Source organism: Salvelinus fontinalis, unplaced genomic scaffold (genome assembly GCF_029448725.1).
Source record: "Salvelinus fontinalis isolate EN_2023a unplaced genomic scaffold, ASM2944872v1 scaffold_0056, whole genome shotgun sequence".
NCBI classification, from domain to species: Eukaryota; Metazoa; Chordata; class Actinopteri; order Salmoniformes; family Salmonidae; genus Salvelinus; species Salvelinus fontinalis.
Window position 1 is genome coordinate 106 of NW_026600265.1, and position 71,436 is coordinate 71,541.

The 71,436-nt window shown below is 43.4% G+C and overlaps 1 protein-coding gene and 9 non-coding genes across 10 annotated transcripts; 9 read left to right on the forward strand and 1 right to left on the reverse strand.

The window, feature by feature from the left end:
• The first annotated feature begins 1,408 nt into the window (after window positions 1–1,408).
• LOC129842614 (U1 spliceosomal RNA) lies at window positions 1,409–1,572 on the forward strand. The gene has a single exon (XR_008757649.1). It is a non-coding gene; the product is annotated as a U1 spliceosomal RNA (small nuclear RNA).
• Window positions 1,573–3,930: 2,358 nt separating this feature from the next.
• On the forward strand, window positions 3,931–4,094 carry LOC129842621 (U1 spliceosomal RNA). The gene has a single exon (XR_008757655.1). It is a non-coding gene; the product is annotated as a U1 spliceosomal RNA (small nuclear RNA).
• A 2,358-nt stretch (window positions 4,095–6,452) lies between these two features.
• On the forward strand, window positions 6,453–6,616 carry LOC129842622 (U1 spliceosomal RNA). The gene has a single exon (XR_008757656.1). It is a non-coding gene; the product is annotated as a U1 spliceosomal RNA (small nuclear RNA).
• Window positions 6,617–8,974: 2,358 nt separating this feature from the next.
• On the forward strand, window positions 8,975–9,138 carry LOC129842623 (U1 spliceosomal RNA). The gene has a single exon (XR_008757657.1). It is a non-coding gene; the product is annotated as a U1 spliceosomal RNA (small nuclear RNA).
• Window positions 9,139–11,496: 2,358 nt separating this feature from the next.
• Window positions 11,497–11,660, forward strand: LOC129842624 (U1 spliceosomal RNA). The gene has a single exon (XR_008757658.1). It is a non-coding gene; the product is annotated as a U1 spliceosomal RNA (small nuclear RNA).
• A 2,358-nt stretch (window positions 11,661–14,018) lies between these two features.
• On the forward strand, window positions 14,019–14,182 carry LOC129842616 (U1 spliceosomal RNA). The gene has a single exon (XR_008757650.1). It is a non-coding gene; the product is annotated as a U1 spliceosomal RNA (small nuclear RNA).
• A 2,358-nt stretch (window positions 14,183–16,540) lies between these two features.
• On the forward strand, window positions 16,541–16,704 carry LOC129842617 (U1 spliceosomal RNA). The gene has a single exon (XR_008757651.1). It is a non-coding gene; the product is annotated as a U1 spliceosomal RNA (small nuclear RNA).
• Window positions 16,705–19,058: 2,354 nt separating this feature from the next.
• On the forward strand, window positions 19,059–19,222 carry LOC129842618 (U1 spliceosomal RNA). Its single transcript, XR_008757652.1, has one exon. It is a non-coding gene; the product is annotated as a U1 spliceosomal RNA (small nuclear RNA).
• Window positions 19,223–21,580: 2,358 nt separating this feature from the next.
• On the forward strand, window positions 21,581–21,744 carry LOC129842619 (U1 spliceosomal RNA). The gene has a single exon (XR_008757653.1). It is a non-coding gene; the product is annotated as a U1 spliceosomal RNA (small nuclear RNA).
• Window positions 21,745–30,818: 9,074 nt separating this feature from the next.
• Window positions 30,819–56,353, reverse strand: LOC129842600 (uncharacterized). Its single transcript, XM_055911229.1, has 20 exons — window positions 56,200–56,353; window positions 51,676–51,846; window positions 49,166–49,344; window positions 45,971–48,905; window positions 45,714–45,887; window positions 45,461–45,634; window positions 45,195–45,219; window positions 44,891–44,940; window positions 44,550–44,723; window positions 43,865–43,911; window positions 43,179–43,728; window positions 41,307–41,590; window positions 40,655–40,692; window positions 40,028–40,092; window positions 39,681–39,895; window positions 39,233–39,492; window positions 38,275–38,409; window positions 38,015–38,147; window positions 37,884–37,913; window positions 30,819–33,262 (listed from the first exon to the last, which is right to left on the reverse strand). Exons 2-20 carry the CDS (start codon window positions 51,792–51,794, stop codon window positions 32,928–32,930), a joined length of 5,922 nt encoding a protein of 1,973 aa, XP_055767204.1. The 5' UTR covers window positions 51,795–51,846; window positions 56,200–56,353; the 3' UTR covers window positions 30,819–32,927.
• Between the last annotated feature and the right edge of the window lie 15,083 nt (window positions 56,354–71,436).

Sequence of the window (71,436 nt, forward strand, 5' to 3'; positions counted from 1 at the left end):
TCCTTCTTGTGGATAGGGGTCACTCTAGCATTGTCCATATACCACAAACCACCAGAGGTGCATTATTGCTATTAGAAACTGGTTACCAACTAAATTAGAACAGTAAAAACATGTGTTTTTGTCAATCTGCATTCAGGGCTCAAACCACCCAGTTTATAATTCCTAATAGATCACCTGTCTGAAAAGTACGACAAACTATGAGTTGTAGTAGCCTATTCAATTGGCCCAGCGTTGTCCAGGTTTGGCCGGTGTAGGCCGTGAATGTAAATAAATAATTTGTTGCCTAGTTAAATAAAGGTTAAATAAAGATAATTAAATAAAAGCTCAGCTATTGAGGCCAAAACAACCACTCAGTCAAGCTATTTGTGACTGTGATTTCAGTAGGTGCATGTCGTATGCATCAATACGTAACACTTACTGTTAAGAAAAACGTTTCTCCCACGTCCTATTACCACAGATAGAACAATGTGTTCATTATTAACGTCTCTGTTACTGTAGCTACTAGAGGTGTGTGGAGTAGTCAGACGAAACGAGGATCGTAACTGATATGGGCAATTTTCTGGAAACGATTATGATCCAAATCTTTTTTGTAATAATCTGTGATCGGAATAAACCTTCTTTTTTTCCGGGTGCCAGCAAGAATCTCTCAGTCATGTGCGTGATCTAAGTAAATCACCTGGCTAGTTTCCGTGTCTGTAAAGAGAAGGGCGGGCTGTAGATTGATTCTGCTGCTCTGATTGGTTAGAGTGAAGCTATAGTTCTTCCTCCGCTGGCTTCATCATTTCATCCTCTCTCTTTTCCTGGCATTTTTCTGGTCTGATCATATGATTATCATTTAGATTTCTGCTGCCTGCTACTATGATAAATTACGAATACGAGTATGTCCATGTCAGCACACCCCTAGTAGCTACTAGTGTGTCTTGTTGTTGATGAAGTAGTAGGCGACTTTCTCCTCCATGTCTGGGGTTCGTCCGCCACCCTGTGGTCGATGGTGGAATCACATGTTACGGAGATCAGAAAACAAGCGTGATGAAACTATTCCTACAACGTCTGGAACGCTACAAAACACCAGAAATAGTTGGTGTCATTCGGTTGGCTGTGTGTGCACGAACGTGATTTCAGCATTTTGGTACATCACTTACTTGTGTGTAATCAGACGGACAGTTAGACCAAAATTTCAACGGATATAGAATATCTACCATGTTGCATGATGGGAAAACAGTCGGACCGTGATATAATATAGTAAAACAAAGTGCATCGCTTTTCCACCGCTTTGTCCTCAACTGTATTCATAAATGTCATTAAACCCTGGTCGATATGATGTGGTATTATCAGTAGTAGAAATGGTAACCGCGAGTCAAACACCTTTGCCGTGGAATCGGTCGCCCTCTACCAACGTGTACAACTCATACTTACCTGGCAAGGGAGACACCGTGATCAAGAAGGCGGTTCACCCAGGGCGAGGCTCAGCCATTGCACTCCGGCTGTGCTGACCCCTGCGAATTTCTCAAATGTGGAAATCTCGATTGCATAATTTATGGTAGTGGGGGACTGCGTTCGCGCTCTCCCCTGATCTTCATGTTAAAAATAATGTATGAACACAGTAAAGCTGCCATGTGCTGACATTATAACCATGATTTTTATTAAGTTTTGTGATAAGGTTAATCAATATTTCAATTTTCTTACTTATCAGATGAAAGGTTTTAGAATATAGGATCTATTTAAAAGCTAACTAAGGCCTCAGAGATACATTGTGTCTTCTGAAAACCCCAATGTGTGTGATCTGTTATTGTAGCACTGCTGATTATGCCTGTCATGTCCTGATTATGTCAAGGAAAAGGTCATCTGGATTGAGGTCTTTTATTTGCTAGAGAATTAAGTCATTTATTGGACAGTTTGTAATTTAAACCCACAATAAACAGGCTGCATCACATCCGGCCGTGATTGGTAATCCCATAGGGCTGCGCACAATTGGCCCAGCGTCGTCAGGGTTGGTCAGGGTAGGCCGTCATTGTAAATAAGAATTTGTTCTTAACTGATTTGCAATATTTATTGACAACAATAGATTACTGCTCATTGTAACATATTGATCAAAATTAGGAGGGAGGAAATTGATTGAATGACTTGGATAATCACATTAGCTTTGACAGACATTTCCCTGGTCAACCATTACCATGACAACATACATTTCCCTGGTTAACCATTACCATGCCGCAGACATTTCCCTGGTCAACCATTACTATGCCGCAGACATTTCCCTGGTCAACCATTACCATACCGCAGACATTTCCCTGGTCAACCATTGCTATGCTGCAGACATTTCCCTGGTCAACCATTACCATGCCAACAGACATTTCCCTGGTCCATTTATTTCCTGATGAAGTCAGTCAAAACAGAGATGTCAGTGGAGTGGGTCTTTCTAAAACCAGACTGTAGTTCTGATAACAGTATTCTTGTCAGTATATTCATCCATCTATTCATAAATTACTTTTTCCAGCACCTTAGACAGGTCTGTTTTGCTGTCCTTCTTGTGGATAGGGGTCACTCTAGCATTGTCCATATACCACAAACCACCAGAGGTGCATTATTGCTATTAGAAACTGGTTACCAACTAAATTAGAACAGTAAAAACATGTGTTTTTGTCAATCTGCATTCAGGGCTCAAACCACCCAGTTTATAATTCCTAATAGATCACCTGTCTGAAAAGTACGACAAACTATGAGTTGTAGTAGCCTATTCAATTGGCCCAGCGTTGTCCAGGTTTGGCCGGTGTAGGCCGTGAATGTAAATAAATAATTTGTTGCCTAGTTAAATAAAGGTTAAATAAAGATAATTAAATAAAAGCTCAGCTATTGAGGCCAAAACAACCACTCAGTCAAGCTATTTGTGACTGTGATTTCAGTAGGTGCATGTCGTATGCATCAATACGTAACACTTACTGTTAAGAAAAACGTTTCTCCCACGTCCTATTACCACAGATAGAACAATGTGTTCATTATTAACGTCTCTGTTACTGTAGCTACTAGAGGTGTGTGGAGTAGTCAGACGAAACGAGGATCGTAACTGATATGGGCAATTTTCTGGAAACGATTATGATCCAAATCTTTTTTGTAATAATCTGTGATCGGAATAAACCTTCTTTTTTTCCGGGTGCCAGCAAGAATCTCTCAGTCATGTGCGTGATCTAAGTAAATCACCTGGCTAGTTTCCGTGTCTGTAAAGAGAAGGGCGGGCTGTAGATTGATTCTGCTGCTCTGATTGGTTAGAGTGAAGCTATAGTTCTTCCTCCGCTGGCTTCATCATTTCATCCTCTCTCTTTTCCTGGCATTTTTCTGGTCTGATCATATGATTATCATTTAGATTTCTGCTGCCTGCTACTATGATAAATTACGAATACGAGTATGTCCATGTCAGCACACCCCTAGTAGCTACTAGTGTGTCTTGTTGTTGATGAAGTAGTAGGCGACTTTCTCCTCCATGTCTGGGGTTCGTCCGCCACCCTGTGGTCGATGGTGGAATCACATGTTACGGAGATCAGAAAACAAGCGTGATGAAACTATTCCTACAACGTCTGGAACGCTACAAAACACCAGAAATAGTTGGTGTCATTCGGTTGGCTGTGTGTGCACGAACGTGATTTCAGCATTTTGGTACATCACTTACTTGTGTGTAATCAGACGGACAGTTAGACCAAAATTTCAACGGATATAGAATATCTACCATGTTGCATGATGGGAAAACAGTCGGACCGTGATATAATATAGTAAAACAAAGTGCATCGCTTTTCCACCGCTTTGTCCTCAACTGTATTCATAAATGTCATTAAACCCTGGTCGATATGATGTGGTATTATCAGTAGTAGAAATGGTAACCGCGAGTCAAACACCTTTGCCGTGGAATCGGTCGCCCTCTACCAACGTGTACAACTCATACTTACCTGGCAAGGGAGACACCGTGATCAAGAAGGCGGTTCACCCAGGGCGAGGCTCAGCCATTGCACTCCGGCTGTGCTGACCCCTGCGAATTTCTCAAATGTGGAAATCTCGATTGCATAATTTATGGTAGTGGGGGACTGCGTTCGCGCTCTCCCCTGATCTTCATGTTAAAAATAATGTATGAACACAGTAAAGCTGCCATGTGCTGACATTATAACCATGATTTTTATTAAGTTTTGTGATAAGGTTAATCAATATTTCAATTTTCTTACTTATCAGATGAAAGGTTTTAGAATATAGGATCTATTTAAAAGCTAACTAAGGCCTCAGAGATACATTGTGTCTTCTGAAAACCCCAATGTGTGTGATCTGTTATTGTAGCACTGCTGATTATGCCTGTCATGTCCTGATTATGTCAAGGAAAAGGTCATCTGGATTGAGGTCTTTTATTTGCTAGAGAATTAAGTCATTTATTGGACAGTTTGTAATTTAAACCCACAATAAACAGGCTGCATCACATCCGGCCGTGATTGGTAATCCCATAGGGCTGCGCACAATTGGCCCAGCGTCGTCAGGGTTGGTCAGGGTAGGCCGTCATTGTAAATAAGAATTTGTTCTTAACTGATTTGCAATATTTATTGACAACAATAGATTACTGCTCATTGTAACATATTGATCAAAATTAGGAGGGAGGAAATTGATTGAATGACTTGGATAATCACATTAGCTTTGACAGACATTTCCCTGGTCAACCATTACCATGACAACATACATTTCCCTGGTTAACCATTACCATGCCGCAGACATTTCCCTGGTCAACCATTACTATGCCGCAGACATTTCCCTGGTCAACCATTACCATACCGCAGACATTTCCCTGGTCAACCATTGCTATGCTGCAGACATTTCCCTGGTCAACCATTACCATGCCAACAGACATTTCCCTGGTCCATTTATTTCCTGATGAAGTCAGTCAAAACAGAGATGTCAGTGGAGTGGGTCTTTCTAAAACCAGACTGTAGTTCTGATAACAGTATTCTTGTCAGTATATTCATCCATCTATTCATAAATTACTTTTTCCAGCACCTTAGACAGGTCTGTTTTGCTGTCCTTCTTGTGGATAGGGGTCACTCTAGCATTGTCCATATACCACAAACCACCAGAGGTGCATTATTGCTATTAGAAACTGGTTACCAACTAAATTAGAACAGTAAAAACATGTGTTTTTGTCAATCTGCATTCAGGGCTCAAACCACCCAGTTTATAATTCCTAATAGATCACCTGTCTGAAAAGTACGACAAACTATGAGTTGTAGTAGCCTATTCAATTGGCCCAGCGTTGTCCAGGTTTGGCCGGTGTAGGCCGTGAATGTAAATAAATAATTTGTTGCCTAGTTAAATAAAGGTTAAATAAAGATAATTAAATAAAAGCTCAGCTATTGAGGCCAAAACAACCACTCAGTCAAGCTATTTGTGACTGTGATTTCAGTAGGTGCATGTCGTATGCATCAATACGTAACACTTACTGTTAAGAAAAACGTTTCTCCCACGTCCTATTACCACAGATAGAACAATGTGTTCATTATTAACGTCTCTGTTACTGTAGCTACTAGAGGTGTGTGGAGTAGTCAGACGAAACGAGGATCGTAACTGATATGGGCAATTTTCTGGAAACGATTATGATCCAAATCTTTTTTGTAATAATCTGTGATCGGAATAAACCTTCTTTTTTTCCGGGTGCCAGCAAGAATCTCTCAGTCATGTGCGTGATCTAAGTAAATCACCTGGCTAGTTTCCGTGTCTGTAAAGAGAAGGGCGGGCTGTAGATTGATTCTGCTGCTCTGATTGGTTAGAGTGAAGCTATAGTTCTTCCTCCGCTGGCTTCATCATTTCATCCTCTCTCTTTTCCTGGCATTTTTCTGGTCTGATCATATGATTATCATTTAGATTTCTGCTGCCTGCTACTATGATAAATTACGAATACGAGTATGTCCATGTCAGCACACCCCTAGTAGCTACTAGTGTGTCTTGTTGTTGATGAAGTAGTAGGCGACTTTCTCCTCCATGTCTGGGGTTCGTCCGCCACCCTGTGGTCGATGGTGGAATCACATGTTACGGAGATCAGAAAACAAGCGTGATGAAACTATTCCTACAACGTCTGGAACGCTACAAAACACCAGAAATAGTTGGTGTCATTCGGTTGGCTGTGTGTGCACGAACGTGATTTCAGCATTTTGGTACATCACTTACTTGTGTGTAATCAGACGGACAGTTAGACCAAAATTTCAACGGATATAGAATATCTACCATGTTGCATGATGGGAAAACAGTCGGACCGTGATATAATATAGTAAAACAAAGTGCATCGCTTTTCCACCGCTTTGTCCTCAACTGTATTCATAAATGTCATTAAACCCTGGTCGATATGATGTGGTATTATCAGTAGTAGAAATGGTAACCGCGAGTCAAACACCTTTGCCGTGGAATCGGTCGCCCTCTACCAACGTGTACAACTCATACTTACCTGGCAAGGGAGACACCGTGATCAAGAAGGCGGTTCACCCAGGGCGAGGCTCAGCCATTGCACTCCGGCTGTGCTGACCCCTGCGAATTTCTCAAATGTGGAAATCTCGATTGCATAATTTATGGTAGTGGGGGACTGCGTTCGCGCTCTCCCCTGATCTTCATGTTAAAAATAATGTATGAACACAGTAAAGCTGCCATGTGCTGACATTATAACCATGATTTTTATTAAGTTTTGTGATAAGGTTAATCAATATTTCAATTTTCTTACTTATCAGATGAAAGGTTTTAGAATATAGGATCTATTTAAAAGCTAACTAAGGCCTCAGAGATACATTGTGTCTTCTGAAAACCCCAATGTGTGTGATCTGTTATTGTAGCACTGCTGATTATGCCTGTCATGTCCTGATTATGTCAAGGAAAAGGTCATCTGGATTGAGGTCTTTTATTTGCTAGAGAATTAAGTCATTTATTGGACAGTTTGTAATTTAAACCCACAATAAACAGGCTGCATCACATCCGGCCGTGATTGGTAATCCCATAGGGCTGCGCACAATTGGCCCAGCGTCGTCAGGGTTGGTCAGGGTAGGCCGTCATTGTAAATAAGAATTTGTTCTTAACTGATTTGCAATATTTATTGACAACAATAGATTACTGCTCATTGTAACATATTGATCAAAATTAGGAGGGAGGAAATTGATTGAATGACTTGGATAATCACATTAGCTTTGACAGACATTTCCCTGGTCAACCATTACCATGACAACATACATTTCCCTGGTTAACCATTACCATGCCGCAGACATTTCCCTGGTCAACCATTACTATGCCGCAGACATTTCCCTGGTCAACCATTACCATACCGCAGACATTTCCCTGGTCAACCATTGCTATGCTGCAGACATTTCCCTGGTCAACCATTACCATGCCAACAGACATTTCCCTGGTCCATTTATTTCCTGATGAAGTCAGTCAAAACAGAGATGTCAGTGGAGTGGGTCTTTCTAAAACCAGACTGTAGTTCTGATAACAGTATTCTTGTCAGTATATTCATCCATCTATTCATAAATTACTTTTTCCAGCACCTTAGACAGGTCTGTTTTGCTGTCCTTCTTGTGGATAGGGGTCACTCTAGCATTGTCCATATACCACAAACCACCAGAGGTGCATTATTGCTATTAGAAACTGGTTACCAACTAAATTAGAACAGTAAAAACATGTGTTTTTGTCAATCTGCATTCAGGGCTCAAACCACCCAGTTTATAATTCCTAATAGATCACCTGTCTGAAAAGTACGACAAACTATGAGTTGTAGTAGCCTATTCAATTGGCCCAGCGTTGTCCAGGTTTGGCCGGTGTAGGCCGTGAATGTAAATAAATAATTTGTTGCCTAGTTAAATAAAGGTTAAATAAAGATAATTAAATAAAAGCTCAGCTATTGAGGCCAAAACAACCACTCAGTCAAGCTATTTGTGACTGTGATTTCAGTAGGTGCATGTCGTATGCATCAATACGTAACACTTACTGTTAAGAAAAACGTTTCTCCCACGTCCTATTACCACAGATAGAACAATGTGTTCATTATTAACGTCTCTGTTACTGTAGCTACTAGAGGTGTGTGGAGTAGTCAGACGAAACGAGGATCGTAACTGATATGGGCAATTTTCTGGAAACGATTATGATCCAAATCTTTTTTGTAATAATCTGTGATCGGAATAAACCTTCTTTTTTTCCGGGTGCCAGCAAGAATCTCTCAGTCATGTGCGTGATCTAAGTAAATCACCTGGCTAGTTTCCGTGTCTGTAAAGAGAAGGGCGGGCTGTAGATTGATTCTGCTGCTCTGATTGGTTAGAGTGAAGCTATAGTTCTTCCTCCGCTGGCTTCATCATTTCATCCTCTCTCTTTTCCTGGCATTTTTCTGGTCTGATCATATGATTATCATTTAGATTTCTGCTGCCTGCTACTATGATAAATTACGAATACGAGTATGTCCATGTCAGCACACCCCTAGTAGCTACTAGTGTGTCTTGTTGTTGATGAAGTAGTAGGCGACTTTCTCCTCCATGTCTGGGGTTCGTCCGCCACCCTGTGGTCGATGGTGGAATCACATGTTACGGAGATCAGAAAACAAGCGTGATGAAACTATTCCTACAACGTCTGGAACGCTACAAAACACCAGAAATAGTTGGTGTCATTCGGTTGGCTGTGTGTGCACGAACGTGATTTCAGCATTTTGGTACATCACTTACTTGTGTGTAATCAGACGGACAGTTAGACCAAAATTTCAACGGATATAGAATATCTACCATGTTGCATGATGGGAAAACAGTCGGACCGTGATATAATATAGTAAAACAAAGTGCATCGCTTTTCCACCGCTTTGTCCTCAACTGTATTCATAAATGTCATTAAACCCTGGTCGATATGATGTGGTATTATCAGTAGTAGAAATGGTAACCGCGAGTCAAACACCTTTGCCGTGGAATCGGTCGCCCTCTACCAACGTGTACAACTCATACTTACCTGGCAAGGGAGACACCGTGATCAAGAAGGCGGTTCACCCAGGGCGAGGCTCAGCCATTGCACTCCGGCTGTGCTGACCCCTGCGAATTTCTCAAATGTGGAAATCTCGATTGCATAATTTATGGTAGTGGGGGACTGCGTTCGCGCTCTCCCCTGATCTTCATGTTAAAAATAATGTATGAACACAGTAAAGCTGCCATGTGCTGACATTATAACCATGATTTTTATTAAGTTTTGTGATAAGGTTAATCAATATTTCAATTTTCTTACTTATCAGATGAAAGGTTTTAGAATATAGGATCTATTTAAAAGCTAACTAAGGCCTCAGAGATACATTGTGTCTTCTGAAAACCCCAATGTGTGTGATCTGTTATTGTAGCACTGCTGATTATGCCTGTCATGTCCTGATTATGTCAAGGAAAAGGTCATCTGGATTGAGGTCTTTTATTTGCTAGAGAATTAAGTCATTTATTGGACAGTTTGTAATTTAAACCCACAATAAACAGGCTGCATCACATCCGGCCGTGATTGGTAATCCCATAGGGCTGCGCACAATTGGCCCAGCGTCGTCAGGGTTGGTCAGGGTAGGCCGTCATTGTAAATAAGAATTTGTTCTTAACTGATTTGCAATATTTATTGACAACAATAGATTACTGCTCATTGTAACATATTGATCAAAATTAGGAGGGAGGAAATTGATTGAATGACTTGGATAATCACATTAGCTTTGACAGACATTTCCCTGGTCAACCATTACCATGACAACATACATTTCCCTGGTTAACCATTACCATGCCGCAGACATTTCCCTGGTCAACCATTACTATGCCGCAGACATTTCCCTGGTCAACCATTACCATACCGCAGACATTTCCCTGGTCAACCATTGCTATGCTGCAGACATTTCCCTGGTCAACCATTACCATGCCAACAGACATTTCCCTGGTCCATTTATTTCCTGATGAAGTCAGTCAAAACAGAGATGTCAGTGGAGTGGGTCTTTCTAAAACCAGACTGTAGTTCTGATAACAGTATTCTTGTCAGTATATTCATCCATCTATTCATAAATTACTTTTTCCAGCACCTTAGACAGGTCTGTTTTGCTGTCCTTCTTGTGGATAGGGGTCACTCTAGCATTGTCCATATACCACAAACCACCAGAGGTGCATTATTGCTATTAGAAACTGGTTACCAACTAAATTAGAACAGTAAAAACATGTGTTTTTGTCAATCTGCATTCAGGGCTCAAACCACCCAGTTTATAATTCCTAATAGATCACCTGTCTGAAAAGTACGACAAACTATGAGTTGTAGTAGCCTATTCAATTGGCCCAGCGTTGTCCAGGTTTGGCCGGTGTAGGCCGTGAATGTAAATAAATAATTTGTTGCCTAGTTAAATAAAGGTTAAATAAAGATAATTAAATAAAAGCTCAGCTATTGAGGCCAAAACAACCACTCAGTCAAGCTATTTGTGACTGTGATTTCAGTAGGTGCATGTCGTATGCATCAATACGTAACACTTACTGTTAAGAAAAACGTTTCTCCCACGTCCTATTACCACAGATAGAACAATGTGTTCATTATTAACGTCTCTGTTACTGTAGCTACTAGAGGTGTGTGGAGTAGTCAGACGAAACGAGGATCGTAACTGATATGGGCAATTTTCTGGAAACGATTATGATCCAAATCTTTTTTGTAATAATCTGTGATCGGAATAAACCTTCTTTTTTTCCGGGTGCCAGCAAGAATCTCTCAGTCATGTGCGTGATCTAAGTAAATCACCTGGCTAGTTTCCGTGTCTGTAAAGAGAAGGGCGGGCTGTAGATTGATTCTGCTGCTCTGATTGGTTAGAGTGAAGCTATAGTTCTTCCTCCGCTGGCTTCATCATTTCATCCTCTCTCTTTTCCTGGCATTTTTCTGGTCTGATCATATGATTATCATTTAGATTTCTGCTGCCTGCTACTATGATAAATTACGAATACGAGTATGTCCATGTCAGCACACCCCTAGTAGCTACTAGTGTGTCTTGTTGTTGATGAAGTAGTAGGCGACTTTCTCCTCCATGTCTGGGGTTCGTCCGCCACCCTGTGGTCGATGGTGGAATCACATGTTACGGAGATCAGAAAACAAGCGTGATGAAACTATTCCTACAACGTCTGGAACGCTACAAAACACCAGAAATAGTTGGTGTCATTCGGTTGGCTGTGTGTGCACGAACGTGATTTCAGCATTTTGGTACATCACTTACTTGTGTGTAATCAGACGGACAGTTAGACCAAAATTTCAACGGATATAGAATATCTACCATGTTGCATGATGGGAAAACAGTCGGACCGTGATATAATATAGTAAAACAAAGTGCATCGCTTTTCCACCGCTTTGTCCTCAACTGTATTCATAAATGTCATTAAACCCTGGTCGATATGATGTGGTATTATCAGTAGTAGAAATGGTAACCGCGAGTCAAACACCTTTGCCGTGGAATCGGTCGCCCTCTACCAACGTGTACAACTCATACTTACCTGGCAAGGGAGACACCGTGATCAAGAAGGCGGTTCACCCAGGGCGAGGCTCAGCCATTGCACTCCGGCTGTGCTGACCCCTGCGAATTTCTCAAATGTGGAAATCTCGATTGCATAATTTATGGTAGTGGGGGACTGCGTTCGCGCTCTCCCCTGATCTTCATGTTAAAAATAATGTATGAACACAGTAAAGCTGCCATGTGCTGACATTATAACCATGATTTTTATTAAGTTTTGTGATAAGGTTAATCAATATTTCAATTTTCTTACTTATCAGATGAAAGGTTTTAGAATATAGGATCTATTTAAAAGCTAACTAAGGCCTCAGAGATACATTGTGTCTTCTGAAAACCCCAATGTGTGTGATCTGTTATTGTAGCACTGCTGATTATGCCTGTCATGTCCTGATTATGTCAAGGAAAAGGTCATCTGGATTGAGGTCTTTTATTTGCTAGAGAATTAAGTCATTTATTGGACAGTTTGTAATTTAAACCCACAATAAACAGGCTGCATCACATCCGGCCGTGATTGGTAATCCCATAGGGCTGCGCACAATTGGCCCAGCGTCGTCAGGGTTGGTCAGGGTAGGCCGTCATTGTAAATAAGAATTTGTTCTTAACTGATTTGCAATATTTATTGACAACAATAGATTACTGCTCATTGTAACATATTGATCAAAATTAGGAGGGAGGAAATTGATTGAATGACTTGGATAATCACATTAGCTTTGACAGACATTTCCCTGGTCAACCATTACCATGACAACATACATTTCCCTGGTTAACCATTACCATGCCGCAGACATTTCCCTGGTCAACCATTACTATGCCGCAGACATTTCCCTGGTCAACCATTACCATACCGCAGACATTTCCCTGGTCAACCATTGCTATGCTGCAGACATTTCCCTGGTCAACCATTACCATGCCAACAGACATTTCCCTGGTCCATTTATTTCCTGATGAAGTCAGTCAAAACAGAGATGTCAGTGGAGTGGGTCTTTCTAAAACCAGACTGTAGTTCTGATAACAGTATTCTTGTCAGTATATTCATCCATCTATTCATAAATTACTTTTTCCAGCACCTTAGACAGGTCTGTTTTGCTGTCCTTCTTGTGGATAGGGGTCACTCTAGCATTGTCCATATACCACAAACCACCAGAGGTGCATTATTGCTATTAGAAACTGGTTACCAACTAAATTAGAACAGTAAAAACATGTGTTTTTGTCAATCTGCATTCAGGGCTCAAACCACCCAGTTTATAATTCCTAATAGATCACCTGTCTGAAAAGTACGACAAACTATGAGTTGTAGTAGCCTATTCAATTGGCCCAGCGTTGTCCAGGTTTGGCCGGTGTAGGCCGTGAATGTAAATAAATAATTTGTTGCCTAGTTAAATAAAGGTTAAATAAAGATAATTAAATAAAAGCTCAGCTATTGAGGCCAAAACAACCACTCAGTCAAGCTATTTGTGACTGTGATTTCAGTAGGTGCATGTCGTATGCATCAATACGTAACACTTACTGTTAAGAAAAACGTTTCTCCCACGTCCTATTACCACAGATAGAACAATGTGTTCATTATTAACGTCTCTGTTACTGTAGCTACTAGAGGTGTGTGGAGTAGTCAGACGAAACGAGGATCGTAACTGATATGGGCAATTTTCTGGAAACGATTATGATCCAAATCTTTTTTGTAATAATCTGTGATCGGAATAAACCTTCTTTTTTTCCGGGTGCCAGCAAGAATCTCTCAGTCATGTGCGTGATCTAAGTAAATCACCTGGCTAGTTTCCGTGTCTGTAAAGAGAAGGGCGGGCTGTAGATTGATTCTGCTGCTCTGATTGGTTAGAGTGAAGCTATAGTTCTTCCTCCGCTGGCTTCATCATTTCATCCTCTCTCTTTTCCTGGCATTTTTCTGGTCTGATCATATGATTATCATTTAGATTTCTGCTGCCTGCTACTATGATAAATTACGAATACGAGTATGTCCATGTCAGCACACCCCTAGTAGCTACTAGTGTGTCTTGTTGTTGATGAAGTAGTAGGCGACTTTCTCCTCCATGTCTGGGGTTCGTCCGCCACCCTGTGGTCGATGGTGGAATCACATGTTACGGAGATCAGAAAACAAGCGTGATGAAACTATTCCTACAACGTCTGGAACGCTACAAAACACCAGAAATAGTTGGTGTCATTCGGTTGGCTGTGTGTGCACGAACGTGATTTCAGCATTTTGGTACATCACTTACTTGTGTGTAATCAGACGGACAGTTAGACCAAAATTTCAACGGATATAGAATATCTACCATGTTGCATGATGGGAAAACAGTCGGACCGTGATATAATATAGTAAAACAAAGTGCATCGCTTTTCCACCGCTTTGTCCTCAACTGTATTCATAAATGTCATTAAACCCTGGTCGATATGATGTGGTATTATCAGTAGTAGAAATGGTAACCGCGAGTCAAACACCTTTGCCGTGGAATCGGTCGCCCTCTACCAACGTGTACAACTCATACTTACCTGGCAAGGGAGACACCGTGATCAAGAAGGCGGTTCACCCAGGGCGAGGCTCAGCCATTGCACTCCGGCTGTGCTGACCCCTGCGAATTTCTCAAATGTGGAAATCTCGATTGCATAATTTATGGTAGTGGGGGACTGCGTTCGCGCTCTCCCCTGATCTTCATGTTAAAAATAATGTATGAACACAGTAAAGCTGCCATGTGCTGACATTATAACCATGATTTTTATTAAGTTTTGTGATAAGGTTAATCAATATTTCAATTTTCTTACTTATCAGATGAAAGGTTTTAGAATATAGGATCTATTTAAAAGCTAACTAAGGCCTCAGAGATACATTGTGTCTTCTGAAAACCCCAATGTGTGTGATCTGTTATTGTAGCACTGCTGATTATGCCTGTCATGTCCTGATTATGTCAAGGAAAAGGTCATCTGGATTGAGGTCTTTTATTTGCTAGAGAATTAAGTCATTTATTGGACAGTTTGTAATTTAAACCCACAATAAACAGGCTGCATCACATCCGGCCGTGATTGGTAATCCCATAGGGCTGCGCACAATTGGCCCAGCGTCGTCAGGGTTGGTCAGGGTAGGCCGTCATTGTAAATAAGAATTTGTTCTTAACTGATTTGCAATATTTATTGACAACAATAGATTACTGCTCATTGTAACATATTGATCAAAATTAGGAGGGAGGAAATTGATTGAATGACTTGGATAATCACATTAGCTTTGACAGACATTTCCCTGGTCAACCATTACCATGACAACATACATTTCCCTGGTTAACCATTACCATGCCGCAGACATTTCCCTGGTCAACCATTACTATGCCGCAGACATTTCCCTGGTCAACCATTACCATACCGCAGACATTTCCCTGGTCAACCATTGCTATGCTGCAGACATTTCCCTGGTCAACCATTACCATGCCAACAGACATTTCCCTGGTCCATTTATTTCCTGATGAAGTCAGTCAAAACAGAGATGTCAGTGGAGTGGGTCTTTCTAAAACCAGACTGTAGTTCTGATAACAGTATTCTTGTCAGTATATTCATCCATCTATTCATAAATTACTTTTTCCAGCACCTTAGACAGGTCTGTTTTGCTGTCCTTCTTGTGGATAGGGGTCACTCTAGCATTGTCCATATACCACAAACCACCAGAGGTGCATTATTGCTATTAGAAACTGGTTACCAACTAAATTAGAACAGTAAAAACATGTGTTTTTGTCAATCTGCATTCAGGGCTCAAACCACCCAGTTTATAATTCCTAATAGATCACCTGTCTGAAAAGTACGACAAACTATGAGTTGTAGTAGCCTATTCAATTGGCCCAGCGTTGTCCAGGTTTGGCCGGTGTAGGCCGTGAATGTAAATAAATAATTTGTTGCCTAGTTAAATAAAGGTTAAATAAAGATAATTAAATAAAAGCTCAGCTATTGAGGCCAAAACAACCACTCAGTCAAGCTATTTGTGACTGTGATTTCAGTAGGTGCATGTCGTATGCATCAATACGTAACACTTACTGTTAAGAAAAACGTTTCTCCCACGTCCTATTACCACAGATAGAACAATGTGTTCATTATTAACGTCTCTGTTACTGTAGCTACTAGAGGTGTGTGGAGTAGTCAGACGAAACGAGGATCGTAACTGATATGGGCAATTTTCTGGAAACGATTATGATCCAAATCTTTTTTGTAATAATCTGTGATCGGAATAAACCTTCTTTTTTTCCGGGTGCCAGCAAGAATCTCTCAGTCATGTGCGTGATCTAAGTAAATCACCTGGCTAGTTTCCGTGTCTGTAAAGAGAAGGGCGGGCTGTAGATTGATTCTGCTGCTCTGATTGGTTAGAGTGAAGCTATAGTTCTTCCTCCGCTGGCTTCATCATTTCATCCTCTCTCTTTTCCTGGCATTTTTCTGGTCTGATCATATGATTATCATTTAGATTTCTGCTGCCTGCTACTATGATAAATTACGAATACGAGTATGTCCATGTCAGCACACCCCTAGTAGCTACTAGTGTGTCTTGTTGTTGATGAAGTAGTAGGCGACTTTCTCCTCCATGTCTGGGGTTCGTCCGCCACCCTGTGGTCGATGGTGGAATCACATGTTACGGAGATCAGAAAACAAGCGTGATGAAACTATTCCTACAACGTCTGGAACGCTACAAAACACCAGAAATAGTTGGTGTCATTCGGTTGGCTGTGTGTGCACGAACGTGATTTCAGCATTTTGGTACATCACTTACTTGTGTGTAATCAGACGGACAGTTAGACCAAAATTTCAACGGATATAGAATATCTACCATGTTGCATGATGGGAAAACAGTCGGACCGTGATATAATATAGTAAAACAAAGTGCATCGCTTTTCCACCGCTTTGTCCTCAACTGTATTCATAAATGTCATTAAACCCTGGTCGATATGATGTGGTATTATCAGTAGTAGAAATGGTAACCGCGAGTCAAACACCTTTGCCGTGGAATCGGTCGCCCTCTACCAACGTGTACAACTCATACTTACCTGGCAAGGGAGACACCGTGATCAAGAAGGCGGTTCACCCAGGGCGAGGCTCAGCCATTGCACTCCGGCTGTGCTGACCCCTGCGAATTTCTCAAATGTGGAAATCTCGATTGCATAATTTATGGTAGTGGGGGACTGCGTTCGCGCTCTCCCCTGATCTTCATGTTAAAAATAATGTATGAACACAGTAAAGCTGCCATGTGCTGACATTATAACCATGATTTTTATTAAGTTTTGTGATAAGGTTAATCAATATTTCAATTTTCTTACTTATCAGATGAAAGGTTTTAGAATATAGGATCTATTTAAAAGCTAAGGCCTCAGAGATACATTGTGTCTTCTGAAAACCCCAATGTGTGTGATCTGTTATTGTAGCACTGCTGATTATGCCTGTCATGTCCTGATTATGTCAAGGAAAAGGTCATCTGGATTGAGGTCTTTTATTTGCTAGAGAATTAAGTCATTTATTGGACAGTTTGTAATTTAAACCCACAATAAACAGGCTGCATCACATCCGGCCGTGATTGGTAATCCCATAGGGCTGCGCACAATTGGCCCAGCGTCGTCAGGGTTGGTCAGGGTAGGCCGTCATTGTAAATAAGAATTTGTTCTTAACTGATTTGCAATATTTATTGACAACAATAGATTACTGCTCATTGTAACATATTGATCAAAATTAGGAGGGAGGAAATTGATTGAATGACTTGGATAATCACATTAGCTTTGACAGACATTTCCCTGGTCAACCATTACCATGACAACATACATTTCCCTGGTTAACCATTACCATGCCGCAGACATTTCCCTGGTCAACCATTACTATGCCGCAGACATTTCCCTGGTCAACCATTACCATACCGCAGACATTTCCCTGGTCAACCATTGCTATGCTGCAGACATTTCCCTGGTCAACCATTACCATGCCAACAGACATTTCCCTGGTCCATTTATTTCCTGATGAAGTCAGTCAAAACAGAGATGTCAGTGGAGTGGGTCTTTCTAAAACCAGACTGTAGTTCTGATAACAGTATTCTTGTCAGTATATTCATCCATCTATTCATAAATTACTTTTTCCAGCACCTTAGACAGGTCTGTTTTGCTGTCCTTCTTGTGGATAGGGGTCACTCTAGCATTGTCCATATACCACAAACCACCAGAGGTGCATTATTGCTATTAGAAACTGGTTACCAACTAAATTAGAACAGTAAAAACATGTGTTTTTGTCAATCTGCATTCAGGGCTCAAACCACCCAGTTTATAATTCCTAATAGATCACCTGTCTGAAAAGTACGACAAACTATGAGTTGTAGTAGCCTATTCAATTGGCCCAGCGTTGTCCAGGTTTGGCCGGTGTAGGCCGTGAATGTAAATAAATAATTTGTTGCCTAGTTAAATAAAGGTTAAATAAAGATAATTAAATAAAAGCTCAGCTATTGAGGCCAAAACAACCACTCAGTCAAGCTATTTGTGACTGTGATTTCAGTAGGTGCATGTCGTATGCATCAATACGTAACACTTACTGTTAAGAAAAACGTTTCTCCCACGTCCTATTACCACAGATAGAACAATGTGTTCATTATTAACGTCTCTGTTACTGTAGCTACTAGAGGTGTGTGGAGTAGTCAGACGAAACGAGGATCGTAACTGATATGGGCAATTTTCTGGAAACGATTATGATCCAAATCTTTTTTGTAATAATCTGTGATCGGAATAAACCTTCTTTTTTTCCGGGTGCCAGCAAGAATCTCTCAGTCATGTGCGTGATCTAAGTAAATCACCTGGCTAGTTTCCGTGTCTGTAAAGAGAAGGGCGGGCTGTAGATTGATTCTGCTGCTCTGATTGGTTAGAGTGAAGCTATAGTTCTTCCTCCGCTGGATTCATCATTTCATCCTCTCTCTTTTCCTGGCATTTTTCTGGTCTGATCATATGATTATCATTTAGATTTCTGCTGCCTGCTACTATGATAAATTACGAATACGAGTATGTCCATGTCAGCACACCCCTAGTAGCTACTAGTGTGTCTTGTTGTTGATGAAGTAGTAGGCGACTTTCTCCTCCATGTCTGGGGTTCGTCCGCCACCCTGTGGTCGATGGTGGAATCACATGTTACGGAGATCAGAAAACAAGCGTGATGAAACTATTCCTACAACGTCTGGAACGCTACAAAACACCAGAAATAGTTGGTGTCATTCGGTTGGCTGTGTGTGCACGAACGTGATTTCAGCATTTTGGTACATCACTTACTTGTGTGTAATCAGACGGACAGTTAGACCAAAATTTCAACGGATATAGAATATCTACCATGTTGCATGATGGGAAAACAGTCGGACCGTGATATAATATAGTAAAACAAAGTGCATCGCTTTTCCACCGCTTTGTCCTCAACTGTATTCATAAATGTCATTAAACCCTGGTCGATATGATGTGGTATTATCAGTAGTAGAAATGGTAACCGCGAGTCAAACACCTTTGCCGTGGAATCGGTCGCCCTCTACCAACGTGTACAACTCATACTTACCTGGCAAGGGAGACACCGTGATCAAGAAGGCGGTTCACCCAGGGCGAGGCTCAGCCATTGCACTCCGGCTGTGCTGACCCCTGCGAATTTCTCAAATGTGGAAATCTCGATTGCATAATTTATGGTAGTGGGGGACTGCGTTCGCGCTCTCCCCTGATCTTCATGTTAAAAATAATGTATGAACACAGTAAAGCTGCCATGTGCTGACATTATAACCATGATTTTTATTAAGTTTTGTGATAAGGTTAATCAATATTTCAATTTTCTTACTTATCAGATGAAAGGTTTTAGAATATAGGATCTATTTAAAAGCTAACTAAGGCCTCAGAGATACATTGTGTCTTCTGAAAACCCCAATGTGTGTGATCTGTTATTGTAGCACTGCTGATTATGCCTGTCATGTCCTGATTATGTCAAGGAAAAGGTCATCTGGATTGAGGTCTTTTATTTGCTAGAGAATTAAGTCATTTATTGGACAGTTTGTAATTTAAACCCACAATAAACAGGCTGCATCACATCCGGCCGTGATTGGTAATCCCATAGGGCTGCGCACAATTGGCCCAGCGTCGTCAGGGTTGGTCAGGGTAGGCCGTCATTGTAAATAAGAATTTGTTCTTAACTGATTTGCAATATTTATTGACAACAATAGATTACTGCTCATTGTAACATATTGATCAAAATTAGGAGGGAGGAAATTGATTGAATGACTTGGATAATCACATTAGCTTTGACAGACATTTCCCTGGTCAACCATTACCATGACAACATACATTTCCCTGGTTAACCATTACCATGCCGCAGACATTTCCCTGGTCAACCATTACTATGCCGCAGACATTTCCCTGGTCAACCATTACCATACCGCAGACATTTCCCTGGTCAACCATTGCTATGCTGCAGACATTTCCCTGGTCAACCATTACCATGCCAACAGACATTTCCCTGGTCCATTTATTTCCTGATGAAGTCAGTCAAAACAGAGATGTCAGTGGAGTGGGTCTTTCTAAAACCAGACTGTAGTTCTGATAACAGTATTCTTGTCAGTATATTCATCCATCTATTCATAAATTACTTTTTCCAGCACCTTAGACAGGTCTGTTTTGCTGTCCTTCTTGTGGATAGGGGTCACTCTAGCATTGTCCATATACCACAAACCACCAGAGGTGCATTATTGCTATTAGAAACTGGTTACCAACTAAATTAGAACAGTAAAAACATGTGTTTTTGTCAATCTGCATTCAGGGCTCAAACCACCCAGTTTATAATTCCTAATAGATCACCTGTCTGAAAAGTACGACAAACTATGAGTTGTAGTAGCCTATTCAATTGGCCCAGCGTTGTCCAGGTTTGGCCGGTGTAGGCCGTGAATGTAAATAAATAATTTGTTGCCTAGTTAAATAAAGGTTAAATAAAGATAATTAAATAAAAGCTCAGCTATTGAGGCCAAAACAACCACTCAGTCAAGCTATTTGTGACTGTGATTTCAGTAGGTGCATGTCGTATGCATCAATACGTAACACTTACTGTTAAGAAAAACGTTTCTCCCACGTCCTATTACCACAGATAGAACAATGTGTTCATTATTAACGTCTCTGTTACTGTAGCTACTAGAGGTGTGTGGAGTAGTCAGACGAAACGAGGATCGTAACTGATATGGGCAATTTTCTGGAAACGATTATGATCCAAATCTTTTTTGTAATAATCTGTGATCGGAATAAACCTTCTTTTTTTCCGGGTGCCAGCAAGAATCTCTCAGTCATGTGCGTGATCTAAGTAAATCACCTGGCTAGTTTCCGTGTCTGTAAAGAGAAGGGCGGGCTGTAGATTGATTCTGCTGCTCTGATTGGTTAGAGTGAAGCTATAGTTCTTCCTCCGCTGGCTTCATCATTTCATCCTCTCTCTTTTCCTGGCATTTTTCTGGTCTGATCATATGATTATCATTTAGATTTCTGCTGCCTGCTACTATGATAAATTACGAATACGAGTATGTCCATGTCAGCACACCCCTAGTAGCTACTAGTGTGTCTTGTTGTTGATGAAGTAGTAGGCGACTTTCTCCTCCATGTCTGGGGTTCGTCCGCCACCCTGTGGTCGATGGTGGAATCACATGTTACGGAGATCAGAAAACAAGCGTGATGAAACTATTCCTACAACGTCTGGAACGCTACAAAACACCAGAAATAGTTGGTGTCATTCGGTTGGCTGTGTGTGCACGAACGTGATTTCAGCATTTTGGTACATCACTTACTTGTGTGTAATCAGACGGACAGTTAGACCAAAATTTCAACGGATATAGAATATCTACCATGTTGCATGATGGGAAAACAGTCGGACCGTGATATAATATAGTAAAACAAAGTGCATCGCTTTTCCACCGCTTTGTCCTCAACTGTATTCATAAATGTCATTAAACCCTGGTCGATATGATGTGGTATTATCAGTAGTAGAAATGGTAACCGCGAGTCAAACACCTTTGCCGTGGAATCGGTCGCCCTCTACCAACGTGTACAACTCATACTTACCTGGCAAGGGAGACACCGTGATCAAGAAGGCGGTTCACCCAGGGCGAGGCTCAGCCATTGCACTCCGGCTGTGCTGACCCCTGCGAATTTCTCAAATGTGGAAATCTCGATTGCATAATTTATGGTAGTGGGGGACTGCGTTCGCGCTCTCCCCTGATCTTCATGTTAAAAATAATGCATGAAAAGAGTGAAGCTCTCATGTTATGACATTTTAACTCTTGAGTTCTGATGAGTTTCGTATTGAGAAGGAGATTTATCAACATTTCCATTTTCTTATCAGATGAATGGTTTTAGAATATAGGATCTAACTAAGGCCTCAGAGATACTTTTTGTCTTCTGAAAACCCCAATGTGTGTGATCTGTTATTGTACCACTGGTGATTATGCCTGTCATGTCCTGATTATGTCAAGGAAAAGGTGTGAATGGATCATTTTGCGCCCTCAGACGTCATCTGGATTGAGGTCTTTTATTTGCTAGATAATTAAGTCATTTATAGGACAGTTTGTCATTTAAAACCACAATTAACAGGCTGCATCACATCCGGCCGTGATTGGTAATCCCATAGGGCGGCGCACAATTGTCCCAGCGTCGTCCGGGGTAGGCCGTCATTGTAAATAAGAATTTGTTCTTAACTGATTTGCCTAGTTAAATATATACAGGTAAATAACAAAAAATAAAACAACAACAATAGATTACTGCTCATAGTAACATAATGATCAAAATTAGGAGGGAGGAAATTGTTTGAATGACTTGGATAATCACATTAGCTTTGAACGTGTCCCTGAAGTTGAAATGTCCAGAATACAGATTTAGAACATTAACTTGGTCTGCTTTGATTTCACATCGTCTGAAATGGAACCGGTCTATATCACCGAGGCTCATCAACTTTGTATATTTGTATATAGATCTTCATGTTAAAAATAATGTGTGATTTAGCTTTAACCGTGTGGTGGTCTGAGTGTGTTCTCTGAGTTGTATTTACTTTCGTGTCTAAAAGGACAGTTGTCAGCATTTCCCTTCTCTTCGTCATCAGATGAGCGGTTTTAGAATGTAGGATTTATTTTTAAGGCCTGAAAGCTACATTTTGTCTTCTGAAAACCCCAATGTTTCAGATCTGTTATTGTAGCACTGGTGATTATGCCTGTCAATGCAACCACACGTTGATAAAGCATTTACAATCATGGAGCATGACACAAAAATATGTTTGAAAACCTATTTCTATTGTAGTCCTCTTAAATGTTTTTCTAAACATAGTAGGCCTCGGCTCCACACAACACAAATCAAAGGACAGGAGGACATCGTCATAGCTTAGAGCCTTACATACTGACATGGAAAATAAACCATTCTATTGCTCCATCATTATGTAACAGTATAGCTTCCGTCCCTCTCCTCGCCCCTACCTGGGATCGAACCAGGGACCCTCTGCACACACCGACAACAGCCCGCTCGCCCGACACACTGTGGCCCAGACCACCTCCTCCGCACACAACTCTCTCTCTCCGCTCACAGTGGCGGCAGGCGTCTACAGTACAGGTCCGACAGGACATGGCGTTGGAGTGGCGTGCCCCTGCCTTGTGCACCACTGTGAAGTCGTATGGCTGAAGCTCCTCCAACCAGCGAGCCACCTGCCCCTCTGGCTCTCTGAAAGACATGAGGAGGAGCCGGGTGACACAGTAGCTGCGCTCATGTTTGTTGAATGTTTTTCTGAAGTACGCCACCACTCTCACCCCCTCTGGCCCCATCTGGGCCACCACTCTCTCCCCTTCTGACCCCATCTGGGCCACCACTCTCTCCCCCTCTGACCCCATCTGGGCCACCACTCTCTCCCCATCTGGGCCACCACTCTCTCCCCCTCTGGCCCCATCTGGGCCACCACTCTCTCCCCCTCTGGCCAAATCTGGACCAGCACCCCACCCATGCCCACGTTGCTCGCATCTGTGTCCAGGATTAAGGGCAAGGTGAGGTCAGGGGGGAGGGGGTTGAGCATGGGGGCCTCAATCAGTGCACGTTTGAGGGTGTTGAAGGCCACCTCGCACTCCACTGTCCAAGTGAAGTCCTCCTCACACTCCACTGTCCAAGTGAAGGCCTCCTCACACTCCACTGTCCAAGTGAAGTCCTCCTCACACTCCACTGTCCAAGTGAAGGCCTCCTCACACTCCACTGTCCAAGTGAAGTCCTCCTCACACTCCACTGTCCAAGTGAAGTCCTCCTCACACTCCACTGTCCAAGTGAAGGCCTCCTCACATTCCACTGTCCAAGTGAAGGCCTCCTCACACTCCACTGTCCAAGTGAAGGCCTCCTCACACTCCACTGTCCAAGTGAAGGCCTTGTCCTTCGGCAGCAGGTGGTTTAGGGGAGCAGCGACGCTTGAGAAGCCCTTACAAACCTCCTGTAGTACGAGGCCAGGCCCAGGAAGCTTTTCAGCTGATGCTGATCGGTGGGGGTGGGCCAGTCTCGGACAGCCCCCACCTTGTCCTCCATTGTGCTGATACCCTCCTCCCCCACTTGGTGGCCCAAGAAGGACACCTCTCTCCTCATGAAGTGGCACTTCTCGGGGTGGAGCTTCTGGTCTGCAGCAGCCACCCTCCATCACACGCCGCAGCGCCCGGAGGCTGATTGGAAGGAGCTGCCATGGGCCATGACTTTTAATGCTGTTAACAAATGTCAACGCTATAATATTATTTGTGATATACATACGATTGACTTTATTGCTTTTTTTCATACTGTTAAACAACATTCTAAGTCTGCTAATATTTCCTCATAAAATGTTACAAATTTCAGTTTTTTTTTAAATCACAATCATGATTTCTGGACTTTTATTTTGAAGGAATATCGCCGAGGTCACGGGCCTTATTCTTGCTAGGTCTTCTTACTGGCAGAACGGAGGTGAAGTGAAGTAACGACACCATTGAGCTATAATAATAAGAGACCCTTTCCTCTGCTTCCTTATAAATGGACTTCCTGTTTCAACACAGTGGGCGGATTCAACACCTATAGGTTCATTTGTTGATATTTATGTCATGTAAAGTCTTCATACACTTAATACCAGTATTCAGCCTATAAATTAAGATTCTATCTATTAAATGTGCAATTAAATTAATTAATTTAATGATTTGATTTATTTAGGTGATGTTTTGCAGTGCTACCAGCAGAGGGCAGTGTGACACAGCAACTAGGTCTGGCTGAAAGACCCTAGACCAGTGGTTCCCAACCTGTGGTCGCTGGGGGTGGTGCAGGTAGTCTGCAATTATTTAGAGATTGTAGTATTTTATTATTCAAAAATAATAACAGGAGTATTAATGTTAATTTTACATTCCTTTTCACAATGCAAATAGTTTCTAATAATAATAGACCTTTACAGGCCTTGTTACATTCACATGTATTGATAGGATTTGACCATCAATATATTTGATGTGAAAAAAAATCAGCGACTCCGTGAATGGTGGTCGTCAAGAGCTTTTGACGATGATTTGATGGTCTCCAGAATGGGAAAGGTTGGGAACCGCTGAGCTAGACAGTCACATCTGTGAGGTAACATGACAGGATGGGAACCGCTGAGATAGACAGTCACATCTGTGAGGTAACATGACAGGATGGGAACCGCTGAGCTAGTCAGTCACATCTGTGTGGTAACATGATAGGATGGGAACCACTGAGATAGACAGTCACATCTGTGAGGTAACATGACAGGATGGGAACCGCTGAGATAGACAGTCACATCTGTGTGGTAACATGACAGGATGGGAACTGCTGAGCTAGACAGTCACATCTGTGTGGTAACATGATAGGATGGGAACCGCTGAGATAGACAGTCACATCTGTGTGGTAACATGATAGGATCCGCTGAGATAGACAGTCACATCTGTGAGGTAACATGATAGGATGGGAACCGCTGAGATAGACAGTCACATCTGTGTGGTAACATGATAGGATGGGAACTGCTGAGCTAGTCAGTCACATCTGTAAGGTAACATGATAGGATGGGTAACCAATGATATACAATGATTCTGCAAACCCAAAACAGACTGATTATTATGTATAGTATTTGACGTTACATTGAACTAATCACAGTAATCAGAGACCAACTCACATACACAGATAGACCCATACAGACAGACACACACACAGTATATACAAAGACACACACACACACACACACACACACACACACACACACACACAGTATATACACACAAAACGCATTCCTTTTAATTGACATGTACTCCATGTATTTGACAGGGATACTGGACATCAATAAATCCTTCTGTAAATGTACCAGATTTTTCCACATAGACACACTCTATGTGTTGTAATCAAATCAACTATAGGTCTGTGCACTGAGCTTGTCTGATGCTTTAAGCGCACTGTTCAATAAAACAATTAAGACACTAATGACTCAAGAGGGAGCCAGAGATCAAGATAATCAGAAGAAAAGCTGTCATCAAGGAGAAGATTGGCTACTTTGAAGAATCTAAAATCTAAAACATATTTTGATTTGTTTAACACTTTTTCGGTTACTACATGATTCCATATGTGTTATTTCATAGTTTTGTCTTCACTACTATTCTACAATGTAGAAAATAGCAAAAAATAAAGAAAAACTGACTAACTAAATGACTAACGTTTGACTGGGACTGTATATAATTCATATTTACAAGACATACAGTACCAATCAAAGTACTCTCTCTCTCCATCAGTGCTCTCCCTACTTTTAACCTACTTCTGTCATTTCTCAATCTCTTTTTACTGTTAAACACTCAGCCTTGAGTCTCTGTCTGTCCCAAATGGTAATCTATTCCCTATGTAGGGCACTACTTTAGACCAGGACCCTATTCCCTATGTAGTGCACTACTTTTGACCAGGGCCCTATTCCCTATGTAGGGCACTACTTTAGACCAGGCCCCTATTCCCTATGTAGTGCACTACTTTTGACCAGGGCCCTATTCCCTATGTAGGGCACTACTTTTGACCAGGGCCCTATTCCCTATGTAGGGCACTACTTTTGACCAGGGCTCTATTCCCTATATAGTGCACTACTTTAGACCAGGGCTCTATTCCCTATATAGTGCACTACTTTAGACCAGGGCCCTATTCCCTATATAGTGCACTACTTTAGACCAGGGCCCTATTCCCTATCTAGTGCACTACTTTAGACCAGGGCCCTATTCCCTATATAGTGCACTACTTTAGACCAGGGCCCTATTCCCTATCTAGTGCACTACTTTAGACCAGGACCCTATTCCCTATATAGTGCACTACTTTTGACCAGGGCCCTATTCCCTATGTAGGGCACTACTTTTGACCAGGGCCCTATTCCCTATGTAGGGCACTACTTTTGACCAGGGCTCTATTCCCTATATAGTGCACTACTTTAGACCAGGGCTCTATTCCCTATATAGTGCACTACTTTAGACCAGGGCCCTATTCCCTATATAGTGCACTACTTTAGACCAGGGCCCTATTCCCTATCTAGTGCACTACTTTAGACCAGGGCCCTATTCCCTATATAGTGCACTACTTTAGACCAGGGCCCTATTCCCTATCTAGTGCACTACTTTAGACCAGGACCCTATTCCCTATATAGTGCACTACTTTAGACCACGGCCCTATTCCCTATGTAGGGCACTACTTTAGACCTAAAACGCATAAGTCTCGTCAATAACAACGACGAGACAGCCTACAGACAGACAAGAAGCGCAGTGTCTAACAGCGATGTGCAGTGGAATCAACCTGGCGCTGAAATTAAAGGACGTCATAGAGGATTTTAGGAATGTTTTATTTGTTCTATGTGACTGTTATACTGTATACCTCTGTGTGCTATGTAGGCCTACTATATGTGAGAGAGCTACAAAGAATAATTCAAATGTATTACTTTTAAGAGGTACTTGCAAATGGCAAATATACTACTTGAATAAAATGGATTAAACTACTTGAATAAAACTTAGAAAAGCTTCTGATTGAGTTTGGAACTGTCAGATAATTTCTGTACCATAGAAATATAACGATAGTAAAATGTATATTGAAACAGGCAGGGAGCAGGCCTCGAACCCTCAACCTTGTAGCCCGAAGTCCAGCGCGCTATTGACTGTGCCACAAAAGTATGCTCAAGCGGAAGAGTCGCTATCCGCGCTTATAAACCCAGGGTCGTTACACTATATAATGATATTGTGTACGTACGATGATATTATGATATTTAAGAAAAGGGGACAGAGGGACATGGTTATGCTCGTTGGATTAGTCTGCTGGTTTGACGCTCAAAAAGCGGCTTCACTCCGAGGAGCTGCTGTAGTGTTGCCGGTGCGGGGAAGATAGGCTGGGCTCTGAGGACGATGGCAGTCAGAGGCAGGAACACGGCTGCGTTACGACACCAGTCAAATCGATGAGCAGCTCTACTATCTCGGTTGTAGCTCGGCGGACGAGAGTCTTTCACATGAGAACATCCAACCACGGCTGTTTTATCCAACCAGGGCTGAATTGTCCGACAAATGTCAAGTCAGTCACTATAAAACCAAGCTGTACTGGATAGAAAATAGTACACAGTCAGTTATCCTACCCGGGCGAAGCATACCACTAATCTACTGGAGAAATGTATGTCTCACTTTTGTAAGTGAATGGAAATACAAGTCACTATAAAACAAGCACTGCCTCTCTACTCACTGACACTCTGAGCTGTAAAACGAAACCAGAAGGGAGCTGCCAGCCGCCATCATCATCAGAACAAATCAGCCAGAAATCAGAAACACTCCGATTGACTGCTGCTAAGGCTTGAACACTGCCAGAGAGAACTGCCTTGATTATGAAGGGGAAAGGTGTAATGACTGTTTTCCTACTTGCACTTGTTGCAAAATCCTCCGTGTCTCTTCCTATCACTATAACAGTGATGTTGAATCAACCAGTTACACCGCCCTGCTCTGGATCATGCCATGGTGACAGAAATAAGACGGGAAGGAAAGAACCATAGAATAAATGGAACATTCTGCTATCACTCCGTGGATCCAAGACCAAGAAAACACATCCCATCAGGAAAAACCACTGGCATGTCACGCTCTGCTCTGCCGTCGCTGCCAGCCACCAGCATGACTGATACACACTTCATCCGCGTCTCTCTACTTGGCACTGTGTGATAGTCTCGGCTCCCATTGACAACTTCACCCCTTACACACCGGCATAGCCACGCTCTGCTCTGTCGTCGCTGCCAGCCACCAGCATGACTGATACACACTTCATCGGCGTCTCTCTACTGGCACTGTGCGATAGTCTCGGCTCCCATTGACAACTTCACCCCTTACACACTGGCATGTCACGCTCTGCTCTGTCGTCGCTGCCAGCCACCAGCATGACTGATACACACTTCATCGGCGTCTCTCTACTGGCACTGTGTGATAGTCTCGGCTCCCATTTACACACCGGCATAGCTGAGGGGGGAGAGAGATTCGGAAGAAATGCTGAGCTCCGCTGCAGCCCCGCCCACTGAAATCCTACGAGGCCGCCTTCAATTGACACGCCACATTGCCTCAACCAATGGTTGTGTGCCATGTCACTGACAATAATAAAATACATCTTTCATGCAGAACTCTCCGTCTTCAGTCTTTCAAATAATATGTTTAGATATTAAGGAGGCTGTATGTTTGTATTATCACAGCACTATAATAAAAAGGGTTCCTCAGAATCCATTGTGAGACTAAAAACGTCATAAGTCTCGTCAATAACAACGACGAGACAGCCCATAGACAGACACTAAGCGCAGTGTCTAACAGCGATGTGCAGTGGAATCAACCTGGTGCTGAAATTAAAGGACGTCATAGAGGATTTTAGGAATGTTTTATTTGTTCTATGTGACTGTTATACTGTATACCTCTGTGTGCTATGTAGACCTACTATATGTGAGAGAGCTACAAAGAATAATTCCTATATATTACTTTTAATAGGTACTTGCAAATGGCAAATATACTACTTGAATAAAATGGATTAAACTACTTCTGATTGAGTTTGGAACTGTTAGATCATTTCTGTACAACAGTCGCTATCCACGCTTATAAACCCAGGGTCGTTAGACTATATAATGATATTGTGTACGTACGATGAGATTATATTTAAGAAAAGAGGACAGAGGACACAGGGACATGGTTATGCTAGTTGGATTAGTCTGCTGGTTTGACGCTCAAAAAGCGGCTTCACTCCGAGGAGCTGCTGTAGTGTTGCGGGTGCAGAGAAAATAGGCTGGGCTCTGTGAGGACGATGGCAGTCAGAGGCAGGAACACGGCTGCGTTACGACACCAGTCAAATCGATGAGCAGCTCTACTATCTCGCTTGTAGCTCGGCGGACGAGAGTCTTTCACATGTGAACATCCAACCACGTCTGTTTTATCCAACCACGGCTGAATTGTCCGACCAATGTTAAGTCTATGGGAGTTCAGAAACATTTTTCTTCGACCGATGGTGTCCATTTATTCAACTAATTCCGTATAAATGTACTTCCTGTTTCAACACAGTGGGCAGGTTCAACACGTATAAGTTTATATTATATATTCATATTTATGTCGTGTAAAGTCTCCCTACACTTCATGTAAGTATTCAGCCCATACAATATGAATTTCTGTTAAAACTGGATTTAGGTCTTGTTTATTCTTACTGGCGGAACGGAGGTGAAGCAAAGTAACGACACCATTGAGCTATAATAATAAGAGGCCCTTTCCTCTGCTTCCTTATAAATGGACTTCCTGTTTCAACACAGTGGGCGGATTCAACACGTATAGGTTCATTTGTTGATATTTATGTAATGTTAAGTCTTCATACACTTAATACCAGTATTCAGCCTATAAATTAAGATTCTATCTATTAAATGTGCAATTAAATTATTTAATTTAATGATTTGATTTATTTAGGTGATGTTTTGCAGTGCTACCAGCAGAGGGCAGTGTGACACAACAACCAGGTCTGGCTGAAGGACTCTAGACCAGTGGTTCCCAACCTGTGGTCCCTGGGGGTGGTGCAGGTAGTCTGCAATTATTTAGAGATTGTAGTATTTTATTATTCAACATGACAGGATGGGTAACCAATGATATACAATGATTCTGCAAACCCAAAACAGACTGATTATTATGTATAGTATTTGACGTTACATTGAACTAATCACAGTAATCAGAGACCAACTCACATACACAGATAGACCCATACAGACAGACACACACACAGTATATACAAAGACACAGACACACACACACAGTATATACACACAAAACGCATTCCTTTTAATTGACATGTACTCCATGTATTTGACAGGGATACTGGACATCAATAAATCCTTCTGTAAATGTACCAGATTTTTCCACATAGACACACCCTATGTGTTTTAATCAAATCAACTATAGGTCTATGCACTGAGCTTGTCTGATGCTTTAAGCGCACTGTTCAATAAAATAATTAAGACACACAAATGCCTCAAGAGGGAGCCAGAGATCAAGATAATCAGAAGAAAAGCTGTCATCGAGGAGAAGGTTGTCTACTTTGAAGAATCTAAAATATATTTTGATTTGTTTAACACTTTTTCGGTTACTACATGATTCCATATGTGTTATTTCATAGTTTTGTCTTCACTAGTATTCTACAATGTAGAAAATAGCCAAAAATTTAGAAAAACTGACAAACTAAATAACTAACGTTTGACTGGGACTGTATATAATTAATATTTACAAGACATACAGTACCAATCAAAGTACTCTCTCTCTCCATCAGTGCTCTCCCTACTTTTAACCTACTTCTGTCATTTCTCAATCTCTTTTTACTGTTAAACACTCAGCCTTGAGTCTCTGTCTGTCCCAAATGGTACTCTATTCCCTGTGTAGTGCACTACATTAGACCAGGGCCCTATTCCCTATGTAGTGCACTACATTAGACCAGGGCCCATAGGGCTCTGTATAGGGAATAGGATGCCATTTGGTACAGCTTTGGCTGATCAGTAAAGGTCAAGGGTCATGATCAGGGGGTTACCATGGAGATAGAGGAATATGTTGAATTAAAACGGGACGGCCAAACCTACTACTGGAGAGATACTACTGGCCGTGCAGGCTTTTGCTCCGACCCTGCTCTAACACCTGATTCTACTAATCAGTCTAATCAGAACCTTGACTGGCAGAATGAGGTGTGTTAGAGCAAGGCTGAAGCAAAAGCCTGCAGACTCCTCTCTGTGAGGAGGGTTGGTATCACCAAGACCACTTAGGTTCATACCTCATCAACAAGCTTTCTGATTGGTTACCTCACATAGAGTTGAAGTCGGAGGTTTACATGCACCTTGGCCAAATACATTTAAACTTAAGCCATTTTGCCACAACTTTGGAAGTATGCTTGGGGTCATTGTCCATTTGGAAGACCCATTTTCGACCAAGCTTTAACTTCGTGATGTCTTGAGATGTTGCTTCAATATATCCACATAATTTTCCATCCTCATGATGCCATCTATTTTGTGAAGTGCACCAGTCCCTCCTGCAACAAAGCACCCCCCCGACATGATGCTGCCACCCCCGTGCTTCACGGTTGGGATGGTGTTCTTCGGCTTGCAAGCTTCCCCTTTTTTCCTACAAAAATAACGATGGTCTTTATGGCCAAACAGTTCTATTTTTGTTTCATCAGACCAGAGGACATTTCTCCAAAAAGTACGATCTTTGTCCCCATGTGCAGTTGCAAACCATAGTCTGGATTTTTTTATGGCGGTTTTGGAGTAGTGGCTTCTTCCTTGCTGAGCGGCCTTTCAGGTTATGTCGGTATAGGACTCGTTTTACTGTGGATATAGATACTTTTGTACCTGTTTCCTCCAGCATCTTCACAAGGTCCTTTGCTGTGGTTCTGGGATTGATTTGCACTTTTCGCACCAAAGTACGTTCATCTCTAGGAGACAGAATGCATCTCTTTCCTGAGCAGTATGACGGCTGCGTGGTCCCATGGTGTTTATAGTTGTGTACTATTGTTTGTACAGATGAATGTGGTACCTTCAGGCGTTTGGAAATTGCTCCCAAGGATGAACCAGACTTGTACCCCAACACTGTTACTATCCATTCTACCATTAGGATGGTACCCCAACACTGTTACTATCCATTCTACCATTAGGTTGGTACCCCAACACTGTTACTATCCATTCTACCATTAGGTTGGTACCCCAACACTGTTACTATCCATTCTACCATTAGGTTGGTACCCCAACACTGTTCCTATCCATTCTACTATTAGGATGGTACCCCAACACTGTTACTATCCATTCTACCATTAGGTTGGTACCCCAACACTGTTACTATCCATTCTACCATTAGGATGGTACCCCAACACTGTTACTATCCATTCTACCATTAGGTTGGGACCCCAACACTGTTGATCTGAAGCTGTGAACAAAGACAGTGGTCCAGCTCCCCAAGAAGGTTGATCATCCTGGAACACGACTCCGTTCCTTTTCTCAACACCATGTCGATGATGTCACGTGCCTTCTCTGCCCTCTCAGCGATCACCTTCACTGACTCCATTTCCTCCTGGTTGATGACTGTGTGTTGCAGGAGTCCGTCCAGCAGTCCATTCAGGACAGCTTTTGACACTTGTTTCACAAACTTTGTCCGTACAGAACGCAGCTGGTGCTCTGGAGAACCAGTCAGACTGCTCTCAGCCGGACCTCCTGCCCCCAACACAGCACCTGAGAGAGTCAGGTTACAAAATAACTACATTTGTACATTTTACATTTCAGTCATTTAGAAGCAGACTCCTAAAATAAAAGTACTGAGAAAACATTCTCTTTTACAATAATGACCTGAACATATCACATTCACATTTAGGACGGTTTCACAGACAAAGAAAAACAGACTGGGTCATTCAGAACCAGGCTAATCTACATCAAGTCCTAGAGGAGATGTCATTGGGGCATTCAGAACCAGGCTAATCTACATCAAGTCCTGGAGATGTCGTCATTGGGTCATTCAGAACCAGGCTAATCTACATCAAGTCCTAGAGGAGATGTCATTGGGGCATTCAGAACCAGGTTAATCTATATCAAGTCTTGGAGGAGATGTCATTGGGGCATTCAGAACCAGGCTAATCTACATCAAGTCCTGGAGATGTCGTCATTGGGTCATTTAGAACCAGACTAATCTACATCAAGTCCTGGAGGGAGGAGATGTCATTGGGTCATTCAGAACCAGACTAATCTACATCAAGTCCTGGAGGAGATGTCATTGGGTCATTCAGAACCAGGCTAATCTACATCAGGTCCTGGAGGAGATGTCATTGGGTCATTCAGAACCAGGCTAATCTACATCAAGTCCTGGAGGAGATGTCATTGGGTCATTCAGAACCAGACTAATCTACATCAAGTCCTGGAGGAGATGTCATTGTTCTTGAAGTCAGCCTTTTACTAATCTGCACTAGTCCAGGTCTTACAGTAAACCATGTTGACTGGCCCTCATGCCATTGGTTTGTACAGTGCATTCAGAAAGTATTCAGACCCCTTGACTTTTTCCACATTTTCTTACGTTACAGCCTTATTCTAAAATTGATTAAATAAATGTTTTCCCTCATCAATCTACACACGACACCGCATACTGGCAAAGTGAAAACAGATTTTTGCAAATGTTTACAAATTTATTAAAAATAAACAGAACCTTATTTACATAACTATTCAGACTCTTTGCTATGAGACTCGAAATTGAGTTCAGGTGCATCCTGTTTCCATTGATCATTCTTGAGATGTTTCTACAACTTGATTGGGGTCCACCTGTGGTAAACTCAATTGATTGGACATGATTTGGAAAGGCACACACCTGTCTATATAAGGTCCCATAATTGACAGTGCATGTCAGAGCAAAAACCAAACCATGATGTTGAAGATATTGTCTGTAGAGGTCCGAGACAGGATTATGTCGAGGCCCAGATCTGGGGAAGGGTACCGAAAAATTTCTGCAGCATTGAAGGTCCCCAAGAACAGTGGCCTCCATCATTCTGAAATGGAAGGAGTTTGGAACCACCAAGACTCTTCCTAGAGCTGGCTGCACGGCCAAACTGAGCAATCAGAGGAAAAGGGCCTTGGTCAGGGAGGTGACCAAGAACCCAATGGTCACTCTGACAGAGCTCCAGAGTTCCTCTGTGGAGATGGGAGAACCTTCCAGAAAGACAACCATCTCTGCAGCACTCCACCAAACAGGCCTTTATGGTAGTGGCCTGACGGAAGCCACTCCTCAGTAAAAAGCACATGACAGCCTGAATGGAGTTTGCCAAAAGGCACCTAAAGGACTCTCAGACCATGTGAAACAAAATTCTCTGGTATGATGAAACCAAGATTGAACTCTTTGGCCTGAATGCCAAGCGTCACATCTGGAGGAAACCTGGCACCATCCCTACGGTGAAGCATGGTGGTGGCAGCATCATGCCGTGGGGATGTTTTTCAGGGACTGGGAGACTAGTCAGGATCGAGGCAAAGATGAACGGTCCTTTAGGGTGGACTGCAATCAGTAGTTCTCTCATTTGTTCCTGTTTAGGTTCTATAGCTTTTATTCTGGAGTACTCTTCTTTACCAATCATGCTCTTTGACAACAGATAATCTGCTATTGGCATTGGGTTTGTGGCTCCCTGAACGATTTTGTCCCAGTGTGTCTTCAGAATCTCCTCAGCAGGCATGCCAGGGAATGTTAATGCTGAAAGGGGGTCAATTAAATGAATATGTCTTTAGGGTTAACAGCAGCTGTTTCTACATCTTGCAGTCTCTCCAGTTAACTTTCCTCTGATATTAATTAATTAATTTATTGTAGTCAATTCAAAATAAAGTCAGTCAATAAAAAAAATTAAACACTTTTGAAATGAATACTTTTTCTTATTAGGTTTATTAACAAGAAGTCATTGGAAATAGATGCCCCTTTTCCAGTTATTGAATTGGAATTTCACTTTACTTCCTGAATTGACGGATTTATTTGGAATTGACGCCTACCCTGGCTGACACGATTGTCTATTCTACATAACATACAGAGCCGTGCAAAAATATTCACACCCCTTTTCTCTATTGTGTTACATAGTGGGATTAAAATGGATTTAATTTAATGTTTTGTCAACAATCTACTGAAAATACTCTGTAATGTCAAAGTGGACCTGTCCACCATACATACATCATCTGGAAGGTCCCTCAGTCAAGTATCGCATTTCAAGCACAGATTCAACTATATACAAAGACCAGGGATCTTTTTGAAACCCTCTTAAAGAAGGGCAGTGATTGGTAGATGGGTAACAATAACAAATCAGACATTGAATATCTCTTTAAGTGTGGTCAAGTTAATAATGATGCTGTGGATTACATATTAAACCACATAGACACAACGATACAGTCGTCCTTCTGAACTGAGCTGCAGAAGAGGAAGGAAACTGCTTAGTGATGTCACCAGGACATTGGTGAATTTAAAACAGTTACAGACTTCAAATGTCTGTGATGGGAGAAAACTGAGGATGGATCAACAACATTGTAGTGACTCCACAATAACGACTAAAACGACTGAGTGAAAAGAAGAATACAAATATATGCAACAATGTACTAAAGTAATACTGCATAACAAAACGTCTACAAAGGAAGACGCTTTTTGGTCTAAATGCAAAATCTTATGTTTGGGGCAAATCCAACACAACACATCACTGAGTAACTGCCTCCTTATTTTCAAGCATGGTGGTGGCTGCATCATGGTATGGGTATGCTTGACATCGGCAAACACTGGGGAGTTTTTCAGGATAAAAAGAAACGGAACAGAGCTAAGAACAAACAAACTCCTAGAGGAAAACCTGCTTCAGTCTGCTTTACACCAGACACTGGGAGAGGAATTCACCTTTCAGCAGGACAATAACCTACAACACAAAGCCAAATCTACACTGGAGTTGCTTACCAAGAAGACAGTGAATGTTCCTAAGTGGCCGAGTTAAAATTAAATCTGCTTGAAAATCTATGGCAAGACTTGAAAATGGCTGTCTAGCCATGATCCCCAACATTTTGAAAGAGCTTGAAGAATTATGAAAATAATAATGGGCTAATATTGTACAATCCAGGTGTGCAAAGCTCTTAGAGACTTACCCAAGATGCACAGTTGTAATGGCTGCCAAGGTGATTTACCAATCACCCCGCTGAACATGACTCATGAAGACCTTCATCACCCCGCTGAACATGACTCATGACGCTAACATGTATTGATTCAGGGAGATGAATACTTATGGAACAACTATATTTTAGGAATTTAATTTATATCAATCTAAAATAAATATATATATTATTCCATTTTGACATTACTGAGTATTTTGTGTAGACTTGACAAGAAATTCCAATGAAATCCTTTTTAATCCCACTTTGTAACACAATGAAATGTGATGCAGATACTTTTGCAAGGCTCTGTATTTCTGTCTGAATGTTCTATATCATTACACCCCACTGAACATGACTCCCTTCATCACCCCACTGAAAATGACTCATGAAGACCTTCATCACCCCGCTGAACACGACTCATGAAGACCTTTATCACCCCACTGAACACGACTCATGAAGACCTTCATCACCCCACTGAACATGACTCATGAAGACCTTCATCACCCCACTGAACATTACTCATGAAGACCTTCATCACCCCACTGAACACGACTCATGACGACCTTCATCACCCCACTGAACACAACTCATGAAGACCTTCATCACCCCACTGAACACGACTCATGAAGACCTTCATCACCCCACTGAACACGACTCATGAAGACCTTCATCACCCCACTGAACACGACTCATGAAGACCTTCATCACCCCACTGAACACGACTCATGAAGACCTTCATCACCCCACTGAACACGACTCATGAAGACCTGCATCACCCCACTGAACACGACTCATGAAGACCTTCATCACCCCACTGAACACGACTCATGAAGACCTTCATCACCCCACTGAACACGACTCATGAAGACCTTCATCACCCCACTGAACATGACTCATGAAGACCTTCATCACCCCACTGAACACGACTCATGAAGACATTCATCACCCCACTGAACACGACTCATGAAGACCTTCATCACCCCACTGAACACGACTCATGAAGACCTGCATCACCCCACTGAACACGACTCATGAAGACCTTCATCACCCCACTGAACATGACTCATGACGCCCTTCAACACCCCACTGAACATGACTCATGACGCCCTTCAACACCCCACTGAACATGACTCATGAAGACCTTCATCAGTGTTCTTCATCACAACTTGAAGAGACGTTATCTCTGTAACCTCGTCCACAAAAACAAACTTACCTGTTGGATGATAGTCTTTGCTGTACACATCTGAAAAACAAACAAGAGAAAATATCATAAAACATGTTAATAGCATCTGTTAGAAAAGGACATTTATGATCGACATACTGTTCATGTGTAGTATTTCTTACCTTTTGATACCACTGATTTCCATACTGTCCTCTCATCATCCCCGATTAACTCCATCTCAATGTCAACCCCTGTGTTTCCCATAATCATCTGACAACAGCTTGGTGTGGTGTCTGCAGGTAACAGCTGAATCTTCTGTAGGAGGCCATATGGTGCAACGATTGAGACAACAGACAGAGAGAGAAAGAGTGAAATAGAATGATATTCCTGTTATTCATATACAATATGACAGATTCATGTCCTCAGCCTGATAAAACTGCACCTCTGGATAGATGGAAGTGGAGTGGGGATTCTTGAGCGCAAACCAACTGTTCAGCTTTAAGGACCCGTTTGGACTTGGCAGGAGAAATTCTGAATATCCTTGGGATACCTGATTTTTCTCCCGTTCCTGAACAGCCTACAAAATGAGCAATGTAGTAGTCAGTCAGAACAATGTAGTCTCATAATTCACACAACATGCAGCTCACTGAGCAATCCGTTTTTGTCAACACAATCGTTATTGATTTACTATCCCTATTTTACCAGGATATTATTTTAAAGGTGTACCAGGTAAGTTGACTGAGAAGAGATTCTCTTTTACAGCAACGACCTGGGGAAGAGTTACAGGGCATAAGAGAGGGGGAAAATGAGCCAATTGGAAGCTGAGGATGATTAGGTTGCCATGATGGTATGAGGGTCAGATTGGGAGTTTAGCCAGGACACCGGGTGAACACCCCTACTCTTACAATAAGTGCCATGGGATCTTTAGTGACCACAGAGAGTCAGGACACCTGTTTAACGTCCCATGTGAAAGACAGCACGCTAATACAGGGCAATGTCCCCTTCACTGCCCCGGGGCAATGTCCCCTTCACTGCCCCGGGGCTATGTCCCCTTCACTGCCCCGGGGCTATGTCCCCTTCACTGCCCCGGGGCTATGTCCCCTTCACTGCCCCGGGGCTATGTCCCCTTCACTGCCCCGGGGCTATGTCCCCTTCACTGCCCCGGGGCAATGTCCCCTTCACTGCCCCGGGGCTATGTCCCCTTCACAGCCCCGGGGCAATGGGATCTCCTTCGCCCAGAGAGAAGTGTGCCGTCTACTGGCTCTTCAAATGAATGAGACAGAAATAGATTTCTCACAGAGCTGCATGTTGTCTTTGTAATCTAGAGATTTTCAACAAACTATCAGCTTTCCTTCAGTAAGTTTCTACATACTGTTGTCACTTCAATGATAGTGCCTCACCTCTTTCTGACTGGAGTTTCTGAGGAGCAGGTACAGCCTTGAAATTACTGTTGACCTTTTTACTGCCATATAGAGGACCACGTCACAGTGGACATCTACGTTCCATGAAAAGATATAGCTCAGTATAACAGAGATAGCTGAGAACTTGGGATGGAGAACCTTAGCATGGAATCTGGTGACCTCATGCACTTCCTCTAAAGACACTCCATGTTCCTCTACATGAAGAATCTTCATCTCATTCCTCAGGGAAGGGTTGGTCCCTGAACAACACAATACAAAGGAGACAGAAAGACAAATATTGCATCATTCATCCAACTAAAACACAAAGAATATGCAGTACCAGATCACAGTAAACTCAAACTCCCAGAATAGTTCATTCATTAATTCAGGAAGTGAAACAAAGTTACATGGAAATGTCTTTCTGAATACTATTTCTATATGGTTTTACCTAAACAGACACAGTGTGGCAGATGAACTTCCTCCAGTTCACCTAACTCCATAGTGATGTCCAGCAATGGACCACCTTGTGTGTACTGCATGTCTTTCAGAAGTTGACTGTAGGGATCCCAGTTCCTGAAGTGATACTTCAGAATGACATCTCTCTCACACAGCCAGCGGAGCCCAGACACTGTGCACTCATAACTCCCTTTGGGTGTCCTGTGCCTGAGGGCAACAACAAGATATGGTAGAGAGGGTCAATGGTCAAATGGAGAGGTTGGATTAGAAGACTATTCCCAAAGGTAATGGGGAAATACACTAGCAGGTGGAATGAAATGTTAAAAGTAGTTATTTTACCTGAACATTGTCACTCCCTGGACAGTGGAAGTCAAGGGTTCAATCTGAAGCCAGTGTGTGGAGTCCTGAACAAGGACAAGCATGTCAGTAATACATATGGGGCCTGTTTCCTGGACACAGATTGAGTCTAGTGCTCGACTAAAAAGCATGCTCAATGGAAGTTTCAATAGAAAGTTCTTTAAGGTCCAGGACTAGGCTTAATCTGTGTCCGGGAAACTGGCCCATAAAATAAACAGTCATTTATCTAATGTATTTATTCAATGTTACATGGAATGCTGGTGATATATTGATTACACTGTTTAATGAACAAAGGTGACAACAGCTAAAATCCTGCATGCCTACAAGCAGAACACAGGACTGTCTCTATCCCAGTATGAATGGTTGGTCACTACACACCTGGCTTTGAGACTGTGTTTATATTACTAAAGCAGAACACAGGACTGTCTCTATCCCAGTATGAATGGTTGGTCACTACACACCTGGCTTTGAGACTGTGTTTATATTACTAAAGCAGAACACAGGACTGTCTCTATCCCAGTATGAACGGTTGGTCAGTACAGACCTGGCGTTGAGACTGTGCCTGACTCCTGCAGGTATGTAAAAGTAAGAATTGACATTATGACTTACCTCAACATGGTCACAAGTCTTACAGCTCTGAGGAATCACTGAAGTCAAAAGTAGTTGTTATTTAAAAAGGACAATCTCATGTAATAATGAATGAATAATTATTAAATAGACTTGTAATATAAATGAATATAACTAAGCAACAGTCTCTGAATGTACACTCATTAACATACCATAATCTGACATTAGTGTTATAATAATTAATGTTTGTGGAAGCAGGAAACAACATCGTTCTGGTCCATGTTTTGTAGATGTTGGGGTCTGATTTCTGGTAGATCCTAGGATGAGAGCTTAGAGGTAGAGTCAGCTAAATGATGATGCACGAGCAGCACCACAGATATTGTGATGAGCAAGATGCCTGACTTCTCTCTCACACAGTATCTGCCCATGTGCAAGAGTTCTCTTCACTCTCTTACAGAGTGGTAGCCACGGGACTAAAACAGAGAAGTTTAGCCTTGCGTTCCAACGTTCTTAGTTGTTGTGGAAATTGACCCACTATGTTGTTTACTTTGTGCATCTACGTCAGAATCGCTGACTCTACCTTTAAGTTTGTTTTGACCAAATAGATCATGATTGTGTTCCTTTCCTGGGACTCAAGTATAATGAACTCTTTCATCGTATTTCGGTTTGAAAACAATTATCAGTTAACACTCACTTTTCTCAGGTCCAGACTTGATCCAACACTCTCCACCATGGTCTCTGGTGTTCTCAGGTCCAGGCTTTATCCAACACTCTCCACCATGGTCTCTGGTGTTCTCAGGTCCAGGCTTGATACAACTCTCTCCACCATGGTCTCTGGTGTTCTCAGGTCCAGGCTTGATCCAACTCTCTCCACCATGGTCTCTGGTGTTCTCAGGTCCAGGCTTGATCCAACTCTCTCCACCATGGTCTCTGGTGTCCTCAGGTCCAGGCTTGACACAACACTCTCCATCATGGTCTCTGGTGTTGGTAAAGCAGAAGGATAGACTGTGATTAAACTAAATACAACTTATAAAGGCTTGGTATAGCATACATTACGGTCTTCATAAGCAATACAAAGTGTGTATAAAGGGTGACAGAACAGCTTCCTGTATAGGGTGCATTGCCTAAATGTGACATAACCCACTATGTCACCTTCCATAAAGCCAATACTGATGGTGACATTACAGGTGACATTGTTTATCTTGATGAAAGCCCCTAGAGATGTGAAGTCACCAGGTATCATGAGTTACATTCCCCCCTAGAGATGTGAAGTCACCAGGTATCATGAGTTACATTCCCCCCTAGAGATGTGAAGTCACCAGGTATCATGAGTTACATTCCCCCCTAGAGATGTGAAGTCACCAGGTATCATGAGTTACACACCCCCCTAGAGATGTGAAGTCACCAGGTATCATGAGTTACATTCCCCCCTAGAGATGTGAAGTCACCAGGTATCATGAGTTACATTCCCCCCTAGAGATGTGAAGTCACCAGGTATCATGAGTTACACACACTCTTCCCCCTCAATACACTGCACTGCGCTTGTGACACAAAATTGAGACCTACACGTGAGTGAGACTGACATTACAGTGAGGCTGTCCTATTCAACAGGTTCTGATGTCCTCTAGTGGTTAGAGTGAGACTGACTCTAAAATAACACATTAAAACACACCACTACTAATCTAACTGTCTGTAGGTCCAACAGAACACATTAAAACACACCACTAATCTAACTGTCTGTAGGTCCAACAGAACACATTAAAACACACTACTAATCTAACTGTCTGTAGGTCCAACAGAACACATTAAAACACACCACTACTACTAATCTAACTGTCTGTAGGTCCAACAGAACACATTAAAACACACCACTACTACTAATCTAACTGTCTGTAGGTCCAACAGAACACATTAAAACACACCACTACTACTAATCTAACTGTCTGTAGGTCCAACAGAACACATTAAAACACACCACTACTACTAATCTAACTGTCTGTAGGTCCAACAGAACACATTAAAACACACCACTACTACTAATCTAACTGTCTGTAGGTCCAACAGAACACATTAAAACACACCACTACTACTAATCTAACTGTCTGTAGGTCCAACAGAACACATTAAAACACACCACTAATCTAACTGTCTGTAGGTCCAACAGAACACATTAAAACACACCACTACAACTAATCTAACTGTCTGTAGGTCCAACAGAACACATTAAAACACACCACTACTACTAATCTAACTGTCTGTAGGTCCAACAGAACACATTAAAACACACCACTACTACTAATCTAACTGTCTGTAGGTCCAACAGAACACATTAAAACACACCACTACTACTAATCTAACTGTCTGTAGGTCCAACAGAACCCATTAAAACACACCACTACTACTAATCTAACTGTCTGTAGGTCCAACAGAACACATTAAAACACACCACTACGACTAATCTAACTGTCTATAGGTCCAACAGAACACATTAAAACACACCACTACTAATGTAATTATATCAATGGTTCCAGAGGAAAACAAATGATGAAACATTGCTATGACTCACCTCTGAATGTGTTGGTCATCTATCTGACACAGGGTCACTGAGGAGGAGTAAACCTTAAACCCAGGATAGAGGGGTTCAGTGAATGTGGTGTGTTCTGTGTAAAGGTGTGTCAGTGTACCAGAGGAGGACACACTATAGAAGGTCAAAGTACCAGCTGGCCAGTCCAGATACACTCCAACTCTGTTAGAATCAGGACGAGGGATGGATCTCCTACTGACTCCAGCATGGAAAAATGTAGAACCACTATAAGAGCAGACTAAACACCAGGACTCCCTATTGGATCCAATCCTACTGTCATCCTCATCTCCCTTCCTCTTCAGTCCTTCGTACACCACACCAATGTAAGCCATGCCACAATCCCTCTCCACCTCCCAGTAATAACGACATCCAGATAAGCCTTCTCTGCAGAGAACTTGGGGATGATAGTCAAATCTGTCTGGATGGTCTTCATAATGCTGCTCCTCTTTCACCCATGTCACCTTCCTGTTCCCCTCAGACAGTACCAGGTTTGGGTTTGCTGTATTTGGGTCCAGGGTGAGATGACAGGCATCTGTAGACAAAAGGAGAGTTTAATGAAACCACATCTTCACATACAATGTTGTTTTGTAGGAACAGAACAAGTATTGATTAGTTACTACGTTACTATCGTTCTGAATATGCAGTTAATTAGGATTAAAGAGACTTACATTTCCTCAGCCCTGATTTCAGCCAGCACTCTCCACCATGATCCACACTGTAGGAGAAACAGGTTATTGACTGACAAAGACCTAATAAAGCAGTCAACATTTAAACCATATTGTTGTGGTCTGGTGCACTATCCAAGTTCATTACTAGAGACATACAGGTATTATATCCTACCTACTGCATACAGAATGGAGTACAATTCATTACTAGAGACATACAGGTATTCTATCCTACCTACTGCATACAGAACGGAGTACAATTCATTACTAGAGACATACAGGTATTCTATCCTACCTACTGCATACAGAACGGAGTACAATTCATTACTAGAGACATACAGGTATTCTATCCTACCTACTGCATACAGAACAGAGTACAATTCATTACTAGAGACATACAGGTATTCTATCCTACCTACTGCATACAGAACGGAGTACAATTCATTACTAGAGACATACAGGTATTCTATCCTACCTACTGCATACAGAACGGAGTACAATTCCAACAGGATATCAGAGATGAAGAAGAGTATTCATGTGGTGATGATGTATGCTGTGTTGGAGTGCTCAGCCTGCTGAGTAAACTTCCCCTTAGTTCTACCATCATGTCCTCATGTTACTGACCCTACTACACTACATATGACACAACCGCTGCTCACACTATATTAGGACATCTATTCTGACTTACTTCAGCTTCATCAGTTTATATGTGGGATCCACCAGAGCAGCTGAAAGCAGTCCCCCTGCAGAGTCTCCTGGGTGATTGTAGCTCAGGTCCAGCTCTTTCAGGTGGGAGGGGTTTGACCTCAGAGCTGAAGACAGAGCAGCACAGCCCTCCTCTGTGACCAGACAGCCAGACAGCCTACAGAGACACACAACAGCTGTCTAGGTTGGTATACTGGTGTCAATCATCTTGTAGGACACCAATACATTTTGTCCATGACACAAACATTGTCATGAAACATCAGATTTTCAGAGTATTTGTTTTACTAAACTCAGCACTGACCTGACTGAAACAGCTGTACTTACCCCAGTGTGTGTAGTTTACAGTCTGGATCCTCCAGTCCAGCAGACAGCAGTGTAACTCAGCTCAGTACAGACCTGACTGAAACAGCTGTACTTACCCCAGTGTGTGTAGTTTACAGTCTGGATCCTCCAGTCCAGCAGACAGCAGTGTAACTCAGCTCAGTACCGACCTGACTGAAACAGCTGTACTTACCCCAGTGTGTGTAGTTTACAGTCTGGATCCTCCAGTCCAGCAGACTGCAGTGTAACTCAGCTCAGTACCGACCTGACTGAAACAGCTGTACTTACCCCAGTGTGTGTAGTTTACAGTCTGGATCCTCCAGTCCAGCAGACTGCAGTGTAACTCAGCTCAGTACCGACCTGACTGAAACAGCTGTACTTACCCCAGTGTGTGTAGTTTATAGTCTGGATCCTCCAGTCCAGCAGACAGCAGTGTAACTCAGCTCAGTACAGACCTGACTGAAACAGCTGTACTTACCCCAGTGTGTGTAGTTTACAGTCTGGATCCTCCAGTCCAGCAGACAGCAGTGTAACTCAGCTCAGTACCGACCTGACTGAAACAGCTGTACTTACCCCAGTGTGTGTAGTTTACAGTCTGGATCCTCCAGTCCAGCAGACAGCAGTGTAACTCCTGAGTCCTGCAGGTCATTGTTTCTCAGCTCCAGTTGTTTCAGTTGTGAGTTGGGTGAACTCAGGACTGAGGCCAGATCTGAACAGCAACCCTCTGTCAGACCACACTGACCTAAACTAGAGGACAGAGGAGCACATGATTAACACATGTTTAAAACATCCACATAATAACTCATACTGAAGATATTTAACTCACACTAGTGTCTGTATGTTGCAGAGTGGACTGGTTAGTCCAACACAGAGCAGCTCCACTCCTCTGTCTCCCAGGTCATTATAGCTGAGGTCCAGTTCTCTCAGGGGGGAGTTTGGTGTCTGCAGAGCTGAGGCCAGAGTCTCACAGGATTTATATGTGAGTTCACAGCCATCCAGTCTGGAGAGAGGATATAATCTGTTAGATATACAAATCCTTCATTATAATGATACTGTAAACATCAACTCAATAACAGAACTTACAGTGCTCTCTTGCAGGTTTTCACGACCGGCAGCAACCTCTGATAACCTTCCTCTGATGTGTTGTATGTCTTCAGGTCAAACTCCTCCAGCACCTCCTCTGACATCAGTAACAGGTAGGCCAGGGCTGAACATTGGTCAGGTTTTAGTATTGTTTCTGAAAGAGTTCCTGATCGAAGCGAGGTCTGCATGTCTTCAACTAGAGAGTTGGAACCAAGTTCATTCAGACAGTGGAACAAGTTGATGATCCTTTCTGGTGAGGATTCCTCCTCGAGCTTGTCTGAAAGGTACTCAACTGTGCTCTCAACTGTTTCCTCATTGGTCTGTGTTGTACTTCCTGTCTGTGTCAGAAGGCCTCGTAACAGATTCTGATTGGACTCCAGTGAGAGACCCAGAAGGAAGCGGAGGAACAGGTCCAGGTGTCCATTCTTACTCTTCAAGGCCTGGTCCACTGCGCTCTTGTGTAAGTCAGACAACTGGATTGACTCCTTCTCTTCATCATCACTAGTGGGGGAGAAAACATTTCCCCACTTGTCTTTATCACTAGTGGGGGAGAAAACATTTCCCCACTTGTCTTTATCACTAGTGGGGGAGAAAACATTTCCCCACTTGTCTTTATCACTAGTGGGGGAGAAAACATTTCCCCACTTGTCTTTATCACTAGTGGGGGAGAAAACATTTCCCCACTTGTCTTCATCACTAGTGGGGGAGAAAACATTTTCCTTCTTGTTTTCAACGTGATAGTAATCATAATCTTCATCATCACTAGTGACTGCTTTTCTGATTGACTCCTCTTCATCATCACTAGTGACTGCTTTTCTGATTGACTCCTCTTCATCATCACTAGTGACTGCTTTTCTGATTGACTCCTCTTCATCATCACTAGTGACTGCCTTTCTGATTGACTCCTCTTCATCATCACTAGTGACTGCTTTTCTGATTGATTCCTCTTCATCATCACTAGTGACTGCCTTTCTGATTGACTCCTCTTCATCATCACTAGTGACTGCTTTTCTGATTGACTCCTCTTCATCATCACTAGTGACTGCCTTTCTGATTGACTCCTCTTCATCATCACTAGTGACTGCTTTTCTGATTGACTCCTCTTCATCATCACTAGTGACTGCCTTTCTGATTGACTCCTCTTCATCATCACTAGTGACTGCTTTTCTGATTGACTCCTCTTCATCATCACTAGTGACTGCTTTTCTGATTGACTCCTCTTCATCATCACTAGTGACTGCCTTTCTGATTGACTCCTCTTCATCATCACTAGTGACTGCTTTTCTGATTGACTCCTCTTCATCATCACTAGTGACTGCCTTTCTGATTGACTCCTCTTCATCATCACTAGTGACTGCTTTTCTGATTGACTCCTCTTCATCATCACTAGTGACTGCCTTTCTGATTGACTCCTCTTCATCATCACTAGTGACTGCTTTTCTGATTGACTCCTCTTCATCATCACTAGTGACTGCCTTTCTGATTGACTCCTCTTCATCATCACTAGTGACTGCCTTTCTGATTGACTCCTCTTCATCATCACTAGTGACTGCCTTTCTGATTGACTCCTCTTCATCATCACTAGTGACTGCTTTTATGATTGACTCCTTCACTTCATCATCATAACTAGTGACTGCTTTGGGGGAGAAAACATTTTCCTTCTTGTCCAGACATGATTCTAAAGCATGCACTGCTGCTAGAAACTCCTGAATGCTCAGATGCACAAAGCTGTAGACCTTCTCTTGGTCCAGCCCAGATTCTTCTTTAAAGAACTCTGTACACAATGCTGAGTACTCTGATGCCTCTGTGACTTCAAGGCCACATTCTCTCAGGTCCTCCTCATAGAAGATCAGGTTGCCCTTCTGCAGCTGTTGGAAAGCCAGCTTTGCCAGTTTCAGGATCATCTCTTTGTCTGACTGAGACAGTTCCTTTGGGTTTGTCTCTGTGCCTTTGTTGTACTTCCTGTTCTTCACAATGATTTGGATGAGTATGAAGTGTGAGTACATCTGGGTCAGAGTTTTGGGGACTTCATCCTTCCATGCCTCTTTCAGTATCATCTCAAGGACAGTGGCTGATATCCAACAGAAGACTGGCATGTGGCACATGATGTGGAGGCTCCTAGATGTCTTCATGTGTTTGATGATATCATTGGCCAGATTCTGATCTGGGATCTTCTTCCTGAAGTACTCCTCCTTCTGTGGATCATTGAACCCTCGTACCTCTGTCACCCGGTTAATACAATCAGGAGGGATCTGATTGGCTGCTGCAGGTCGTGTGGTTATCCAGAGATGAGCAGAGGGAAGCAGATTCCCCTTGATGAGGTTTGTCAGCAGCACGTCCACTGAGGTTGGGTTCGTGACATCACAGCACTTCTCCTTGTTTTTGAAGTCTAGAGGAAGTCGACACTCATCCAGACCATCAAAAATGAAAACAGTTTTGGTTTCACCATCTTCAATGCTGTCAATCTCTTTCAGCTCTGAGAAGTAGTGGGAAAGAAGTTGCATCAGACTGTATTGATCCTTTTTCTGGTTCAGATCACGGAAAGGAAGAGGAAACAATAAATGAACGTCCTGATTTGCTTTTCCCTCTGCCCAGTCAAGGATGACCTTCTGCACAGAGACTGTTTTTCCAATGCCAGCGATTCCTTTTGTCAGCACAGTTCTGATAGGTTTGTCTTGTCCAGGTAAAGGCTTGAAGATGTCGTTGCATTTGATTGGTGTCTCTTGTGTGGTTTGTTTCTTGGATGCCATCTCTATCTGTCTCACCTCATGTTCATTATTGAGCCCTCCACTTCCACCCTCTGTGATGTAGAGCTCTGTGTAGATGTCCTTGAACAGACTTTGGTTTCCATGGTGTCCAATTCCTTCAGATATATGTTGATACTTGTGTTTCAGTTTAGCCTTAATGTCTTGTTGGACTGTCAGCAGAGTTTGACCTGTTGGAAAACAATGAGAGTTGAGACTCATAAGTTTATGTGTGTGCATGCATGTGTGTGTGCATGCATGTGTGTGTGCATGCATGTGTGTGTGTGCGTGTGTGTGTGTGTGTGTGTGTGTGTGTGTGTGTGTGTGTGTGTGTGTGTGTGTGTGTGTGTGTGTGTGTGTGTGTGTGTGTGTGTGTGTGTGTGTGTGTGTGTGTGTGTGTGTGTGTGTGTGTGAACCCTTCTTTGTAATATTGTATGAAACACAGTCTTACTTCTTCTGTCCAGAAGGTTGTGTGTGATCTTTAATGCATCCTCACTGTCCAAACTCTCCACTTCCTTATTGTCATCTGGTAATGGTTCCTGGCTGAAAGTAGGTGGATTACCCATTGACTGATTACTCTTCATTGATAGCAGGCTGGGTGTAGGTGACTCTGCTCTGGGCTTCTGGACACTGAACAAAACAGGGAGACAGATCACCTCATCAATCTCATCAATACCTCATCTACTTCATTTTAACAACTGTATAGTGGAACTTCTAGAAGTCCTGATGTTTATTTAAAAAACTACAGTCTGCAATTGGTAAATCCAGAAAATCACATTGTATGATTTTTAAGTAATTAATTTGCATTTTATTGCATGACATAAGTATCTGAAAACCTACCAAACAGTAAGAATTCCAGCTCTCACAGACCTGTTAGTTTTTCTTTAAGAAGCCCTCCTGTTCTCCCCTCATTACCTGTATTAACCGCACCTGTTTGAACTCATTACCTGTATAAAAGACACCTGTCCACACACTCAATCAAACAGACTCCAACCTCTCCACAATGGCCAAGACCAGAGAGCTCTGTAAGGACATCAGGGATAAAATTGTAGACCTGCACAAAGCTGGGATGGGCTACAGGACAATAGGCAAGCAGCTTGGTGAGAAGGCAACAACTGTTGGGGCAATTATTAGAAAATGTAAGTAGTTCAAGATGACGGTCAATCACCCTTGGTCTGGGGCTCCATGCAAGATCTCACCTCGTGGGGCATCAATGATCATGAGGAAGGTGAGGGATCAGCCCAGAACTACACGGCAGGACCTGGTCAATGACCTGAGGAGAGCTGGGACCACAGTCTCAAAGAAAACCATTAGTAACACACTACGCCGTCATGGATTAAAATCCTGCAGCGCATGCAAGGTCCCCCTGCTCAAGCCAGTGCATGTCCAGGCCCGTCTGAAGTTTGCCAATGACCATCTGGATGATCCAGAGGAGGAATGGGAGAAGGTCATGTGGTCTGATGAGACAAAAATAGAGCTTTTTGGTCTAAACTCCACTCGCCGTGTTTGGAAGAAGAAGAAGGATGAGTACAACCCCAAGAACACCATCCCAACCGTGAAGCATAGAGGTGGAAACATAATTATTTGGGGATGCTTTTCTGCAAAGGGGACAGAACGACTGCACCGTATTGAGGGGAGGATGGATGGGGCCATGTATCGCGAGATCTTGGCCAATAACCTCCTTCCCTCAGTAAGAGCATTGAAGATGGGTCGTGGCTTGGTCAAACCATCAGTAGAGTTCAAAATGCCATGGAACCACATTTACTTGAAGATGTTATTTATTACAGGGGAATTTAACCACATTTACTTATATATTTTTATTTGCTACAGGGGAATTTAACCACATTTACTTGTAGATTTATTTGGTAAAGGGAAATTAACAACAACAGTTATTTTGATGTGCACTATGTCATCACACACAGCTTTTTAATCTGCAACAAGTCAATTTGATGGAACCACATCCCTGGTGGGAAAATATGCATATTCTTCTTTTACTGATTTTAGAATATTGACATTAAAACGTGTCGCCAGTTGGATAGACACTTAGCTTGTGTCACCAGTTGGATAGACACCTAGCTTGTGTTACCAGTTGGATAGACACCTAGCTTGTGTTACCAGTTGGATAGACACCTAGCTTGTGTTACCAGTTGGACAGAAACCTAGCTTGTGTTACCAGTTGGATAGACGCCTAGCGTGTGTTACCAGTTGGATAGACACCTAGCTTGTGTCACCAGTTGGATAGACACCTAGCTTGTGTTACCAGTTGGACAGAAACCTAGCTTGTGTTACCAGTTGGATAGAAACCTAGCTTGTGTTACCAGTCGGATAGACACCTAGCTTGTGTTACCAGTCGGATAGACACCTAGCTTGTGTTACCAGTCGGATAGACACCTAGCTTGTGTTACCAGTTGGACAGAAACCTAGCTTGTGTTACCAGTTGGATAGACGCCTAGCGTGTGTTACCAGTTGGATAGACACCTAGCTTGTGTCACCAGTTGGATAGACACCTAGCTTGTGTTACCTGTTGGATAGAAACCTAGCTTGTGTTACCAGTTGGATAGACACCTAGCTTGTGTTACCAGTTGGATAGACACCTAGCTTGTGTTACCAGTTGGATAGACACCTAGCTTGTGTTACCAGTTGGATAGACACCTAGCTTGTGTTACCAGTTGGACAGAAACCTAGCTTGTGTTACCAGTTGGATAGAAACCTAGCCTGTGTTACCAGTTGGATAGACACCTAGCTTGTGTTACCAGTTGGATAGAAACCTAGCCTGTGTTACCAGTTGGATAGAAACCTAGCCTGTGTTACCAGTTGGATAGAAACCTAGCCTGTGTCACCAGTTGGTCCTAGGATTTTTAACTTAAAGATATAGGCCTACATGTTATGTAATTTGGAAACACTTCTCTTAAAATTTGTTGTATATCTTTAAAATAACTATATGTACAATTTATCGCTTACCTCTTAGAACTGGTGTTTTGAGGCAGACTCTTTTTAGAGGGTGTGGCCCCCTCCTCTCGGTCAGAATACTTCCTCTTAGAGGCAGTGCCTCTCTTCTCGCTCTCCCCAGAGAGACTCATTTCAGAGGCAGTGGTCCCCTCCTATCTCTCCCCACAGAGACTCATCAGCTATCTGGATTTGGGTGAATGAGAAATGGGGAGGCTAAGGACAAGTTGCTATGGGGAGGGGTGCAGGGCTGTGGACTGGGGTTGGGGTTGGGGTAGCCAGGTGGAAAGCATGGCCAGCCGTAGAAAAATGCTTATTGAAATTCTCAATTATCACAGATTTATCGGTGGTGACAGTGTTTCCTAGCTTCAGTGCTGTGGACAGCTGGGAGGAGGTGCTCTTATTCTCCATGGACTTCAGTGTCCCAGAACTTTTTGGAGTTTGTGCTACAGGATGCAAATTTCTGTTTGAAAAAGCTAGCCTTTGCTTTCCTAACTGCCTGTGTATATTGGTTCCTAACTTCCCTGAAAAGTTGCATATCGCGGGGGCTATTCGATGCTAATGCAGTGCACCTACAGGATGTTTTTGTGCTGGTCAAGGGCAGTCAGGTCTGGAGTAAACCAAGGGCTATCTGTTCCTGGTTCTACATTTTTTTTAATGGGGCATGCTTATTTAAGATGGTGAGGAAGGCACTTTTAAAGAATAACCAGGCATCCTCTACTGACGGAATGAGATCAATGTCCTTCCAGGATACCCGGGCCAGGTCGATTAGAAAGGCTTATGATGAACGAGACGTGGTGTGATCATAACAACATACAGAAACTCAAGTCCTTCTGTTCACCTGACTTAGAATTCCTCACAATCAAATGCCGACTGCATTATCTACCTAGAAAATTCTCTTCGATTAAATTCACAGCCGCAAATATCCCCCCAAGCAGACACATCGATGGCCCTGAACAAACTTTATTTGACTCAATGTAAACTGGAAACCACATATCCTGAGGCTGCATTTATTGTAGCTGGGGATTTTAACAAGGCTAATCTGAAAACAAGGCTCGCTAAATTCTGTCAGCATATTGATTGCGCTACCAGGGCTGGCAAAACCCTGGATCATTGTTATTCTAACTTCTGCGACGCATATAAGGGCCTCCCCCGCTCTCCTTTCGGAAAAGCTGACCACGACTCCATTTTGTTGCTAGACAGAAACTAAAACAGGAAGCGCCCGCGCTCAGGTCTGTTCAACGCTGGTCCGACCAATCGGATTCCACGCTTCAAGATTGCTTCGATCACGTGGACTGGGATATGTTCCGCATTGCGGCGAACAACAACATTGACGAATACGCTGATTCTGTGAGTGAGTTTATGAGCAAGTGTATCGGTGATGTCATACCCACAGCAACTATTAAAACATTCCCAAACCAGAAACCGTGGATTGATGGCAGCATTCGCGAGAAACTGAAAGTGAGAACCACTGCTTTTAATCAGGGCAAGGTGACCGGAAACATGACCGAATACAAACAGTGTAGTTATTCCCTCCGCAACGCAATCAAACAAGCTAAGCGTCAGTATAGAGACAAAGTAGAGTCGCAATTCAACAGCTCAGACACGAGAGGTATGTGGCAGGGTCTACAGCCAATCACGGATTACAAAAAGAAAACCAGCCCCGTCGCGGACCAGGATGTCTTGCTCCCAGACAGACTAAATAACTTTTTTGCTCGCTTTGAGGACAATACAGTGCCACTCACACAGCACGCTACCAAAACCTCCTTCACTGCAGCCGACGTGAGCAAAACATTTAAACGTGTCAACCCTCGCAAGGCTGCAGGCCCAGACGGCATCCCCAGCCGCATCCTCAGAGCATGTGCAGACCAGCTGGCTGGTGTGTTTACGGACATATTCAATCAATTCTTATCCAAGTCTGCTGTCCCCACATGCTTCAAGAGGGCTACCATTGTTCCTGTTCCCAAGAAAGGTAAGGTAACTGAGCTAAACGACTACCGCCCCGTAGCACTCACTTCCGTCATCATGATGTGCTTTGAGAGACTAGTCAAGGACTATATCACCTCCACCCTAGACCCACTCCAATTTGATTACCGCCCCAATAGGTCCACAGATGACGCAATCGCACTGCACTAACCTATCTGGACAAGAGAAATACCTATGTGAGAATGCTGTTCATCGACTACAGCTCAGCATTTAACACCATAGTACCCTCCAAATTCGTCAGGGAACAGGGAGTACAGGAGAGGGCTGAGAACGCACCTTTTGTGGGGTCCCAGTGTTGAGGATCAGCGGGGTGGAGATTTTGTTACCTACCCTCACCACCTGGGGGCGACCCTGGGTCTCGACCCCGCCCTGTGCAACTGGGTCCTGGACTTCCTGACGGGCCGCCCCCAGGTGGTGAGGGTAGGTAACAAAATCTCCACCTCGCTGATCCTCAACACTGGGACCCCACAAGGGTGCGTTCTCAGCCCTCTCCTGTACTCCCTGTTCATCCACGACTGCGTGGCCATGCACGCCTCCAACTCAATCATCAAGTTTGCAGACGACACTACAGTGGTAGGCTTGATTACCAACAACGACGAGGCGGCCTACAGGGAGGAGGTGAGGGCCCTCGGAGTATGGTGTCAGAAAAATAGCCTCACACTCAACGTCAACAAAACAAAGGAGATGATCGTGGACTTCAGGAAACAGCAGAGGGAGCACCCCCCTATCCACATCGACGGGACAGTAGTGGAGAGGGTAGAAAGTTAAGTTCCTCGGCGTACACATCACGGACAAACTGAAATGGTCCAACCACACAGACAGCGTGGTGAAGAAGGCGCAGCAGCGCCTCTTCAACCTCAGGAGGCTGAAGAAATTTGTCTTGTCACCAAAAACACTCACAAACCTTTACAGATGCACAATCGAGAGCATCCTGTCGGGCTGTATCAACGCCTGGTACGGCAACTGCTCCGCCCACAACCGTAAGGCTCTCCAGAGGGTAGTGAGGTCTGCACAACGCATCACCGGGGGAAAACTACCTGCCCTCCAGGACACCTACAGCACCCGATGTCACAGGAAGGCCATATAGATCATCAAGGACAACAACCACCCAAGCCACTGCCTGTTCACCCCGCTATCATCCAGAAGGCGAGGTCAGTACAGGTGCATCAAAGCGGGGACCGAGAGACTGAAAAACAGCTTCTATCTCTAGGCCATCAGACTGTTAAACAGCCATCACTAACATTGAGTGGCTGCTGCCAACATACTGACTCAACTCCAGCCACTTTAATAATGGAAAAATTGATGTAATAAATGTATCACTAGCCACTTTAAACAATGCCACTTCCTATAATGTTTACATACCCTACATTACTCATCTCATATGTACATACTGTACTCTATACCACTTCCTATAATGTTTACATACCCTACATTACTCATCTCATATGTATATACTGTACTCTATACCATCCACTGCATCTTGCCTATGCCGTTCTATACCATCACTCATTCATATGTTTTTTTTAATGTACATATTGTTATTCATTCCTTTACACTTGTGCGTATTAGGTAATTGTTGTGAAAATGTTAGGCTAGATTACTCGTTGCATATTACTGCATTGTCGGAACTAGAAGCACAAGCATTTCGCTACACTCGCATTAACATCTGCTAACCATGTGTATGTGACAAATAAAATTTGATTTGATCGCTGAGATCGTGGTTGAAGACAGCAGAGGTGTATTTGGAGGGCAGATTGGTTAGGATGATATCTATGAGGGTGCCCGTGTTTACGGATTTGGGGTTGTACCTGGTAGGTTCATTGATAATTTGTGTGAGATTGAGGGCATCAAATTTAGATTGTAGGATGGCCGGGGTGTTAAACATGTCCCGGTTTGGTCACCTAACAGCACGAGCTCTGAAGATAGATGGGGGGATATCAATTCACATATGGTGTCCAGGGCACAGCTGGGGGCAGGAGGTGGTCTATAGCAAGCGGCAACAGTGAGAGGCTTGTTTCTGGAAAGGTGGATTTTTAAAAGTAGAAGCTCAAATTGTTTGGTCACAGACCTGGATAGTTTGACAGAACTCTGCCGGCTAACTCCGCCCCCTTTGGCAGTTCTATTTTGTTGGAAAATAGTTAGGGACGGAAACTTCAGGCTTGGCTGAGTTGTGATTACGGAGAACGCACGATTCTCGGCCTTCGCCTCTCCGGAGTCCGTACGGGAGATGCAGCGACGAGGCAAGACTAACTACCAATTGGATGCCACGAAATGGGGAGGAAAAAATGGGTGCATTTTTTTTTTTTTTTTTTATAAATTATAATCACGATCATGTGCAGTCAATCGCTCATATAATATAACATTGACTAGGCTCATAAAAATGAATCAGCACCAATGTAAGGAAGCCTAAAAATATCACTATTAAAAGTTGAAATCAGTAATGTAATAATATAAGAATTCTGCGGATCTTACCCCCTAAATCACCTTTCTCTGCGATGGCCTAACTACTCCAATACACGTTTCTACATAACATTGTAAAAGAAAGCTACAAACCTCTGAAACATTTTTTCTTCGACCGATGGTGTCCATTTATTCATCTACTTCCTTATAAATGTACTTCCTGTTTCAACACAGTGGGCGGGTTCAACACGTATAAGTTTATATTATATATCCATATTTATGTCATGTAAAGTCTCCATACACTTCATGTAAGTATTCAGCCCATATAATATGTGTAATATTCATATGTGTAAACATACTGAATTATAATTGGATGCATTTTACCGCTGTGCTATGATTGGTTAAGACCACCCAGATGGTTAGGTCATGGTCAGTTGATCATGGTTGGAGATACGTGAACATGCCAGTTGTAGCTAGCTAATAAAGAGCTACGTTAGGAAATATCCTGTAGTACTGCATTTTATTATTTTGTACAAAGCGTGCAAAACAAGACAATATCCATTTCTGGTAAAAGTGGATTTATATTTTATTTCGGGATTTGATTGAGTGATGTTTTGCAGTGCTACCAGGAGAGGGCAGTGTGACACAACAACCAGGTTCGGCAGAAGGACGATAGACGGTCATATCTGTGTTGTTATGGTAACATGATAGGATGGGTAACCAACGATATACAATGATTCTGCAAACCCCCCAAAAATATTGATTATAATATATAGCATATGAAGTTAAAAATATACTATTTATAATGTGAAGTTACAGTGAACTAATCACACACACACACACGCACGCACGCACGCACGCACGCACACACACACACACACACACACACACACACACACACACCACACACACACACACACACCAGACCGACACACATTCACAGAAACACACACACATAAATGCATTCCATTCATCGAAAATTCATTTGACAGGGATACTGCATATTAATCAACATTTCCGTAAATGTGACAGATTTAACCAGCTAGCTAAACTTATTGTTGCCCCCCTAACACTTACACACCTGATTCCACCAATCAAGAGGCTTGATGATGAGTTCATTAGTAGAATCAGAATCAGTGGCTCTAAAGGGCAACTAAAATGTATAGCTCCTTGGGGGTCCCAGAGGAGAGGTTTGGAATACACTGACTTAGCATAATGTGATACAAATTGTCTCATTATTTATAAATTATCTCAACAATTCACACACACACACACACATACACAGAGAGAGACGGACACACACACACACACACAAAAGAGCATGTACTCACACATAGAGACACAGAAAGAGATACAGACACACAGAGATTAAAAGACTACAGAAAAAGAAACACAATATTTCACTTTTATTAAAAATATCATGTCACAGAATATCATAGGAACACCCACCAAAAAAGGACCAAGCAGCTTGGTAACCAGGAGCAGAGGGTTCTGGACTCCTGGACTTGGGAGAAGATACTGGAAGGCAAGGGACCCTGGGTACAGGCTGAGGAATATCGCCGCCCCAAAGAAGAATTGGAGGCAGCGAAAGCTGAGCGGCGGCAATATGAGGAGGTAGCACGGCAGCGCGACAGGCACGAGATGCAGCCCCCCCACGGGGAGTGTGGCAGAGTCAGGTTGGAGACCTTAGCCCACTCCTCGTGCTTATCATAAGCAGTGCTTTACTGGTCAGGCACCGTGTTATGCGGTCAAGCGCACGGTGTCTCCAGTACGCGCTCATAGCCCGGTGCGCTATAGGCCAGCCCCCCGCAAGTGCCATGCGAGTGTGGGCATCCAACCAGGGCGTATTGTGCCGGCTCAGCGTGTCTGGTCTCCGGTACGCCGTTTCGGCCCAGGGTATCCTACGCCAGCTCTGCGTGCTGTGTCTCCGGGGCACTGGGAGGGTGCAGTGCGTCCTTTGCCTGCGCTCCGCCCGTGCCGGGCGAATGTGGGCATTGAGCCTAAGGGAGAGGTGCGAGTGGTATGCACTAGATCTCCAGTGCTCCCCCACAGCCCGGTTCAACCTGTGCCTGCACTCAGGAGGGTCTGGGCTAAAGTACTCATCCAACCTGGAGAAGTGGTGCCAAGGCTGCGCACCAGAGCTCCAGTGCTCCTCCACAGCCCGGTCTTTCCGGTGCCTCCTCCACGCACCAGGCTTACTGTAGGTCTCCCCAGCCTGGTGGGTCCTGCGGCAGCGCCACGCACCAGGCTGTCTCTCCGTCTCCTCTCTCCAGGTTCACCCGTCTGTCCTGAGCTGCCAGAGCTGCCCGTCTGTCCTGAGTTGCCAGAGCCGCCCATCTGTCCTGAGCTGCCAGAGCCGCCCGTCAGTCAGGAGCTGCTAGAGCCGCCCGTCACTCCGGCGCTGCCAGTCTCCCGTCTATCCGGGGCCCGCTGCCAGGGTCTCCAATCCGGGGTCGGTGGCGAGGGTCGCCGCTCCTAAGGTGCCACATAAGTGGGCCGAGACTATGGTGGAGTGGGGTCCACGTCTCGCTCCAGAGCCGCCACCGTAGTAAATGCCCACCCAGACCCTCCCCTATAGGTTCAGGTTTTGCGGCCGGAGTACTGTCACGTTCAGACCTTAGTTCCTTTTTTATGTCTTTATTTTAGTTTGGTCAGGGCGTGAGTTGGGGTGGGCATTCTATGTTTTTCTATGTTTTGTTCTGTACGTTATTTGTCTATGTGTTTGGCCTAGTATGGTTTTCAATCAGAGGCAGGTGTCGATCGTTGTCTCTGAATGAGAATCATACTTAGGTAGCCTGTTTTCCCACTATGGGTTGTGGGTGTTTATTTTCTGTTTAGTGTCTGTTCACCTTGCAGAACTATTTCGTTTTCTCATCGTTGTTATTTTGTGTAGTGTTCAGTTTTATATTAAAATATGACGAACACTTACCACGCTGCATTTTGGTCCTCTTCTCCTGCACCAGACGAGAATCGTTACAATTGGACCCACTTCACAGTAGTAAATAGCTAAACTACAGTATTTCAAGCAGACTATTTTGCTCTATGCGCTCAAGTCTGAAGCATAGTTTAACGTTAGAACAGACCGTTCTCCTTTTCCATCGACGTGTGTAGGCTAAGGCTGAATACTGTCATGTGACATTTCTTGAGTAGACAATATTTAATTTATAAACATAATACATTATCATAACCATTGTATAGTACATTCCTCAGATTTTCTGGACATGATGAGGTCACATGCCCGATGTAGCCATACAACAAATGACCATGCGCATTTCTCATTTAATTGGGCCTATTAGAGAGGATATTATTTAAAATGTTTGCTCTATGCAGATGACACAGCCCAACCTCACATTCAATTCGCACATATATGTATGTCATTTATTTCAGCAGATTTCGTGAGTTTTTGTGCATTTTCGTGTGGTATGAAGGATAAATGTTGTATTTGTTCCATTTTACTATTATACTGTAAACCTCTGTGTGCTATGTAGGAATACTATATGTGAGAGAGCTCCAAAGAATAATTACAATGTTTTACTTTTAATAGGTAATTGCAAATGGCAAATATACTACAAATAAAGCTTCTGATTGAGTTTGGAACTGTCAGATAATTTCTGTAGCACAGAAATATAACGATAGTAAAATGTAACGTAATGAAACAGGCAGGGAGCAGGCCTCGAACCCTCTACCTTGTAGCCCGAAGTCCAGCGCGTTATCGACTGTGCCCCCCGAAAGCATACTCAAGCGAAAGACTCTACAGCTCTCGAGATTCATTGTTGGTTAGGAATAGATAATAGAGCCATGGTTGGACGAGTCAGCCGAGAGTGGATAGCTGTATCGGCCACTGTTGGATAGCTCAGCTGTAGCTGCATACTAGAGTCATGTTTGGATAATAGAGGCGTGGTGGGCTGTACCAGTCAGCTATGATTGGATAGCTACGGTACCTCCGCCCCTTCATAGTCCCAGACCCAAAACACTCTCAGTCTGTCAGCGACCGTGCAAGAGTGAACATCTCCCGTGACTGTTTTTTCTTAACTTGTCAAAGCTTGAAATCGGTTCACTCATTTCCATCCCAGCCCGAAACCGTATCTATGTATGCTTATGTGTACAATGCGCTTTGATGAATAAAAAAAAACCATACCAACCAGAATATAGTCATGTCTTTATTTTCACATTTCAATATTATATCACCTCAGTCATGGACAGAATAGACATTTAGGAAGGCAGAGTATGACAATATGAAAACATAATATAAAAAAAGAACAAGTTTTATGTGTAGTCAATTTCCAGGGGCTTCCTCTACGCGAAGCAGAGCCGTCCTGAGCCTCCACTACACGAACTCAGTGCCAGAGTGAACTATTCCCCTGGCCACTATTTCAAAGTTGTCAAAGCTTGAAGTCATTTGACTCATTTCGATCCCAGCCCAAAGCCGAGAAGTGCCAGGGGCTTCCTCTTACATGAACTTGGCGCCTCTCCAGCTCTCGAGATTCATTGTTGGTTAGGAATAGATAATAGAGCCACGGTTGGACACTTCAGAATAAAGCCATGGTTGGACGAGTCAGCCGTGAGTGGATATCTGTATCGGCCACTGTTGGATAGCTCAGCCGTAGCTGCATACTAGAGTCATGTTCGGATAATAGAGGCGTAGTGGGCTGTACCAGTCAGCTATGATTGGATAGCTACGGTAGCTCCGCCCCTTCATAGTCTCAGACCCAAAACACTCTCAGTCTGTCAGCAACCATGCAAGAGTGAACATCTCCCGTGACTGTTTTTTCTAAACTTGTCAAAGCTTGAAATCGGTTCACTCATTTCCATCCCAGCCCGAAACCGTATCTATGTATGCTTATGTGTACAATGCGCTTTGATGAATAAAAAAAAACCATACCAACCAGAATATAGTCATGTCTTTATTTTCACATTTCAATATTATATCACCTCAGTCATGGACAGAATAGACATTTAGGAAGGCAGAGTATGACAAAATGAAAACATAATATCAAAAAAGAACAAGTTTTATGTGTAGTCAATTTCCAGGGGCTTCCTCTACACCACAGGTGTCAAACTCATTCCACGAAGGGCCGAGTGTCTGCGGGTTTTCGCTCCTCCCTTGTACTTGATTGATGAATTAACATCACTAATTAGTTAGGAACAACCCCACACCTGGTTGTCTAGGGCTTTATTGAAAGGAAAAACCAAAAACCTGCAGACACTAGGCCCTCCGTGGAATGAGTTTGACACCCCTGCTCTAGACGAAGCAGAGCCGTCCTGAGCCTCCACTACACGAACTCAGTGCCAGAGTGAACTATTCCCCTGGCCACTATTTCAAAGTTGTCAAAGCTTGAAGTCATTTGACTCATTTCGATCCCAGCCCGAAGCCGAGAAGTGCCAGGGTCTTCCTCTTACATGAACTTGGCGCCTCTCCAGCTCTCGAGATTCATTGTTGGTTAGGAATAGATAATAGAGCCACGGTTGGACACTTCAGAATAAAGCCATGGTTGGACGAGTCAGCCGTGAGTGGATATCTGTATCGGCCACTGTTGGATAGCTCAGCTGTAGCTGCATACTAGAGTCATGTTCGGATAATAGAGGCTGGTGGGATGTACCAGTCAGCTATGATTGGATAGCTACAGTAACTCCGCCCCTTCATATTCCCAGACCCAAAACACTCTCAGTCTGTCAGCAACCATGCAAGAGTGAACATCTCCCGTGACTTTTTTTCTTAACTTGTCAAAGCTTGAAATCGGTTCACTCATTTCCATCCCAGCCCGAAACCGTATCTATGTATGCTTATTTGTACAATGCGCTTTGATGAATAAAAAAAAAACATACCAACCAGAATATAGTCATGTCTTTATTTTCACATTTCAATATTATATCACCTCAGTCATGGACAGAATAGACATTTAGGAAGGCAGAGTATGACAATATGAAAGCATAATATAAAAAAAGAACAAGTTTTATGTGTAGTCAATTTCCAGGGGCTTCCTCTGCGCAAAGCAGAGCCGTCCTGAGCCTCCACTACACGAACTCAGTGCCAGAGTGAACTATTCCCCTGGCCACTATTTCAAAGTTGTCAAAGCTTGAAGTCATTTGACTCATTTCGATCCCAGCCCAAAGCCGAGAAGTGCCAGGGGCTTCCTCTTACATGAACTTGGCGCCTCTCCAGCTCTCGAGATTCATTGTTGGTTAGGAATAGATAATAGAGCCACGGTTGGACACTTCAGAATAAAGCCATGGTTGGACGAGTCAGCCGTGAGTGGATATCTGTATCGGCCACTGTTGGATAGCTCAGCCGTAGCTGCATACTAGAGTCATGTTCGGAAAATAGAGGCGTAGTGGGCTGTACCAGTCAGCTATGATTGGATAGCTACGGTAGCTCCGCCCCTTCATAGTCTCAGACCCAAAACACTCTCAGTCTGTCAGCAACCATGCAAGAGTGAACATCTCCCGTGATTGAAATCGGTTCACTCATTTCCATCCCAGCCCGAAACCGTATCTATGTATGCTTATGTGTACAATGCGCTTTGATGAATAAAAAAAAACCATACCAACCAGAATATAGTCATGTCTTTATTTTCACATTTCAATATTATATCACCTCGGTCATTGACAGAATAGACATTTAGGAAGGCAGAGTATGACAAAATGAAAACATAATATAAAAAAGAACTAGTTTTATGTGTAGTCAATTTCCAGGGGCTTCCTCTACGCGAAGCAGAGCCGTCCTGAGCCTCCACTACACGAACTCAGTGCCAGAGTGAACTATACCCCTGGCCACTATTTCAAAGTTGTCAAAGCTTGAAGTCATTTGACTCATTTCGATCCCAGCCCAAAGCCGAGAAGTGCCAGGGGCTTCCTTTCCATGAACTTGGCGCCTCTCCAGCTCTCGAGATTCATTGTTGGTTAGGAATAGATAATAGAGCCACGGTTGGAGACTTCAGAATACAGCCATGGTTGGACGAGTCAGCCGTGAGTGGATATCTGTATCGGCCACTGTTGGATAGCTCAGCTGTAGCTGCATACTAGAGTCATGTTCGGATAATAGAGGCGTGGTGGGCTGTACCAGTCAGCTATGATTGGATAGCTACGGTAGCTCCGCCCCTTCATAGTCTCAGACCCAAAACACTCTCAGTCTGTCAGAGACCATGCAAGAGTGAACATCTCCCGTGATTGAAATCGGTTCACTCATTTCCATCCCAGCCCGAAACCGTATCTATGTATGCTTATGTGTACAATGCGCTTTGATGAATAAAAAAAAACCATACCAACCAGAATATAGTCATGTCTTTATTTTCACATTTCAATATTATATCACCTCGGTCATTGACAGAATAGACATTTAGGAAGGCAGAGTATGACAAAATGAAAACATAATATAAAAAAAGAACAAGTTTTATGTGTAGTCAATTTCCAGGGGCTTCCTCTACACGAAGCAGAGCCGTCCTGAGCCTCCACTACACGAACTCAGTGCCAGAGTGAACTATTCCCCTAGCCACTATTTCAAAGTTGTCAAAGCTTGAAGTCATTTGACTCATTTCGATCCCAGCCCGAAGCCGAGAAGTGCCAGGGGCTTCCTCTTACATGAACTTGGCGCCTCTCCAGCTCTCGAGATTCATTGTTGGTTAGGAATAGATAATAGAGCCACGGTTGGACACTTCAGAATAAAGCCATGGTTGGACGAGTCAGCCGTGAGTGGATATCTGTATCGGCCACTGTTGGATAGCTCAGCCGTAGCTGCATACTAGAGTCATGTTCGGATAATAGAGGCGTAGTGGGCTGTACCAGTCAGCTATGATTGGATAGCTACGGTAGCTCCGCCCCTTCATAGTCTCAGACCCAAAACACTCTCAGTCTGTCAGCAACCATGCAAGAGTGAACATCTCCCGTGACTGTTTTTTCTAAACTTGTCAAAGCTTGAAATCGGTTCACTCATTTCCATCCCAGCCCGAAACCGTATCTATGTATGCTTATGTGTACAATGCGCTTTGATGAATAAAAAAAACCCATACCAACCAGAATATAGTCATGTCTTTATTTTCACATTTCAATATTATATCACCTCAGTCATGGACAGAATAGACATTTAGGAAGGCAGAGTATGACAATATGAAAACATAATATAAAAAAAGAACAAGTTTTATGTGTAGTCAATTTCCAGGGGCTTCCTCGACGTGAAGCAGAGCCGTCCTGAGCCTCCACTACACGAACTCAGTGCCAGAGTGAACTATTCCCCTGGCCACTATTTCAAAGTTGTCAAAGCTTGAAGTCGGTTGAATCATTTCGATCCCAGCCCAAAGCCGAGAAGTGCCAGGGGCTTCCTTTCCATGAACTTGGCGCCTCTCCAGCTCTCGAGATTCATTGTTGGTTAGGAATAGATAATAGAGCCACGGTTGGAGACTTCAGAATACAGCCATGGTTGGACGAGTCAGCCGTGAGTGGATATCTGTATCGGCCACTGTTGGATAGCTCAGCTGTAGCTGCATACTAGAGTCATGTTCGGATAATAGAGGCGTGGTGGGCTGTACCAGTCAGCTATGATTGGATAGCTACGGTAGCTCCGCCCCTTCATAGTCTCAGACCCAAAACACTCTCAGTCTGTCAGAGACCATGCAAGAGTGAACATCTCCCGTGATTGAAATCGGTTCACTCATTTCCATCCCAGCCCGAAACCGTATCTATGTATGCTTATTTGTACAATGCGCTTTGATGAATAAAAAAAAAACATACCAACCAGAATATAGTCATGTCTTTATTTTCACATTTCAATATTATATCACCTCAGTCAATGACAGAATAGACATTTAGGAAGGCAGAGTATGACAATATGAAAACATAATATAAAAAAGAACAAGTTTTATGTGTAGTCGATTTCCAGGGGCTTCCTCTACGCGAAGCAGAGCCGTCCTGAGCCTCCACTACACGAACTCAGTGCCAGAGTGAACTATTCCCCTGGCCACTATTTCAAAGTTGTCAAAGCTTGAAGTCATTTGACTCATTTCGATCCCAGCCCAAAGCCGAGAAGTGCCAGGGGCTTCCTCTTACATGAACTTGGCGCCTCTCCAGCTCTCGAGATTCATTGTTGGTTAGGAATAGATAATAGAGCCACGGTTGGACACTTCAGAATAAAGCCATGGTTGGACGAGTCAGCCGTGAGTGGATATCTGTATCGGCCACTGTTGGATAGCTCAGCCGTAGCTGCATACTAGAGTCATGTTCGGATAATAGAGGCGTAGTGGGCTGTACCAGTCAGCTATGATTGGATAGCTACGGTAGCTCCGCCCCTTCATAGTCTCAGACCCAAAACACTCTCAGTCTGTCAGCAACCAAGCAAGAGTGAACATCTCCCGTGACTGTTTTTTCTAAACTTGTCAAAGCTTGAAATCGGTTCACTCATTTCCATCCCAGCCCGAAACCGTATCTATGTATGCTTATGTGTACAATGCGCTTTGATGAATAAAAAAAACCCATACCAACCAGAATATAGTCATGTCTTTATTTTCACATTTCAATATTATATCACCTCAGTCATTGACAGAATAGACATTTAGGAAGGCAGAGTATGACAAAATGAAAACATAATATAAAAAAAGAACAAGTTTTATGTGTAGTCAATTTCCAGGGGCTTCCTCTACACGAAGCAGAGCCGTCCTGAGCCTCCACTACACGAACTCAGTGCCAGAGTGAACTATTCCCCTGGCCACTATTTCAAAGTTGTCAAAGCTTGAAGTCGGTTGACTCATTTCGATCCCAGCCCAAAGCCGAGAAGTGCCAGGGGCTTCCTTTCCATGAACTTGGCGCCTCTCCAGCTCTCGAGATTCATTGTTGGTTAGGAATAGATAATAGAGCCACGGTTGGAGACTTCAGAATACAGCCATGGATGGACGAGTCAGCCGTGAGTGGATATCTGTATCGGCCACTGTTGGATAGCTCAGCTGTAGCTGCATACTAGAGTCATGTTCGGATAATAGAGGCGTGGTGGGCTGTACCAGTCAGCTATGATTGGATAGCTACGGTAGCTCCGCCCCTTCATAGTCTCAGACCCAAAACACTCTCAGTCTGTCAGCGACCATGCAAGAGTGAACATCTCCCGTGATTGAAATCGGTTCACTCATTTCCATCCCAGCCCGAAACCGTATCTATGTATGCTTATGTGTACAATGCGCTTTGATGAATAAAAAAAACCCATACCAACCAGAATATAGTCATGTCTTTATTTTCACATTTCAATATTATATCACCTCGGTCATTGACAGAATAGACATTTAGGAAGGCAGAGTATGACAAAATGAAAACATAATATAAAAAAAGAACAAGTTTTATGTGTAGTCAATTTCCAGGGGCTTCCTCTACACGAAGCAGAGCCGTCCTGAGCCTCCACTACACGAACTCAGTGCCAGAGTGAACTATTCCCCTGGCCACTATTTCAAAGTTGTCAAAGCTTGAAGTCATTTGACTCATTTCGATCCCAGCCCAAAGCCGAGAAGTGCCAGGGGCTTCCTCTTACATGAACTTGGCGCCTCTCCAGCTCTCGAGATTCATTGTTGGTTAGGAATAGATAATAGAGCCACGGTTGGACACTTCAGAATAAAGCCATGGTTGGACGAGTCAGCCGTGAGTGGATATCTGTATCGGCCACTGTTGGATAGCTCAGCCGTAGCTGCATACTAGAGTCATGTTCGGATAATAGAGGCGTAGTGGGCTGTACCAGTCAGCTATGATTGGATAGCTACGGTAGCTCCGCCCCTTCATAGTCTCAGACCCAAAACACTCTCAGTCTGTCAGCGACCATGCAAGAGTGAACATCTCCCGTGATTGAAATCGGTTCACTCATTTCCATCCCAGCCCGAATCCGTATCTATGTATGCTTATGTGTACAATGCGCTTTGATGAATAAAAAAAAACCATACCAACCAGAATATAGTCATGTCTTTATTTTCACATTTCAATATTATATCACCTCGGTCATTGACAGAATAGACATTTAGGAAGGCAGAGTATGACAAAATGAAAACATAATATCAAAAAAGAACAAGTTTTATGTGTAGTCAATTTCCAGGGGCTTCCTCTACGCGAAGCAGAGCCGTCCTGAGCCTCCACTACACGAACTCAGTGCCAGAGTGAACTATTCCCCTGGCCACTATTTCAAAGTTGTCAAAGCTTGAAGTCGGTTGACTCATTTCGATCCCAGCCCAAAGCCGAGAAGTGCCAGGGGCTTCCTCTACATGAACTTAGCGCCTCTCCAGCTCTACAGATTCATTGTTGGCTAGAAATAGACCCAACCCTGGCCACTATTTCAAAGTTGTCAAAGCTTGAAGTCGTTTGACTCATTTCCATCCTAGCCCAAACCTGAGAAACAGCCTCGGTTGGATATAACGGCCACGGTTGGATCAAACGGCCTCGGCTGGATAAAATTCAAGTCACTATATAACCAGCACTACTCACTGACACTCTGAGCTGTAAAACGAAACCAGAAGGGAGCTGCCATCATCAGAAGAAGAACAAATCAGACAGAAGTCAGAAACACGCCGATTGACTGCTGCTAAGGCTTGAACACTGCCAGAGAGAACTGCCTTGATTATGAAGGGGAAAGGTGTAATGACTGTTTTCCTACTTGCACTTGTTGCAAAATCCTCTGTGTCTCTTCCTATCACTATAACAGTGATGTTGAATCAACCAGTTACACCGCCCTGCTCTGGATCATGCCATGGTGACAGAAATAAGACGGGAAGGAAAGAACCATAGAATAAATGGAACATTCTGCTATCACTCCGTGGATCCAAGACCAAGAAAACACATCCCATCAGGAAAAAAACACTGACATGTCACGCTCTGCTCTGTCGTCGCTGCCAGCCACCAGCATGACTGATACACACTTCATCGGCGTCGCTCTACTGGCACTGTGCGATAGTCTCGGCTCCCATTGCCAACTTCACCCCTTACACACCGGCAGAGCTGAGGGGGGGAAAGAGATTCGGAAGGAGAACTTCACCCCATTTCACACCGGCAGAGCTGAGGGGGGAGAGAGATTCGAAAGGAGAACTTCACCCCTTTCACACCGGCATAGCTGAGGGGGGAGAGAGAGTCAGAAGAAATGCTGAGCTCCGCTGCAGCCCCGCCCACTGAAATCCTACGAGGCCGTCTACAATTGATACGCCACATTGCCTCAACCAATGGTTGTGTGCCATGTCACCAGAGCCAGCCGCCTACAATTGACACGCCACATTGCCTCAACCAATGGTTGTGTGCCATGTCACCAGAGCCAGCCGCCTACAATTGACACGCCACATTGCATCAACCAATGGTTGTGTGCCATGTCACTGACAATAATAAAATACATCTTTCGTGCAGAACTCTCCGTCTTCAGTCTTTCAAATAATATGTTTAGATATTAAGGAGGCTGTATGTTTGTATTATCACAGCACTATAATAAAAGGGGGTCCTCAGAATCCATTGTGAGACTAAAAACGTCATAAGTCTCGTCAATAACAACGACGAGACAGCCTATAGACAGACAAGAAGCGCAGTGTCTAACAGCGATGTGCAGTGGAATCAACCTGGAGCTGAAATTAAAGGACGTCATAGAGGATTTTAGGAATGTTTTATTTGTTCCATGTGACTGTTATACTGTATACCTCTATGTGCTATTTAGACCTACTATATGTGAGAGAGCTACAAAGAATAATTCCAATATATTACTTTTAATAGGTTCTTGCAAATGGCAAACATACTACATGAATAAAATAAATTAGACTACTTGAATAAAACTTAGAAACGCTTCTGATTGAGTTTGGAACTGTCAGATAATTTCTGTAGCACAGAAATATAACGACAGTAAAATGTAACGTAATGAAACAGGCAGGGAGCAGGCCTTGAACCCTCAACCTTGTAGCCCCGAAGTCCAGCGCGCTATTGACTGCGCCCCAAAAGCATGTTCAAGCGGAAGAGTCGCTATCTGCGCTTATAAACCCAGGGTCGTTAGACTATATAATGATATTGTGTACGTACGATGAGATTATATTTAAGAAAAGAGGATAGAGGACACAGGGACATGGTTATGCTAGTTGGATTAGTCTGCTGGTTTGACGCTCAAAAAGCGGCTTCACTCCGAGGAGCTGCTGTAGTGTTGCCGGCAGAGAAGATACGCTGGGATCTGTATAGGATGATGGCAGTCAGAGGCAGAAATAAATGGCCTTGGCTGGATAAAACGGCTTCGGTTGGATAACACTGCCGTGGCTGGATAGAACGATTGGATAAAACGACCTCGGCTGGATAAAACTGCCTCGGTTGGATAAAACATCCTCGGATGGATTAAAACATCCTCGGCTGGATAAAACGGCCTCGGTTGGATAAAACGGCCTCGGTTGGATAAAACGGCCCTCGGCTGGATAAAACATCCTCGGCTGGATAAAACATCCTCGGCTGGATAAAACGGCCTCGGTTGGATAAAACGGCCTCGGTTGGATAAAACATCCTCGGCTGGATAAAACGGCCTCGGTTGGATAAAAAGGCCTCGGCTGGATAAAACGGCCCTCGGTTGGATAAAACGGCCTCGGTTGGATAAAACGACCTCGGTTGGATAAAACGGCCTCGGCTGGATAAAACGACCTCGGCTGGATAAAACGACCTCGGTTGGATAAAACGACCTCGGTTGGATAAAACGGCCTCGGTTGGATAAAACATCCTCGGCTGGATAAAACGGCCCTCGGCTGGATAAAACGACTTCGGCTGGATAAAACGGCCTCGGTTGGATAAAACGGCCTCGGTTGGATAAAACGGCCTCGGTTGGATAAAACGGCCTCGGTTGGATAAAACGGCCTCGGTTGGATAAAACATCCTCGGCTGGATAAAACGACCTCGGTTGGATAAAACGGCCCTCGGTTGGATAAAACGGCCCTCGGTTGGATAAAACGGCCCTCGGTTGGATAAAACGGCCTCGGTTGGATAAAACGACCTCGGTTGGATAAAACGGCCTCGGCTGGATAAAACGACCTCGGTTGGATAAAACGACCTCGGCTGGATAAAACGACCTCGGTTGGATAAAACGACCTCGGCTGGATAAAACGACCTCGGTTGGATAAAACGACCTCGGTTGGATATAACGGCCTCGGTTGGATAAAACGGCCTCGGTTGGATAAAACGGCCTCGGTTGGATAAAACGGCCCTCGGTTGGATAAAACGGCCCTCGGCTGGATAAAACGGCCTCGGCTGGATATAATGGCCTCGGCTGGATAAAACGGCCTCGGCCGTATAAAACGACCTCGGTTGGATAAAACGACCTCGGCTGGATAAAACGGCCTCGGCTGGATAAAACGACCTCGGCTGGATATAACGGCCTCGGCTGGATATAACGGTTGCCGCTCTGGAGAAGATAGGCTGGGCTCTGTATAGGAACACTGCTGCGTTACGACGCCAGTCAAATCGATGAGCAGCTCTACTATCTCGGTTGTAGCTCGGCGGACGAGAGTCTTTCACATGTGAACATCCAACCACGTCTGTTTTATCCAACCACGGCTGAATCGTCCGACCAATGTTAAGTCTATGGGAGTTCAGAAAACCCTCCCAAAAAATGGTGTCCATTTATTCATCTACTTCCTTATAAATGTACTTCCTGTTTCAACACAGTGGGCGGGTTCAACACGTATAAGTTTATATTATACACTGCTAAAAAAAATAAAGGGAACACTTAAACAACACAATGTAACTCCAAGTCAATCACACTTCTGTGAAATCAAACTGTCAGCTTAGGAAGCAACACTGATTGACAATAAATTTCACATGCTGTTGTGCAAATGGAATAGACAAAAGGTGGAAATTATAGGCAATTAGCAAGACACCCCCAATAAAGGAGTGGTTCTGCAGGTGGTGACCACAGACCACTTCTCAGTTCCTATGCTTCCTGGCTGATGTTTTGGTCACTTTTGAATGCTTTCACTCTAGTGGTAGCATGAGACAGAGTCTACAACCCACACAAGTGGCTCAGGTAGTGCAGCTCATCCAGGATGGCACATCAATGCGAGCTGTGGCAAGAAGGTTTGCTGTGTCTGTCAGCGTAGTGTCCAGAGCATGGAGGTGCTACCAGGAGACAGGCCAGTACATCAGGAGACGTGGAGGAGGCCGTAGGAGGGCAACAACCCAGCAGCAGGACCGCTACCTCCGCCTTTGTGCAAGGAGGAGCACTGCCAGAGCCCTGCAAAATGACCTCCAGCAGGCCACAAATGTGCATTTTTGACCAGGGCCCTATTCCCTATGTAGTGCACTACTTTAGACCAGGGCCCATTGGGCTCTGTATAGTGAATAGGATGCCATTTGGTAGAGCTTTGGCTGATCAGTAAAGGTCAAGGTTCATGATCAGGGGGTAACCATGGAGATAGAGGAATATGTTGAATTAAAACG

Coding starts and splice junctions, on each gene's coding strand:
- LOC129842600 (XM_055911229.1), bottom strand. CDS start 51,794: ATGAGTCTCTCTGGGGAGAGCGAGAAGAGAGGCACTGCCTCTAAGAGG. Junction 43,729..43,864: donor GAAATCAGGGCTGAGGAAAT/GTAAGTCTCTTT, acceptor TTTTGTCTACAG/ATGCCTGTCATCTCACCCTG. Junction 41,591..43,178: donor GATGACCAACACATTCAGAG/GTGAGTCATAGC, acceptor TACCAACACCAG/AGACCATGATGGAGAGTGTT.